The sequence below is a fragment of the Micromys minutus genome (genome assembly GCF_963924665.1).
Source record: "Micromys minutus genome assembly, chromosome: 1".
Taxonomy (NCBI): Eukaryota; Metazoa; Chordata; class Mammalia; order Rodentia; family Muridae; genus Micromys; species Micromys minutus.
Genome location: NC_137969.1, coordinates 38,340,501 through 38,412,589, shown reverse-complemented (window position 1 = coordinate 38,412,589; position 72,089 = coordinate 38,340,501).

Below are 72,089 nucleotides of genomic sequence, written 5' to 3'. Positions count from 1 at the left end.
ATTTTCAGAGTGGTGGTCTACAACCCCACCAACAGTGGGAAGTTTTCCTCTTTCTCCACATCCTCTGCAGCATCTGCTGTCATCTGAATTTTTGATCTTAGGCATTCAGACTAGTGTGAGGTAAAATCTCAGGGTTGTTTTGATTTGCATTTCCCTGATGTCTAATGATGTCAAGCATTTCCTTAAATGCTTCTCAGCCATTTGATATTCCTCAATTGGTAACTTTTTGTTTTGCTCTGTACCCATTTTTTAATAGTATTGGTTAATTCTCTAGTGTCTACCTTCTTAAATTCTTTGTATTCCTTGGATATTAGGCCTCTATCAGATGAAGGGTTGGTAAAGATCTTTTCCCACTCTGTTGGTTGCCATTATGTTTTCTTGACAGTGTTCTGAGCCTTACAGAAACTTTGCAATCTCATTAAGTCCCATTTGTTGATGTTAGCCCTTAGAGCACTAGTCATTGGTGTTTTTTTCAGGAAATTTTCATCTGTACCTACGTTTTCTAAAGTTTTCCCTACTTTCTCTTCTAATAATTTCAATATACCTGGTTTAATGTGGAGATCTTTGATCCACTTTCACTTGAGCTTTGTTTAAGAAGATGAGAAATGTTCTATATTCATTCTTCTGCATGTGAGTGCCAGTTGGACAAACACCATTTACTCAAGAAAACATCAATGTTTACATCTCCTTTGTCAAAAATCAAGTCACCATATATGTGAGGGCTCATTTGTGTATCTTATAATCTATTCCATTGATCCACATGCCAATTACTATACTAGTACCATGCAGTTTTGAGCACAGCTGCCTTATAATATAGCTTTAGGTCAGGGATAGTGATTCCTGCAGATGTTTTCTTGTTGTTGAGGATAAATTTCACTATGCTACATTTTATGATATTCCAGATGAAATTGTCCGTTGCTCTTTCCAGCTTTATGAAGAATTGGGTGGGAATATTGATGGAGATTGCATTGAATATGTAGATTGCTTTTTGTAAGATGGCCATTTTTACAATTTTTATCCTTCCCGTCCATGAGCATGGGCGATCTCCAATATCAGAAATCTTCCTCAATTTCCTTCTCTAGAGATTTGAATTTATAGTAATACAGGTCAATCAGTTATTTAGTTAGAGTCACACCAAGGTATTTTATGTTGTTTGTTAGTAATTTGAAGAATATTTTTTCCTAATTTTTTTCTTCGCATGTTTCTCTTTGAGTTAGAAAAAGGCTACTGATTTGTGGAGATAATTTTATATCCAGCCACTTTGGTAAATTTGTTTATCAGCTGTAGAATTTCTCTGGTGAAATTTTTGGGGTAACTTATATACACTATCATGTCATCTGCAAACAGTGATTTTTTTCCTTCTTCCTTTCCAATGTGTATCCCTTTTATTTTCTTTTGCTGTCTAATTGATCCAGCCAGGACTTCCAGTACTATGTTGAATAGGTAGGGGGAGAGTGGGTACCTTGTCTAGTCCCTGATTTTACTGGGATTGCTTCACGTTTCCCACCGTTAAATTTGAAGTTGACTTTTGGTTTGCTGTATATTGCTTTTATTATGTTTAGGTATGGAACATGGATTCCTGTTCTTTCCAAGACTTTTAATATTAAGGGGTGTTAATTGTGTCAAATGCTTTCTCAGCATCTAGTGAGATGATCATGTCATTTTTTTTTTATTTTGAATTTGTTTATATGGTGGAATACATTGATGGATTTCCATATATTAAACCATCCCTGCATCCCAGGGAGGAAGCATAGTAGTTTGTGGTAAATGATCGTTTTTTTGAACATGGTGATCTGATAGAATGCATGGGCGTATTTCAATGTTTATATCTATTGAGGCTGGTTTTGTGACCAATTATATGTTCAATTTTGGAGAAGGTGGCATGAGGTACTGAGAAGAAAGTGTATTCTTTTGTTTTAGGATGATATGTTCTGTAGATATCTATTAATTCCAATTGGTTTATAACCTCTGGTAGTTTTAATGTGTCCTTGTTTAGTTTCTGTTTCCATGATCTGTCCATTGATGAGAGTGGGGTGTTGAGGTCTCCTACTATTATTGTATGGGATGCAATGTATTTTTTGATCCTTATTACAGTTTCATTTATGATTATGGGTGCTCTTGTATTTGTAGTATATATGTTAAGGATTGACACTTCTTTCTGAAAAATTTTCCCTATAATGAGTAAAAAGTGTACTTCCTTATCTTTTTTGATAACTTTTGGTTGAAAATCTACTTAATTCAATATTAAAATGGCCACTCCAGTTTGCTTCTTGGGCCTGTTTATTTGGAAGGTTTTTTTCAAAACCTTTACTCTGAGATAGTGTCTGTCTTTGTCTCTGAGATGAGTTTCCTGTATGCAGAAAAATGCTTGGTTCTTTTTATGTATGCAGATCTATAGCCTATGTCTTTTTATGGGAAATTGAGTTCATTTATGTTAATAGATATTAAGGAATAGTGGTTGCTGTTTCCTGCTATTTTTGTTTTTCTAGGTAAAATTGTGCCTGTGTGTCTTTCTTCTTTTGGTTTTCTTGCTTAGGTGTTTTCTTGTTTTTACTAGGATGTAGTTTCCCTCCTTGTATTGGGTTCTCCACCTAAAATTCATTGCAATGCTGGGTTTGTGATGAGATATTGTGTATATTTAGTTTTGTCTTGGAATGTCTTTGTCTCTCCATCTACAGTGATTGAGAGTTATGCTGGGTATAACAGCTTGAGTTGACACTGGGTTCTCTTTATGATGTCTTTCCAGGATGTTCTAGTTTTCATAGTCTCTTTTGAGAAATTGGAAGTAATTCTGATTAGTCTGCCTTTATATGTTACATGACCTTTTTCCCTTACTGATTTTAGTATTCTTTCTTTGCTTTTGGCACTTGGCTTATTGACTATTATGTGTTAGAAGGAATTTTTGAGGTTCACTGTATTTAGAGTTCTGTAGGCTTTTTTTATGTTCATGATCATATCATTCTTAAGTGTAGAGAAGTTTTTTTCCTATGATTTTGTTGAAGATATTTACTGTGCTTCATAGCTTATATTCTTCACCCTCTTTTATTCCTATTATCCTTAGGTTTGATATTTTCAATATGTCCTCGATCTAATGGACATTTTGGATTAGGAGCATTTTGGTTTTTGCATATTCTCTGTTTTCTCTATGTTTTCAGTATTTTCTTCATCTCCCAAGATTCTGTCTTCCATCTCTTGTAGTCTGCTAGAGATGCTTGCATCTATGACTCTTGCTTTTTTTTTTTTTTTTTTTTTTTAGATTTTCTACCTTGAAGTTTGTATCTCTTAGTGTTTTCTTTATTGTTTCTTTTTCCATTTTAAATTCCTCTTACATTACTTTATCTCTTTAGTTCTGTTTTACTCTAGTTATTTAATTTCTTTGAATGCCTTTTTTTGTTTCCTCTTTAAAAGCTTCTATTTATTTTTTTTCTCCACTTCTTATTTAAGGGTCTCTATCATCATCTTGAGATATGATTTCAGGTCTGAGTTTTCTTTTTCTGGAGTGTTTGCATTCGGCTCATTGTTGTGATAAATGATCTCCACATTAAAACGGATACACTGAAACTGTTAGATGAGAAACGAGGGAAACCCTGAGAACAAATAGGCACAGGTGAAAATTTTCTGAACAAAACAGCAATGGCTCAAGCTCTAAGATCAAAGATTAACAAAAGGAACTTAATGAGATTGCAAAGTTTCTGTATGGCTAAGGACATTGTCAAGAAAACAAAATGGCAGCCAAAAGAATGGGAAAAGATCTTTACCAACTCCACATCAGATAGAGGCCTAATATCCAAGATATACAAAGTACTCAAAAAGCAAGACACCAAGAATTAAACAACCCTATTAAAAAAATTGGGTACAGAGCTTAAGAAAATGTTCTCAATTGAGGAATATTGAATGGCTGAGAAACATCTAAGGAAGTACATGACATCCGTAGCCATCAGCGAAATGCAAATCAAAACAACCCTGAGATTCCACCTCACACCAGTCAGATTGGCCAAGATCCAAAACTCAGATGACAACAGATGCTGGCGAGGTTGTGGAGATAGAGGAACACTTCTCCACTGTTGGTGGGGTTGTAAACTAATACAACCACTCTGGAAATCAGTCTGGCGATACCTCAGAAAATTGGACATAATACTACCTGAAGACCCAGCTATTCCACTTCTGGGCATATACCCTAGAGACACCTTAGTACAAAACAAAGATTTATGCACCACAATGTTCATAGCATCTCTATTTATAATATCCAGAAGCTGGAAAAAACCCAGATGCCCTTCAGAAGATGAATGGAAACAAAATATTGTGGTACATATACACAATGGAATACTACTCAGCCACCAGAAAAAATGACTTGACCAAATTTTTAAGAAAATGGCTGCATCTAGAGAATATTATCCTGAGTGTGATAACCAGTCACAAAAAACAGACATAATATGCAGTCACTGATAGTGGGATGCTAACCCCCAGAGGCTCGCACTGCCCGAGAAACAACTCAGAGACTGTTGGAAGTCCAAGAAATAAAGAAAACAAAACAAAACAAAAAAACCTTTACACAACAAGAAAACTTTGACTATTTTCATGTTACATTTTGTTTTGCATGTATTTTGTGCTCATTGTAACTGTTGGGTTTTTGATGCATACAGTAAAACCTTTAAAATGATCAAGTACTGACTATTCATATAGATTTATGTAAAAATTATTTTAAAATGTTAAAAAAATTACTGACAAAAATGTATTGTATAATTTTATGCAAAAATGCTTGAAATCTGTACATTTATCTTTGTTTTGTAAAATAAAGATGTTAAAAGAAGAAAAAAAAATTCCAGTTGTGGTTGTATCACTATCACTACTTTATTGCCTAATAAACACATGCACATACACTATTCTTATGTATCATTTTACTGGAGTGTCTGTGTATATATGTGTGTGCATGTATGTGTGTGTCTGTTATGAATGATGACAATGATGTGTGTGTGTGTGTGTCTTTGTGTGTGCATGTATGTTCAATTATATTGTTATATGGTAAATGACCAAGGATAATTTGTGTAGTATGATATATCTATCTCTCTCTTCATATTTCCTTGGGCCCCAGTGTCATAAATCTTATGAAACCTGTTAAAACATTGTCATGCCGTAAACTAGGATGACAACTACATCCCATGCTCCCAGGACTCACACTGTATGCCGCCCAGTCTGGAGTTAGACTCTGAGTAGCTCTTCTCCTTCAACCTTCCGAGTTCGGGGATTACAGATAGAAATGATCACGTCTAGCTAAACTGAATTTTTAAATATTCAATATAAAATATTTAGCAGTAAACTCTGAGAACTAATACTGCAGTTTCTAAAACTCTGAGTGAGATTATCTATAAAATACTTTTTATTTCACTAAATATCTGCCTTGTCAAAATAAATAATCTTGTAGATTTTCAGAAAAGTTCTGAAATTCACAAGTTATTAGTAGTTTGCTACTTTCAGAAACCTTCTGAAATTCACAAGTAATTGGTAGTGAAAGACCCCTCGTCCGCCTTAGCTGCATTAACGCCATTTTGTGCAATGCTTAAATTAGACAGAGATGGAAAAATACTAAACTGAGTGTCAGCCAAGAAATAGCACAGTCCTTGCCAAACAAGTTATCTGTAGTTGACCAACTGGACCGGGGTAAAGACACAATATTTTGCCATACATGCTGAGACAAGGACAAAAAACAACACCCTGTCCCAAAGGAGGGGCCAAGGCCGCCCTTTCCAAAAACTTGGGGCTTGTCCCCAGTTCACCCTGGTTTCATTTAAACTAAGTAATTAAAACCCTGTTACTAAGCTTCTGCTTCTGTACCTTGCTTCTGCCCCCCAAGCCCTATAAAAAGGGGACTGCCCCTTTGTCTGGCACGCAAGTCCTCTGAGAGACTGTGTGCCCACAGGTACCTGTGTAAATAAACCTCTTGCTACTTGCATCCGAAGTGAGTGGTCTCGCTGCTCCTTGGGAGGGGTCTCTTCAGACGGAAGATACCCTCCGGAGGTCTTTCAGTTGCTTGTTATCTGAAATTGTCATTCATATTGTAGAACAACAGGAGAAAATATCCTAATTTTGATGGTAGTTTCCCACAAGTTTAAATAATGTGTTTTTCTACTCGCTTATAAAATATACTTGCAAAATATATTCAGAAAACACCTAGGTTCAATGATCATGGAATTAGTATATGGTAAAAAAATGTGGATCCCATAAAAACTAATAAGAGAAGCCATCTGTGGACATTAATGTAGATATAGTAAATTGATTTCTAAAAGTAAATACATAAAATTTTGCCTCAAGAAACAAAAAGTAGAATAGAAGTGGTGATATTTAAAAAGATTATAATGCATAAATATGATTTAAATATTCATCTCTATTGACTACCTTGCATATTTCTAGAAGGTATTATAGAAATTACCAGATAAGAAAAAGAATCATCAAAGTTATCCATATGTAAAACATTTTAGCTACATGTGATTCGTTTAAAGTGCTAAGGTCTGTATATAATGTGCTTTATGCATTAAAACTGGCTGTGTTGTTTAAAGGAAAACACCTATGAGTTCATGAAACTGAGACAAAATTCAGACAAGAAGGGCCTTGGGATCAATTGAAGTTGGGAGTGGGCAATTGATATGAATTAAGCTGTATGTATGAAATCTAATCTAAGAAAAGACTAAAATTGTAGAAATATTTTATGTAACAGGAAAAATTAGACTAAGAAGGAATGAAACCCAATGTGATATGTCAATGGAAAATTACTAGAATAGAGGTATTCTTACTTGCAGGTACCCAGAGTTGATAACTGCTGAGTTGATTGCATATTACTTTGTCAATCTACCACCAGTTCTTTTATCTACAAACACTGTATTTTCCCATCTCCATATTATGTGGGTTTCTAAAACTAAGTACATTCTACCCTCTCTTTAGATTTCCATTTTCTCTTTGGTTTTATTTTTGTTTAATTGTCTCATTGACATAGCACCTTCTTTTAACTGCTGTACTTCACTGCTCCTCTCGTAGTTGTGAAAGTTTCTAAGAGATTTCAAACTATAAAACCTTGATACCAAGTATTTGTTGACTGTTTCTCTTCTGGGCAATTTATAACATTGTACCAATGTTTGTCCTTACTAGTTCCTATCAGAGAAATATACCAAAAATATGACTATCCATTGTTAGTGTTAAATTTTTCACTGATATGTTGTAGATAATATAGAATTCTCCACTAAATATATTCTATCCTATTTGTTATAGATTATATCAGTATCATCATTATTCTGGCCAGTTATATTCTTCTACATTTATTGGTGATACTATTTGCCATATTTTAAAAAAATAAATAGGATCTAGTCACTCTCATTCTCTGGAGTTTACCTTGTGTTTCTACAACTTCAATTCCTTTCTTTAAACTGGATATTAGGAATATATGTTGTTCTAAAGGCATTGGAACAGAAGCCATAAAAAATGAGCTAGAGGAAGGACTGAGCGAGCTAAAGGGGATTGCAACTCCCGTAGGAAGATGAACAAAATCAACTAACTAGAATCACTCAGAGCTCTCAGAGACTAAACCACCAACCAAAGAGCATACATGAGCTGCTCCATGACCCCTGTTACATATGTAACTGAAGACTGCCTTGTCTGCCCTCATGGAAGGGCATGTACTTGATCCTGTAGAGGCTTGATGCCCAGGAGAAGGGGCATGCTAGAGGGGAGAGGTGGAAGTGGTTATATGGGTGGGGTAGGTCCCTCTTAGAGGTAAAGAAGAGAGCATGGGGGTACATCATAATGGGAGACTACATTTGAAATATAAACAAAATAATCATTAAAAAGAGAATGCTTCTTCCACTCCCAAAACACATTCTTATCTACTGACTTACCATTCTAGTCTGTTTCATAGGCCTCAGATTTTTAATCCTTCTCCATTGTTCTTCAAATTTCACATCTATAGTGAGGATAAAGTATATTTTCTTTTCTATTTTTTTCATAGAAATATTGTTTTAATATTTCATCACTAATACCTAAGGCTTAATATCTCATTTTCATCTCCGAATAGGAGTATTTTGTATAAACATAAAATAATTAGTGATCTATGCAAATCTTACAGAACATCTTGTTTGCTTTCAGGTTTTAGCAATCATCAAAACATTAAAAAACCTGGCAGGTGCCATAAATTCCTGGGGTAGAAATTCTGAGAATGATAGGCATTAACTGATTCATCAAACCATGCTACAGATGAGATTATCTGTTGTTAGAGTATTACAGCAGCCCTGAGTTTAATTCATATTGGTTGTTGACAAGGTTTAAGAAAAATAAGTAGGCTGTTGATTCTCACAGAGAAAGAAAATGCTTCTACTGGAAGCTCAAAAGAATACAGAAGACCTTGAGAGATGTCTTGGTGATTTAAGACCATCGGTTGCTCTTCTAGAAGACTTGGTTTCAATTCCTAGTACCCACATGGGGTTCATGAACACCTGTAAGTCTAGTTCCAAGGAATACATTATTCTCTTCCGGCCTTTGAGAGTATCAGACACACACAATGTGGACAGAAATATGTACCAAAATATATTCATAGATATACAATTTTTAAAAAAAAAATAAAATAAAAACCACTACAAAAACTTTTTTGTAGGATTTGTTCTGGAGTATATGTGGAAATCCACTTGATAAGTATCTGGTTGCTTGGTTGTATCATCTTTGCTGAAAATGGCAGACGTTCCTTTTAACTGGGCTATAACATGTTCTAGTCTCATCAGAAGGGGTCTCCTTTCTCTAGTACTTGATGTTCACCTTTTAAAATTGAGATATTATTAAATATCACAGCAGTTTTTTATTGTTTTTGTTTGTTTGTTTGTTTTTGTAATTTCTGAGTGGCAACCAATTAGGTCTAAATTTTACGCTTATTTATGTGACCGACCTCTCCTTATTTTTCTTCTTTATATATGGTGCCTGTGATTCAAAATGTTAATATCTGATATATCTTTACAATTTTCAAATAAAAAATTATTTTATTTTTATACTTATTGTGAAGTTGGGGGATACTAGGCATGTGTTTGTGCACACATGTATTTATATACATGGATGTGTGTGGAGCTTTCATAACACCCAGGTAGAAGTCAATGAACAACTTGCTGGACTTAGTTCTCTGTCTCCAGCATATAACTTTCAGGAACTGCTTTCAGGTCATCAAGTTGGTGACAGCACTGGCCCATCTCTCGACATCTTTCAGAAACTGTGTCTGAGATACTTATTTGGCAAATAAGTTTTACCAGTTTATGTATCACTCCCCCTTTTCTCCCACACCTCCTCTCTCTTTAATACTGGGAGAAATGTTCTGTCACTGAACTACATCAGCCCATTTTTACCTAAATTTGAGACAGAACTTAATTAGATTTATCAGCTAGGCCTTGAACTTAGTATTTTAATATGCTATATATTTTATAAGTAAAAATATATAGTCATATGTATATACTTATGTATAGTTAAATTTATTATATATAATTTTAGTTAAATATAAAATAATATGGCTCCTTGAGGAATTCTTGGAACTACTTGTCTCTCTTCATTCCACTCCTTCTCCACTGACCTCCATCCCTAATTAAGTGTGCTTTAATCATTTTTAAAACATGTACATTGGTTTTGGAAATTGCTGTGTTTGAACCCACTAAGTCGCTCCTCAGACATTATCATTCTGACAATTATTTTGTTCTGTTCAGTGCCATTTTCATTCCAATGAGGTAGACCCTTTAGTTTCACATTTTTTTAATCATGTGTTGTTGCATACAATTTATGTCGTTATCAGGCTTTTTACTATAGTAATTGCAATTCTTTTGAAATCTTTATCTGACATCTTTAGTTTCTTTACTCTATCTGATACTTCTGTTAACACAAGTTCTATCTATCACTTCACACCATATTTTTTCCCTTTGCATCACAAGACTTTTAGCGAGTCATGCAGTTTTAAACTGATGGTGGAAGAAAAGTGTTTTGAGTGGAGCCTGGCCCATCTACCACCTGAACGGTGGCTCGTAGAGGCTAAGCAACTGGTGGGTGGGAGATCTGGGCTGCCAGGGAGCAGAGAGATCTATGCGGAGTGAAAAGGAAAAGTGCACCTCTCCCTTGCCCTGCCCTGCCCTGCCCTGCCCTGCCCGATCCAGCGACCAGGAACAGAAATTTCGAACTTCTGTTTCCATCCGGTGGTGACTTCAGGACCCAGAGCGGAGCCTGGCCAATCTGCCACCCAGAACGGCAGCTCGTAAAGGCTGAACAACTGTGACCTGGAACAGAAATTAGGAACTCCTGTTTCCACCCAGAGGCGACTTCAGGACACAGAGCGTAGCCTGGCCCATCTGCCACCCAAAACAGAGGCTGGTAGAGGCTGAGCAACTGGTAGGTGGGAGACCTGGGCTGCCAGGGAGCAGAGACATCTCTGCGGAGTGCACACAGAAAGTGCACCCCCTGCCTTGCCTTGCCCCGCCATGTCTGATCCAGCGACCAGAATTAGAACTTTGGAACTTCTGTTCCCACCCAGCGACTCTGAGGCAAAGAACAGGGCTCGACCCATCTGCCACCTAGACCAGTGGAGATCCAGGGACACAGACCAGATACAAGGGAAAGACAAGAACATATCACTGACAACAAAATGGGAAGAGGAAAGTAAAAGAGTATTTCCCAAGGAAACCAAGACAACCTGGCAACACCAGAACCCAGCTCTCCCATAACAGAAAACATCGGAATTCCAAACACTCCAGAAAAGGAAGACAAAGACCTGAAATCATACCTCAAGATGCTGATAGAAATACTTAAACAAGAACGGGAGGAAAAGCAGAAAGATTCAGAAGCTTTTAAAGAGGAAACAAGAAAACACTCAAAGAACTCAAAGAACTAGAGGAAAACAGAATCAAAGAGATGAAGAAATGGAAGAGAGAATTTAAAACAGATATTGACACAATAAAGAAAACACAAAAAGAGATAACCCTAGAGGTAGAACACCTAAAAAAGAAATCAGGAATCAGAGAAGCAAGCATTTCCACTAGATTTCAAGAGATGGAAGAGAGAATCTCGTGGGCAGAAGACAACATTGTAAACATAGACAAAACAGCCAGAGAAGATGCAAAAACAAAAATCTCCTAACACAAAATATCCAGGAAAACCAGGAAACAATGAAAAGACCGAACCTAAGGATAATAGGAATAGAAGAGGGAGAAGAGTATCAACTAAGAGGCACAGTAAATATCTTCAACAAAATCGTAGAAGAAAACTTCCCTACCCTCAAGAATGAGATGACCATGAGCATAAAAGAAGCCTTCAGAACTCCAAATAGGTTGGACCAGAAAAGAAATAATCTCCTGACACATAATAGTAAAAACATCAAGTGCCCAAAGCAAAGAAAAAATACTAAAAGCAGTAAGGGAAAAAGGTCAGGTAACATATAAAGGAAAGCCAATCAGATTCACACCCGATTTCTCAACAGAGACTATGAAAGCTAGAAGAGCCTGGACAGACATCATGCACACCCGAAGAGAACACAAGTGCCAGCCCAAGCTGCTATACCCAGCAAAACTATCAATCACCATCGATGGAGAGATGAAGATATTTCAAGACAAATCAAAATTTACACAGTATCTGACCACAAAACCAGCACTACAACGAATTATAGGTGGAAAACCCAATACAATGAGGGAAAATACAGCTTAGTAAAAACAAGAAAACTCCTAACAAGAAAACTAAAAGAAGAAAAAGACACAGACACCACTCAACCCACAAAAGCAATAATGGCAGGAAACAGAAACAACTATTCCTTGATATCTATTAACATAAAAAGACTCAACTCCCCAATAAACAGAAATAGGCTATCAGAATGGATACATAAACAAAACCTAGCATTTTGCTGCATACAGGAATCTCATCTCAGAGACAAAGACAGACACTATCTCAAGTCAAAGGGTGGGAAAAAAAACAAAACATCCAAGCAAACAGCTCCAAGGAGCAAGCTGGAGTGGCTATTTTAATATCAAATAAAGTAAATTTCCAACCAAAAGTTATCAAAAAAGATAAGGAAGGACACTTTTTACTCATTAGCAGGGAAACCAGTCAAGAGAAACTCTCAATTTTTAACATATATGCTCCTAATAAAAAAGCACCCACATTCATAAAAGAAATCCTACTAAAGCTCAAAAAATATATTTCACCTTACACAAAAATAGTGGGAGACTTTAATACCCCACTCTCACCAATGGACAGATCATGAAAACAGAAACTGAAAAAGGACACTGATAAACTAGCAGAGACTTTGAACCAACTAGAATTAATAGATATATACAGAATATATTATCCTAAAGTAAAAGAATACACCTTCTTCTCAGCACCCCATGGTACCTTCTCGAAAATTGACCACATAATTGGAAACAGATTGAGCCTCAATCAATATAAGAAGATTGAAATACTCCCATGTATCCTCTCAGATCACCATGGTCTACGGCTGGTCTTTAACAACAACAAAGAAAACAAAAGCCCTCATACACATGGAAAATAAACAACACTCTATTAAACGGTAGCAGGGTCAAAGAAGAAATAAAAAAAAAATTAAGGATTTTCTAGAATTCAACAAAAATGAAAACACAACATACCAAAACCTATGGGATGCGATGAAAGAAGTACTGAGAGGAAAACTCATAGCCCTAAGTGCTTACAAAAAGAAACTGGAGAGAGATTACATCAGCAACCTGACAGCACAGCTAAAAGCCCTAGAACAGAAGGAAGCAGATATAACCAAAAAGAGTAGACGGCAAGAAATAATCACAATTAGGGCAGAAATAGACCAAATAGAATCAAAGAGAACCATTGAAAAAATCAACAAAACCAAGAGTTGGATCTTTGAGAAAATCAACAAGATTGATAAACCCCTAGCCAGACTAACTAGAGGGCAAAGAGTGAGTATACAAATTAACAACATCAGAAAGGAAAGTGGGGACATAACAACTGAAAGTGAGGAAATTCAAGAAATCATCATATCCTACTTCAAAAACTTGTACTCCACAAAATTGGAAAATCTGGAGGAAAAGGACGAATTCCTAGACAGATACAAGATCCCAAAATTAAACCAGGACCAAGTAAACCACCTAAATAACCCTATAACACCTAAAGAAATAGAAGAAGTCATCAAAAGTCTCCCAACCAAAAAAAGCCAAGGTCCAGACGGGTCCAGTACAGAATTTTATCAAACATTTATTGGGGATATAACACGAATACTCTCCAAATTATTCCAAAAGATAGAATCAGATGGAATACTACCTAACATTTTTTTAAGGGTACAATAACCCTTGTACCTAAACTACACAAAGACCCTACAGGGAAAGAGAACTTCAGACCAATCTCACTTATGAACATTGATGCAAAAATACTCAACAAAATCCTTGCAAACCAAATCCAAGAACACATTAAAACGATCATTCATCATGACCAAGTAGGCTTCATCCCTGGGATGCAGGGATGGTTTAATATAAAGAAATCATTCAATGTAATCCACCATATAAACAAACTCAAAGATCAAAATCACATGGTCATCTCACTAGATACTGGAAAGCATTTGACAAAATCCAACACCCCTTCATGTTAAAAGTCCTGGAAAGAACAGGAATCCAATGTCCATACCTAAACATAATAAAAGCAGTATACAGCAAACCAACAGCCAACATCAAACTTAATGGCGAGAAACATGAAGCAATCCCACTAAAATCAGAGACTCCACAAGGCTGCCCACTCTCCCGCTACCTATTCAACATAGTACTGGAAGTCCTGGCTAGAGCAATTAGACAGCAAAAAGAGATCAAGGGGATACAAATTGGAAAGGAAGAGATAAAAACATCACTCTTTGCCGATGACATGATAGTGTACTTAAGTGACCCCAAAAATTCCAACAGAGAACTCCTACAGCTGATAAACAAGTTCAGCAAAGTGGCTGGATACAAAATTAACTCAAACAAATCAGTAGCCTTCCTATACTCAAAGGACAAACATGTAGAGAAAGAAATTAGGGAAAAGGTACCCTTCACAATCATCACAAAAACTATGAAATACATTGGTGTGACTCTAACTAAGCAAGTGAAGGACCTGTATGACAATAACTTCAAACCTCTAAAGAAAGAAATTGAGGAGGGTTTCAGAAAATGGAAAGATCTCCGATTCTCATGGATTGGAAAGGTCAAAATCTTAAAAATGGCCATGCTACCAAAAGCAATCTACAGATTCAATGCAATCCCCATCAAAATTCCAACCCATTTCTTCATGGAATTGGAAAGATCAATGTGCAAGTTCATATGGAATAACAAAAGACCTAGAATAGCAAAATCCATCCTCAACAAAAAAAAAAAAAAAAAAAAAAAAAAAAATCAGCGGGAATCACTATCCCTGACCTCAAGCTATATTACAAGGCAATGGTGCTGAAAACTGCATGGTACTGGTACAGAAATAGGCATGTGGATCAATGGAATAGAATAGAAGATCCAGAAATGAGCCCTCATGTATATGGTCACATGATTTTTGAAAAAGGAGCAGTAAACATTCAATGGAAAAAGGACAGCCTATTCAACAAATCATGCTGGTCCAACTGGCACTCAGCATGCAAAAGAATGAAAATAGACCCTTTCTTACCTCCTTGTACAAAGCTCAAGTGTAAGAGGATCAAAGATCTCCACATTAAACCAGATACACTGAAACTATTAGATGAGAAAGTAGGGAAAACCTTAGAACACATAGGCACAGGAGAAAATTTCCTAAACAAAACACCAATGGCTCAAGCTCTAAGGTCAAAGATTAACAAGTGGGACTTAATGAGATTGCAAAGTTTCTGTAAGGCTAAGGACATTGTCAAGAAAACAAAACAGCAACCAACAGAATGGGAAAAGATCTTTATCAACACCACATCATATAGAGGCCTAATATCCAAGGTATACTAGGAACTCAAAAAGCTAGACACCAGAGAATCAAATAACCCTATTAAAAAATGGGGTACAGAGCTAAACAAAACGTTCTCAGTTGAGGAAAACGGAATGGCCGCGAAACATCTGAGGATGTGCTCAACATTCTTAACTATCAGGGAAATGCAAATCAAAACAACTCTGAGATTCTGCCTCACACCAGTCAGATTGGCCAAGATCCAAAAATCAGATGACAGCAGATGCTGGAGAGGCTGTGGAGAAGGAGGAACACTTCTCCACTGTTGGTGGGGTTGCAAGCTAATACAACCACTCTGGAAATCTGTCTGGTGATACCTCAGAAAATTGGATATTGTACTACCTGAAGACCCAGCTATTCCACTTCTGGGCATATACCCCAGAGACACTTTAATACACAATAAAGATATATGCACCACAATGTTTATAGCGGCTCTATTTATAATAGCCAGAAGCTGGAAGGAACCCAGATGTCCTTCAGAAGATGAATGGATACAAAAATTGTGGTACATATACACAATGGAATACTACTCTGCCACCAGAAACAATGACTTAACCAAATTCTTAAGAAAATGGCTGCATCTAGAGAATATCATCCTGAGTGAGATAACCCAGTCACCATAGAACAGACATAATATGCAGTCACTGATAGTGGGATGCTCACCCCAGAGGCTTGCACTCCCCCAGAAACAACTCACAGACTGTATGAAGTTTAAGAAATAAAGAAAACAAAAGAAAACAAAAAAATATTTACAGAACAAGAAAACTTTAACTATTTCCATGTTACATTTTGTTTTACATGTACTTTAGCTCATTGTAACTATTAAGTTTTCAAGGCATACAATCAAACCTTGAAAACAATCAAGTACTGAGTAAAAAAATATATTCATATAGTTTTATGTAAAAATTATGTTAAAATCTGAAAAAAAAGTACTGACCAAAAATGTATAATTTTAAGCAAAAAATGTTTAAAATCTGTACATTTATCTTTGTTTTGTAAAATAAATTTTTTTATTAAAAAAAAAAAAAAGAAAATGGCTGCATCTAGAGAATATCATCCTGAGTGAGATAACACAGTCACAAAAGAACAGATATAATATGCAGTCACTGATATTGGGATGCTAACCCCAGAGGTTTGCACTCCCCCAAAAACAACTCACAGACTGTATGAAGTCCAAGAAATAAAGAAAACAAAAAAATATATATATATTTACAAAACAAGAAGACTTTGACAATTTCCATGTTGCGTTTTGTTTTGCATGTACTTTATGCTCGTGGTAACTATTAGGTTTTCAATGCATACAGTCAAGCCCTTGAAAAAAATCAAGTACTGACTAAAAAATATATTCACATAGTTTTATGTAAAAATTATTTTAATATCTGAAAAAACAGTACTGACAAAAATGTATAATCTTAAGCAAAAAATGTTTAAAATCTGTACATTTATCATTGTTTTGTAAAATAAAGTCATTTAAAAAAATAAAAAAATCAAACACAAAAAAAAAGAAAAGTGTTAGCTGATTCGTAACTACGATAATGAGGCTTTTATCATAATATTGCATGATAATTTACCTGGAAGCTGTTCCCGATTGAATCTTTGCTGTAATTAGAAATGTTAGATATTTCATCTTCTTCTTTTCCCCCATCTTCACCTTTACACAAGATATCACTGAGTATGTTTGGGTTGTCTAACTTACATTCTTCTGGGTTAGTGAAGGTTCTGGTGAAATACTCCCCCTTTACAAAGTAGGCCTTTGCTGTGGAGAATGTTCCATGAGTATTTCTTAGTACCACCGTTCCCTCGCAAACCTCAAAGCACAGATGAATTTTTGTCTAGGTTTTATCCTGACAGCTTAATACAATCTCATTCGTAAAAGGCGCCACAGCATGGCCCTGCAAAATTGTTTTGTCTTGTGCTGATCCACACTCAGCCTCCTGTTTTTCATCTAAATTGCCACTTAAATCTTCTTATCACTCATCGATTTTAGACTCTTTTTTTTTCTGTCCTTTCTACAGATAACTAATCTTCACTGTATTTCTGTGTTTCTAGATATTGAAGAGGTGCTGAGTCTAATAAATTTGATTTCTGTAGCTTTTCAAAAATAGTATTGATTTCAAATTTATTCTATTCCTTTCAGGTTTGATTGCAAGGTGATTCCCTCTGAACATTTCTGGTGTAGCAGGTTACGAAACATTTTGTCCCTTAATGAATAATTTCATTTAATTTCTTATATGTAAACAATTTTAACATTTGATGCTTTAAATACTTTCCTTTGATCATGTCTAACTTCCGGATATGCTTATGGAAGTGGGGTTCACTTATGTTCCTTCACCTTTCCTCTTATTTTTTTTTTCTGTTTCCTCATTTTTTTCTAAATATCTTTACAGTGTTGATATGTGCATATTTATTGAATAATTTAAATATAAGATACTACTTACTGTAATTATTTTCAAATATTATTTACCTCTTTGGACAATATGCTGTGTTTAGTATGTGTTAAATATACTTCCATTCTGACACTGCTGTCATTCCCAGTTTGGACTCTAGTGTTCCTTACATCATCCCTCCTGAAAGAGCAGAAAATCAATGAAACCCTTCATTTATGTTATGATACCTTGGGCTTTTGTATAGAATGATTTAGTAGCTTTCTTCCTTCTCATCTTTACTCTCTATTCCTTTGATTGACCTGCACCTTGAGAATCCTGCAAGTTTCTGCAGTAGTGTATCTAACCCCTGATTCTATCTTGGGTCATGTTGCTGAAACTCTGGGCCAAGTTGGCTTGAGTTTCCACAGCAAACTTACTTTTAAGCAAGTTCATTAGTTTGGAGAACAATCTGTTATGAGGAATAAGTAGGAAACATTTCATTATTGTTATTATTACTTTTACTCAGTTTCATCAAAGGCAGGAAATGTGCTGACGTATTTGTAAAGAGATATATGAGAGGGGAAAAGATGAGTTGTTAAAACAATATAGGTGTAAGGGCCTTCTGATATATCCATACATTTCCATGATCCCTTTAATCCAAATACACTGTTCAGATATTTCAAATTTCTCACAGAGGTCCCACAGAAAGCTTAGGTTTCTGGATGTTCAAGTTAAGCAAACCTAAGCTCTCACTGTCTGAATCTGTCTACTCCACTTCTTGAAAGATTGAGTTGATATTGATAAGGATGAGAATATCTGTGGGTTTTATGTTTATTTATAATTACTTATTGCCTTTTAATTTATTGCTATAGGTTATTCATCTAAACCTGTGCTCCAAGAAAAACAGAAGCAGTAGGTATAAGAAAATGGGCTGCTGGAATAGATGTTCAGACAGGCTGGAAGCTCACTGAGAAATAAGATGGAGAAGAGAACACATAAGCAGGGTAGTCATGTCCAAGAATAGGTTATAATAGCCTCTTAGTGTTCTTTTGCTTCAGTATGCAGTGGTATTGACTAGTCCTTTTTATGCTACTAGATGTCTGTGGTCAAGGGATGACATTGACTGCATTTCATACTGTATGAACAGCTGAAACTCTACCTAAGCCTCCATAAGCTGGTGTACTTCCATTGTCACAGTCAAAGCACTTTCTACATTGCTACAACTATAATTTTCATTTTGCTTGTTTTTATGTCTCACTGCCATCCAGAAGATAGGGATGCTACCCTGCTACTGTCTTTACCTCTCAAAAACAAAGTCATATGTTTATTAGACTCAGTATTAAAAATAATTAATTATTATTTTTTTTACATTTTTTTAAACGACTTTATTTTGCAAAACAAAGATAAATGTAAAGATTTTAAACATTTTTTGCTTAAAATTATACATTTTTGTCAGTACTGTTTTTTCAGACATTAAAAAAAATTTTACATAAAACCATGTGAATATGTTTTTTAGTCAGTAAATGATTTTTTTCAAGGGCTTGACAGAATGCATTGAACACGTACTAGTTGCAATAAGCGTAAAGTACATGTAAAACTAAACGCAACATGGAAATAGTCAAAGTCTTCTTGTTTTGTGAATATATGTATATTTTTCGTTTTCTTTATTTCTTGGACTTCATACAGTCTGTGAGTTGTTTCTGGGGGAGTGCAAGCCTCTGGGGTTAGCATCCCACTATCAGTGACTGCATATTATGTCTGTTCTTTTGTGACTGGGTTATCTCACTCAGGATGATCTTCTCTAGATGCAGCCATTTTCTTAAGAATTTGGTTAAGTCATTGTTTCTGGTGGCTGAGTAGTATTCCATTGTGTATATGTACCACAATTTTTGTATCCATTCGTCTTCTGAAAGACATCTGGGTTCCTTCCAGCTTCTGGCTATTATAAATAGAGCCGCTATGAACATTGTGGTGCATATATCTTTGCTGTGTATTAAAGTGTCTCTGGGGTATATGCCCAGAAGTGGAATAGCTGGGTCTTCAGGTAGTACTATATCCAATTTTCTGAGGTATCGCCAGACAGATTTCCAGAGTGGTTGTATTAACTTGCAACGCCACCAACAGTGGAGAAGTGTTCCTATTTCTCCGCAGCCTCGCCAGCATCTGCTGTCATCTGAGTTTTGGATCTTGGCCAATCTGACTGGTGTGAGGTGGAATCTTAGGGTTGTTTTGATTTGCATTTCCCTGATGGCTAAGGATGTCCAGCACTTCCTCAGATGTTTTTCGGCCATTCGGTTTTCCTCAGCTGAAAATGATTTGTTTAGCTCTGTACCCCATTTTTTAATAGGGTTATTTGATTCTCTTGTGTCTAGCTTTTTGAGTTCCTTGTACACCTTGGATATTAGGCCTCTATCTGATGTGGTGTTGGTAAAGATCTTTTCCCATTCTGTTGGTTGCCGTTTTGTTTTCTTGATGATGTCCTTAGCCTTACAGAAACTTTGCAATCACATTAAGTCACATTTGTTAATCTTTGACCTTAGAGCTTGAGCCATGGTGTTTTGTTCAGGAAATTTTCTCCTGTGCCTATGTGTTCTAAGGTTTTCCCTACTTTCTCATCTAATAGTTCCAGTGTATCTGGTTTAATGTGGAGATCTTTAATCCACTTGCACTTGACCTTTGTACAAGGAGATAAGAACGGGTCTATTTTCATTCTTTTGCATGTTGAGTGCCAGTTGGACCAGCACCATTTGTTGAATAGGCTGTCCTTTTTCCATTGAATGTTTACTGCTCCTTTGTCAAAAAACAGGTGACCATATACATGAGGGCTCATTTCTGGATCTTCTATTCTATTCCATTGATCTACTTGCCTATTTCTGTACCAGTACCAAGCAGTTTTCAGCACAATTGCATTGTAATATAGCTTGAGGTCAGGGATAGTGATTCCCGCAGATGTTTTTTGTTGTTGAGGATGGATTTCGCTATTCTAGGTCTTTTGTTATTCCATATGAAATTGCACATTGATCTTTCCAATTCCATGAAGAACTGGGTTGAAATTTTGATGGGGATTGCATTGAATCTGTAGATTGCTTTTGGTATGATGGCCATTTTTAAGATGTTGATCTTTCCAATCCATGAGCATGGGAGATCTTTCCATTTTCTGAGATCCTCCTCAATTTCTTTCTTTAGAGGTTTGAAGTTCTTGTCATACAGGTCCTTCACTTCCTTAGTTAGAGTCACACCAAGATATTTCATAGTTTTTGTAACTATTGTGAAGGGTACCTTTTCCCTAATTTCTTTCTCCACATGTTTGTCCTTTGAGTATAGGAAGGCTACTGATTTGTTTGAATTAATTTTGTATCTGGCCACTTTGCTGAACCTGTTTATCAGCTGTAGGAATTCTCTGGTGGAATTTTTGGGGTCACTCAAGTACACTATCATGTCATCAGCAAAGAGTGATGTTTTTATCTCTTCCTTTCCAATTTGTATTCCCTTGATCTCCTTTTGCTGTCTAATTGCTCCAGCCAGGACTTCCAGTACTATGTTGAATAGGTAGGGAGAGAGTGGGCAGCCTTGTCGATTCCCTGATTTTAGGGGGATTGCTTCAAGTTTCTCGCCATTAAGTTTGATGTTGGCTGTTGGTTTGCTGTATATTGCTTTAATTATGTTTAAATATGGGCCTTGGATTCCTGTTCTTTCCAGGACTTTTAACATGAAGGGGTGTTGGATTTTGTCGAATGCTTTCTCAGCGTCTAGTGAGATGACCATGTGATTTTGGTCTTTAAGTTTGTTCATATGGTGGATTACATTGATGGATTTCCTTATGTTAAACCATCCCTGAATCCCAGGGATGAAGCCTACTTGGTCATGATGAATGATGGTTTTGATGTGTTCTTGGATTCGGTTTGCAAGGATTTTGTTGAGTATTTTTGCATCAATGTTCATAAGTGAGATTGGTCTGAAGTTCTCTTTCCTTGTAAGGTCTTTGTGTGGCTTAGGTATGAGGGTTATTGTAGCCTCAAAAAATGAGTTGGGTAATATTCCATCTGATTCTATCTTTTGGAATAGTTTGGCAAATATTGGTGTTATATCCCCAATAAATGTCTTTAAAAAATTCGCACTGAACCTGTCTGGACCTGCGCTTTTTTTGGTTGGGAGGCTTTTGATGACTTCTTCTATTTCTTTAGGTGTTATAGGGTCCTGGTTAAAGTTTGGGACCTTGTATCTGTCTAGGAATTCGTCCATTTCCTCCAGATTTTCCAATTTTGTGGAGTATAAGTTTTTGTAGTAGGATCTGATGATTTCTTGAATTTCCTTAGTTTCAGTTGTTATGTCACGACTTTACTTTCTGATTTTGTTAATTTGGATACTCTCTCTTTGCCCTTTAGTTTGTCTGGCTAGGGGTTTATCAATCTTGTTGATTTTCTCAAAGAACCAACTCTTTGTTTTGTTGATTTTTTCAATGGTTTTTTTTGTTTCTATTTGGTCTATTTCTGCCCTAATTTTGATTATTTCTTGCCGTCTACTCTTTTTGGGTATATCTGCTTCCTTTTGTTCTAGGGCTTTTAGCTGTGCTGTCAGGTAAAAATAATTAATTATTTTTTTTATCATTTTTTTTATCTTGTCCTTAAGTAAGTTTCTATAAAATTAATGATACATAGTTCACATTTGACTCTGTGACAAACTTTATCCCCTAATGGCAATCCTCTTAATTCATTTTTTCACATATATTTTTATGTATTTGTCAGCTCACTATTGTCTCTAGTAAGGCATCAGGTTTTCTCCAGGTGACAGGTAACTTTACTTCATCAAAAATCAATTTGCAGTTTTAATGTAGACTTATTTCCACCATAGCAAATGATTCCTATTGTGAAGCCAAAGTGAAAAGAGAAAAATGTTTACGTGCAGTTAAGGCCTCAAAATTTGATTCTAATTATGTGCAGAACTCTGCTTTATGAACTGTTACTCCTAGTTTTATGGTGTAATTTAGGGCAGGGTGGGCTTGGCAAATGGTTTCTTAATTTAATGGATTTAAATATTTTCCTACCAGCTGCCAAGTAATTTGTGTAAAAACATTATCATTTGGTGCATGTGCCCTAAGAGAGGAACAAAAGTAAAATGCTGTTTATTAAGAATGTGGCAGAGAAAAGAAAACATTGTCTCCTAAAACACAATTATGTAAGATCATCTCTTGTGTAGGGATTAATTAGCACAGAAATATCATAATTATTTATGTTTGAATTGAAAAAAATCCAATTAATGTAGAGTTTAGGCTTAATTGCCTAGCAATGATGTGATTTTTTTTTTCCAAATTCACAAAAGGAAATATCTATACAAGCACTGCACAAAGCTCTGAGTTCTTAAATATCCATAATTCTGCAGATTATAGCAAAAGTAGAAATAAGCATTCATGCTTACACATGAATTTGAGGGTTAAACTCTTCTTTTAAACTAGAAATGAAACTTAAGGTCATGGTGATTTGGTCTGTTTGACCCTCATACCTGGGTTACATCTGTAGTACTCATAAAATATTAATAATAATAATAATAGTAATAGTAATAGTAATAATAAAATCTCAGCAGTCTTTAAACTAAACCTGTACTTCTCCATAACCCACCTCTACTTATCACTCATTTGTTTGCTGGTCTTGGCCCATGGACCTGTGGGAGAGCCAATGAGGAACTCTGCAGAATTGGGGAGTAGAAATTATAGGAGTCAGAAGAGATAAAGGTCACCAGGGGAACATGGCCCACAGAATAAACTAAACAGAGCTAATTTAGGCTCACAGAGACTTGAAACAAAAACACAGGGGCAACAAGGATCTGTACCAGGTTGTCTGTGTATATGTCATGACTCTTATTTTGGTGTCTTTGAATCTCCTAACAGTGGGAAAGACTGTCTTGATTCCTATTGTCTGTCCCTAAGACTCTTTTTCTCCTGTTGGGTTGTATCATCCTACCTTGATATTAGGGCTTTTGCCCTGTTTTTTTGTTTCTCATTTTGTCATGCTTGGCTGTTGTCCCTCAGAGACATTTTCTTTTCGGAGAAAAATATAGGGGAAGTGGCACTAAGGGAAGGGAGCATCTAGGAGAAGTAGTGAGAGAAAAAATTGTGGTTGAAATATAATGTATGAGGAAAGACTTTATTTTTAATAAAATATACATTTAAATTAATCTTTAGTATTTTAAATACTATCCAATCTTCAACAAAAATATATACCTGTCTGTCAGCATGAAAAAGTAATGTAGGTTCCAAGCCGGCTACTTCCAGGTGCACAACAGGCACTGGGAACTTCTGCCACCAGGAACAGCAGAGATCCCGGGACGCAGGCCAGGTACAAGAAAAAGGTAAGAGCCAATCAATGACAATAAGATGGCAAGAAGAAAGCGAAAGAAGGTATCCCAGAGAAACCAAGACAACCAGGCAACACTGGAACGCAGCTCTCCCAACACAAAAAATACCGGAATGCCAAACACTCCAGAAAAAGAAGACTCAGACACAAAATCCTACCTCAAGATAATGATAGAGATCATTAAACGAGAACAAGAGAAAAAGCATAAGAAATAAGAAGCTTTTAAAGAAGAAACAAACAAAAAAAAAAAACACTCAAGGAACTAGAGGAAAACAGAACCTAAGAGATGAAGGAATGGAAGAAGGAATTTAAAATGAAAATGGACACAATAAAGAAAATACTAAAAGAGACAACCGTAGAGGTAAAATCCTAAAAAAGAAATGAGGAGTAACAGATGCAAGCATTTCCAACAGACTAAAAGAGATGGAAGAGAAATCTTGGGGGCCGAAGACAACATTGAAAAAATAGACAAAACAGTCAGAGAAGATGCAAAAACCAAAAAGCTCCTAACCTAAAATGTGCATGAGATCCAGGACACACTGAGAAGACCAAACCTAAAAATAATAGGAATAGAAGAGGGCGACGAATATCTAAAAAAGGAGATGACCATGAGCATATAAGAAGGCTACAGAACACCAAATAGGTTAGACCAGTAAAGAAATTCCTCCCAACACATGATAGTCAAAACACCAAGTGCCCAAAGCAAAGAAAGAATACTAAAAGCAGTAAGAGAAAAAAGTCATGTAACATATAAAGGCAGACCAATCAGAATCACACCCAATTTCTCAACAGAGACTATGAAAGCTAGAAGAGCCTGGACAGATATCATGCAGACCATGAGAGAACACAAGTGCCAGCCCAAGCTGATACACCCAGCAAAACTATCAGTCACCATAGATGGAGAGACGAAGATATTCCAAGACAAAACTAAATTCACACAATATATAAACACAAACCCAGCACTACAAAGAATTATAGGTGGAAATCCAAATACAATGATGGGAACCACCTCATAATAAAACAAGAAGCTTCTAAGCAAGAAAACAAAAAGAAGACAGACACACAGGAACAATTCAACCTACCAAAGCAACAATAGCAGGAAACAGTAACCACTATTCCTTGATATCTATTAAAATAAGTGGACTCAAGTCCTCAATAAAAAGGTATAGGTTATCAGACTGGATACATAAACAAAACCCGGCATTTTCTTGCATACAGGAAACTCATCTCAGAAACAAAGACAGATATATCTCAGAATAAAAGGTTGGAAAAAAACCTTCCAAGCAAATGTCCCCAAGAAGCAAGCTGGAGTAACAATTCTATTATACAATAAAGTAGATTTTCAAACAAAAGTTATCAAAAATAAAATAAAGAAGGACAATTTTTACTCATTACAGGGGAAATATGTCAGGAGGAACTCTCAGTGCTTAACATATATGCTCCAAATACAAAAAAACTCATATTCATAAAAGAAGCCCTACTAAAGCTCAAAAATACATTTTTCGCCACACAGTAATAGTTGGAGACTTTAATAACCCATTCTCACCAATGGACAGATCATGGAAACAGAAACTGAAAAATGACACTGGAAAACTAACAGAGATTATGAACCGACTAAAATTAATAGATATCTATAGAACATATCATCCTAAAACTAAAGAATACACCTTTTCCTCAGCAACTCAAAGCACCTTCTCAAAAATTGACCACATAATTGGATACAGAATGAGCCTCAATCGATACAACATATCGAAATACATTCTTTCAGATCACCATGGTCTAACTTAAATAACAACAAAGACAAACAAAAACACATATACATTTGGAAAGTTAATAATGCTCTATTATACGAGAGCAGCGTCAAAGAAGAAATAAAGAAATTAGGGATATTATAGAAATCATCAAAAATTAAAACACAACATAGCCAAACCTATGTGATGCAATGAAATCAGTACTGAGAGGAAAACTCATAGCTCTGAGTACTTCCAAAAAGAAACTGGGGAGAGCATGCACTGCATCCTGACAGCACAATTGAAAGCTCTAGAACAAAAGGAAACAGATACACCCAAGAAGATTAGACGGCAAGACATAATAAAACTTAGGGCAGAAATAGATCAAAAAGAACAATCCAAAAAATCAACAAAACCAAGAGCTGGTTCCTTCAGAAAATTAAGAAGATTGATAAACCCTTAGCCAGACTAACTAGAGAGTATCCAAATTAACAAAATTAGAAATGAAAGTGGAGAAATAATGACTGAAACTTAGGAAATTCAAGAAATCATCAGATCCTACTACAAAAGCCTGTACTCAACAAAGCTGGAATATCTGCAGGAAATGGATGAATTGCTACAAAGTTACAAGATACCAAAGTTTACCCAGGACCAGGTAAACCATCTAAATAATCCCATAACACCTAAAGAAATAGAAGAAGTCAAAAAATCCTCCCAACCAAAAAAAGCCCAGGTCCAGATGGGTTCAGTGCAGTTTTATCAGATATTTATTGACAACATAATCCCAATACTTTCCAGACTATTCCACAAAATAGAATCCGCGGGAACCCAACCTAACTCATTTTTTGAGTCTACAATACCCTCGTTCCTAAACCACACAAAGTCCCTACAAGGATAGAGAACTTCAGACCAATCTCACTTATGAACATTGTTGCAAAAATACTCAGCAAAAGCCTGGCAAACGGAATCCAAGAACACATAAAAATGATCGTTCATCATGATCAAGTAGGATTCATCCCAGGCATGCAAGGATGGTTTAACATACAGAAATCCATCAATGTAATAAACCATATAAACAAACTCAAAGGAAAAAAACCACATGGTTATCTCACTAGATGCTGAAAAATCAGTTGACAAAATCCAACGCCACTTCATGTTAAAAGCCTTGGAAATAACAAGAATCCAAGGCCCATACCTAAACATAATAAAAGCAATATACAGCAAACCAACAGCCATTATCAAACTTAATAACTGGAAACTTGAAGCAATCCCAGTAAATTCAGGGACTTGACAAAGCTGCGCAGTCTCCCCCTACCTATTCAAAATAGTATTGGAAGTCTTGGCTGGAGCAATTAGATGGGAAAAGGAAATCAAAGGGATACAAATTGGAATGGAAGAAGTAATACCATCACTATTTGCAGATGTCATGATCATTTACTTAAGAGACCTCACAACTTCCACCAGAGAACTTCTACAGCTGATGTACAAGTCCACCAAAGTGGCTGGATATAAAATTAACTCAAATTTGTAGCATTCCTATATTCAAAAGACTAACATGTGGAGAAAGAAATTAGGGAAAAATTACCCTTCACAATAGTCAACAAAAACTATGAAATACCTTGGTGTGACTCTAACTAAGCAAGTGAAGAACCTCTATGAAAAGCACTTGAAACCTCTAAAGTAGGAAATCAAGGAAGATCTCAGAAAATGGAAAGAAAATGGCATTCTTACCAAAAGCAATCTACTGATTCAATGCAATCCCCATCAAAATTCCAACACAGTTCTTCATTGATTTGGAAAGACCAATGTGCAATTTCATCTGGAATAAAAAAGACCTAGAAAAGTGAAATCCATCCTCAACAAAAAGAAAACATCTGCGGGAATCACTATCCCTGACCTCAAGCTATATTACAAGGTAATTGTGCTGAAAACTGCATGGTACTGGTACAGAAATAAGCACGTGGATTAAAAGAATAGAATAGAAGATCCAGAAATGAGCCCTCATGTATATGGTCACCTGATTTTTGACACAGGAGCTGTAAGCATTCAATGGAAAGAGGACAGCCTGCTCAACAAATGGTGTTGGTCTAACTGGAACTCAGCATGCAGCATAAAGAAAATAGATCCTTTCTTATATCCTTGTACAAAGCTCAAGTTTAAGTGGATCAAAGATCTCCACAATAAATCAGGTACACTGAAACTATTGGAAGAGAAAGTAGGGAAAAACTTATAACACATAGGCACAGAAGAAAATTTCCTGAACAGAACACTAATGGCTCGAGCTCTAAGGTCAAAGATTGACAAATGGGACTTAATGATATTGCAAAGTTTCTATAAGGCTAAAGACATTGTCAAGAAAACAAAAAGGCATACAATGGAGTGGGAAAATTTCTTTACCAACCCCACATCAGATAGAGGTCTAATATCCAAGATATACAAATAACTCAAAAAGCTAGACACCAGAGAATTAAACTACCCTATTAAAAAATGGAGTACAGACTTGAACAAAAAGTTCTCAATCAAAAAATATCAAATGGCTGAGAAACATCTAAGGAAGTGCTCAACATCCTTAGCCATCAGGGAAATGCAAATTAAAATAACACTGATATTCCACCTCACACCAGTCAGATTGGCCAAGATCCAAAATTCAAATGACAACAGATGCTGGTGAGGATGTGGAGAAAGAGAAACACTTCTCCACTGCTGGTGGGGATGTAATACCCATACAACCACTCTCGAAATCAGTCTGGCGTTTCCTCAGAAAAATGGACATAGTACTACCTGAAGACTCAGTTATTCCACTTCTGGGCTTATACCCCAGTGAAGCTCCATCATACAACAAAGATATATGCACCACAATGTTCATTGCAGCTCTATTTATAATAGCCAGAAGCTGGAAAGAGCCCTGATGTCCTTCAGTAGATGAATGGATACAAAAATTGTGGTACATTTACACAATTGAGTACTACTCAGCTATCAGAAACAATGACTTAATGAAATTCCTAAGAAAATGGATGTGTCTAGAGAATTTCATCCTCAGTGAGATAACCCAGTCACAAAAGAACAGACATAATATGCAGTCACTGATAATGAAATACTAACCCCAAAAAGCTCTGAATGCCCCAGAAACAACTCACAGACTATATGAAGCTCAACAACAACAAAAACAAATATATTTTTATTAAAATAGAACTGTATCACATCCCCCTTTCCTCCCTGTGGTCCCTCCTAGTCTCTCTCCTATCCCCTCAGTTAATAGCCTCTGTTCCTATATTATTGTTACATATATACATATGTGTATGTTCATGTACCCACAAATACTCAATTACAACCTTAAAAATGTTCGAGAAAAATAAAGAAAGAAATAAAAAATAAATAGATAAATGGACTTAAAAATAAGTAATGCAAAATATTTCTTATTTTTATAAACTGTAGAGACTATTTTTCAGTACTATTCCATCATGTGTATGTAAAAAAATTGTAATTTAAAGAGATTATCTTACCAAACTCAGGCCTCAATGTCAATAAAACCAATAATAATATTAATAACAATAATAATAATAATAATAATAATAATAATAATAATAATAATAATAATAATAACCTACTGAAGCTCTTCAGGATTTGGGTAGCTGGCTGATGATGAAATTTCTTTCATAAAATTTGAGAAGTTAATGGGAGAAATGACTTGTTCTTTCCTTTAAATATGAGATATGAATAAAATGTAGTTTTTAAAATTCCCATAAGATCTGATTTTTGCCTTGAGCTTTAACTGTTTATATTCCTATTGTTCTGCTTCTCAGTTCAAATGTCCTGGACTACAATTATGCAGTGTCCTTCAGAGGAACTGGGATCAGAAATGATGAGGAGTTCAATGTCACAGGTCACAAGAGGTCCTGTGAAATGGGATTCCATTATCCATTAACAGAGCAATGAATGATGTTATAGAACACTCACAAGGGTCTATCACATGCTGTGCCATCTTAGTATTTTAAATTATTTTGGCCTTATTCTCTGATTGATGCAAAATTCCCAACAATCTCAATGACTACATTAAAAAAAATCAACTCCAATTTCATCTTCTCTGACTATGGAGACAATAATTGGCTTTTAACAGCATGGAGAAAAGTCCCACATGTACTAACCCAACCAACTAGTCTACAAATCTATCTTAAGACAAAGTGAATTTCCAACATTAGATTTAAAATAGAATGAATTATGCATAGTAGACAAAAACAGAGACTGGCCATTGGAACTTACCATTCAGTAAGATATGCTTACCTGAACAGAATATCTACTACCTCCATATGCCTTGTCCTTGAATCTGTCAGTGACCAATAGCTCAACAGGAAGAAGTAGGGTCCCATATCTGTACCTCAATCCATGACAGATGATAGGGAAACTGTCTTATGAAAGTCTAATAAAATAATCACAATTGCTGTGAGCTCTTAAGTACAGTAGCAAAGTCCTGCCCACAAAATGTGTTCCCATCATTATTTTCCTTGTCTTCTTACTCTTATTACTATTTCAGTTTATTGTGCAATGTTTCCTAAGATTTAAAAGGGGGTAAAGTTAAAAGTGGAAGTAGATATGTAAAAGTCCTCATCTGTTATTTATTCTTAGCATTTTGAGCACTGATGAGTTTCTGTGTTCACTGGTGTTCACTGAAAAGATAGGCTCTTCTTATTTAGGTTGAAAGCAACACTTGTAAAGAACACCGTTGTATGTGCAGCTAAACATCAAAAGCAGTTTTTCATATAAGACCCATAACTTCCAAGAATATGGCTCTTGCCTAGGTCCGACTCAGCAGGTTTTGGTTGCTGTCTGTTAAGCAATTCTCAATCTAATTAGAGAATGGTTATTTTTCCCTTACTTTTGTTTTTCCACTACTATTCACATGGGCCCATCTCGCCTTTTATGTTCCTATTATAGTTGCTTGCGTTCCAATTGGTGGTTATTCTTCTTTTTTTTTTCTTTTTTTTTTTTTTTTTTTTTTTTTTTTTTTGTTAGTACTTGATTTGTTTTTAAGGTTTGATAGTATGCATTAAAATCGGTGGTTTTTCTACACAGCAGTCTGTGTAGCACATTTTGGCACTTTGAAAACTAGCAAGCATGGAAAAGTTTCCCAGTTAAATTTCAGTTTGATTTCTTATAAGAATGTCTGTTCGTTGCTTTTCGGTGCTGTGATAAAATAGCATGACCAAGGCAAGTTGTAGAAGTAAAAGATTATTTCTAGTTCCAAAAAGAACACTCATAATGGGAGAGTAGGCACAGAAACAGACAGCTGGAACAGGAAACTGAGAATTTGCATTTCCATTCATATGCATGAAGCTGAGAGAATAAACCAGAAATGGTATGAGGCTAAATCTCTCAATGTTCTTCCTAAGTATCATTCTTCCTCCTGAAATTTATCTAACTTCCCTCAAACACTGATTAGGTATGAATTATTCACTTACAACAGCTTATGAGGAATATACCTATCCAAACAAATACAATGTGTTCTGTATAAAGTTATTTGTGTCTGTGCGCACCATTTAGTTTTTTCCCAAATAAATTATATTATATTTTAATTTTTTTTTTGTCTTCAAAACAAGATTTATTTTTTGTTTTAACATGAAAATACATGGAAAATTCATTGGTCTCTTATCTGTTACAAATAAGACTCAAATTATTAATCATAACAAGAAGTGTTTCTTGAGATATTTCCATCTACACAAAAGACTAACAGCTTATTATTTTTTTAAAGATTTTAAACATTTTTTGCTTAAAATTATACATTTTTGTCAGTACTGTTTTTTCAGACATTAAAATAAATTTTACATAAAACCATGTGAATATGTTTTTTAGTCAGTACTTGATTTTTTTTCAAGGGCTTGACAGTATGCATTGAAAACGTACTAGTTGCAATAAGCGTAAAGTACATGCAAAACAAAACGCAAAATGGAAGTAGTCAAAGTCTTCTTGTTTTGTGAATATATGTATAGTTTTTGTTTTCTTTATTTCTTGGACTTCATACAGTCTGTGAGTTGTTTCTGGGGGAGTGCAAGCCTCTGGGGTTAGCATCCCACTATCAGTGACTGCATATTATGTCTGTTCTTTTGTGACTGGGTTATCTCACTCAGGATGATCTTCTCTAGATGCAGCCATTTTCTTAAGAATTTGGTTAAGTCATTGTTTCTGGTGGCTGAGTAGTATTCCATTGTGTATATGTACCACAATTTTTGTATCCATTCGTCTTCTGAAGGACATCTGGGTTCCTTCCAGCTTCTGGATATTATAAATAGAGCCGCTATGAACATTGTGGTGCATATATCTTTGTTGTGTATTAAAGTGTCTCTGGGGTATATGCCCAGAAGTGGAATAGCTGGGTCTTCAGGTAGTACTATATCCAATTTTCTGAGGTATCGCCAGACAGATTTCCAGAGTGGTTGTATTAGCTTGCAACCCCAAGAACAGTGAAGAAGTGTTCCTATTTCTCCGCAGCCTTGCCAGCATCTGCTGTCATCTGAGTTTTGGATCTTGGCCAATCTGACTGGTGTGAGGTGGAATCTTAGGGTTGTTTTGATTTGCATTTCCCTGATGGCTAAGGATGTCGAGCACTTCCTCAGATGTTTCTCGGCCATTCGGTGTTCCTCAACTGAAAATGATTTGTTTAGCTCTGTACCCCATTTTTTAATAGGGTTATTTGATTCTCTGGTGTCTAGCTTTTTGAGTTCCTTGTACACCTTGGATATTAGGCCTCTATCTGATGTGGTGTTGGTAAAGATCTTTTCCCATTCTGTTGGTTGCTGTTTTGTTTTCTTGACGATGTCTTTAGCCTTACAGAAACTTTGCAATATCATTAAGTCCCATTTGTTAATCTTTGACCTTAGAGCTTGAGCCATTGGTGTTTTGTTCAGGAAATTTTCTCCTGTGCCTATGTGTTCTAAGGTTTTCCCTACTTTCTCATCTAATAGTTCCAGAGTATCTGGTTTAATGTGGAGATCTTTAATCCACTTACACTTGAGCTTTGTACAAGGAGATAAGAAAGGCTCTATTTTCATTCTTTTGCATGTTGAGTGCCAGTTGGACCAGCACCATTTGTTGAATAGGCTGTCTTTTTTCCATTGAATGTTTACTGCTCCTTTGTCAAAAATCAGGTGACCATATACATGAGGGCTCATTTCTGGATCTTCTATTCTATTCCATTGATCCACTTGCCTATTTCTGTACCAGTACCATGCAGTTTTCAGCACAATTGCCTTGTAATATAGCTTGAGGTCAGGGATAGTGATCCCCGCAGATGTTTTTTTGTTGTTGAGGATGGATTTCGCTATTCTAGGTCTTTTGTTATTCCATATGAAATTGCACATTGATCTTTCCAATTCCATGAAGAACTGGGTTGGAATTTTGATGGGGATTGCATTGAATCTGTAGATTGCTTTTGGTAGGATGGCCATTTTTAGGATGTTGATCTTTCCAATCCATGAGCATGGGAGATCTTTCCATTTTCTGAGATCCTCCTCAATTTCTTTCTTTAGAGGTTTGAAGTTCTTGTCATACAGGTCTTTTACTTCCTTAGTTAGAGTATATTTTAATTTTTTTTAAGAAATAGAAATTGGGCTGATTCCTAGGACCTAGACGTGGAAGATCATAACTCTGTCCTTCACACATGTCTACTAGATAATCTGGAAACATATGCAGGTATGCAAACACACACAGCCACGCACACACACACACACACACACACACACACATGTTAACAAATTAATATATCTAATAAAAATTCAATAAAAATTATGGACCAAAACTAAGTAATTTATTAATGTATTACATGTAAGTCAGTACCATATTGGCCTTACAGTGCTGACTGCTATTTTATTGTTGCTATCTCAGGAATCTCAGAACTTTTACACTATGCAAATTGCTAACAGATACAATGAATAATACAGCTAAATTTTATACCAAAACTACTAAACTGGGAAATTTGTGTGTTATTCAAAGAAGGTAATTGGCAATACAAAGTGAAGCCAAAGACCATTTGAAGAAGGCATCCCTATCTTTCAGGTATGGCAGACAGCACTTTGATTTCCAGAGGTCAGTATTCAAAGGCATCAGGATCATATCACCAAAACAAACTGAGCTACATATGAAGATATTGCGTCAAAACATAAAATGGAGATTATATGCCAACTGGAGATAGAATTATTTATTTGCAAGAAAATCTTCCTCAATGAATGTTGACATTACATGGAAAACACAGAAACAAGACTCAGCTCCTAGCAGCAACTCTCTTAGTTGAACCATATGTTTTCTTTGGACTACACCTCTAAGCTATGTCATCTTGTTAAACCATTTAATTAAATTACATTAAAAGTTAGTAACTATTTTGAAGCACAATTCAAGTGAGCACATTCTCCTAGAATTCTACCTTTGTTTTTGTTCTGTTTTGTTTTTGTAATTTTAATTATTGGATTTTCTCTATATTTACATTTCAAATGTTATTCCCTTCCCCACACCAACCCCTCTCCCATCCCCACTCCACCTCCACTTGCTTCCGTAAAGATGCTTCTTCTCCCAATCACACTCTCAACCTCAGTACCTTGGAATACTCCTACACAGGGAAAATGCACCTTTACTGGACCAAAAGCCTCTTCTCCCATTGATGATAGATAATGCTATCCTTTGCTGTATATGCAACTGGTCTCTCCATCTGAACTCATTGGTTGGTGTTTTAGTCTCTGAAAGCTGTGGTGGGTTTGGTTAGTAGATAATGTTGCTCTTCCTGTAGGGTTACAAAACCTTTCAACTCCCTCAGTCCTTTCTATAGCTCTTTTACTGTGGTACCCATGTTCAGACTGATGGTTAGCTGCAACCATCCTCAATTGTATCTGTATGACTCTGGCAGATCCTCTGAGGATGCATCCATATCTGGTTTCTGCTTGTAAGCACTTCTTGGCACAAGAAATAGTGCTTGGTTTGGTGACTGCATATGGGGTAGATCCCCAGGTGAAGCAGTCTCTAAATGATCTTTTCTTCAATTCCTGCTCCTCTATTTGACATTCTACCTTTATTTTTATAAGGAATTCTGATATAAATATATTTGCATTGGCATTCATTGGGTTTATGAAAAAATGAAAAATTAAATTTTTATTCCACTTTTTCTTTGCTGCTTGCTTCTAAATTCTTAAAGCAGACAATTTTCTGACAGAAAAGGCTAACCCAGGAACCCAGGGTATTCTTTTGTTTATATTTCTGGCATTCTCAGAATCTTATGAGCCACACAAGGTCAAGAATCATATATTGTTTTGTTTTACATTTCAGATACTGTCACAATCTATCTAAAATATGTTGAACATGCCTACATTTATTTCCATTGGTCTCTTCACATTTGGTTTTGGCTGATTTACTGGTTTAGAATAAAACATGTATTTGTTTTACATCTGCTCTTCTATGATTCTGTTGTTCAATTATAGGTATACTTTTGTGTATGCAATATGTGCACACATTATATATATTTTAGAAATCTACTCAGAAATGCTTGCCATAAGTAATGTGTGTGTGTGTGTGTGTTTATCATGTGCACACACATGTACACATATATATTCAAATATCAGGTATGCTGCTCAATCTAGGTGGGGAGAAAATTCATTTACTGTCTGTATGCACTAAAAATAGAAAGTAAAAAATGTTGTTTATTAAAATGTAGAATTCAAGTGGTAGATTATAAAGACCATAACTGGCAGCTATAGGCTGTGGGGTCTTTCTCTTGGATACATACCTATTTGCTAGAGCAATAACCTTGTGCATATAATTTTTGCGGTGCAGATTGGGAAGTATACAGAGATCAGTGCTCAGTCCTCAGAGTCTAGGACTGTGTCTGTGCCTTCATTTTTAGGTGACCAGTCTTTACTACTTATGTGATTCTGCAACTAACAGTTTGATTATATAAAATGATTTTTTTGTTTTTAATTTTAACAACAAGCTTTTGAAAATTAGCACTGAACTCAGGAAGGTATAGGAAGCTATCTGCATATGGGAAGATATTGTGTACTATGTGAGTGTGTATGTGTGTATGTTTGTGTGTGTGTGTGTGTGTATGTGTGTATGTGTTTGTATGTGTTTGTGTTTGTGTGCGTGTCTTTGTGGTCTGGTATATGTATGTGTATGTAATGTTCTGTAGTTTGCTCTCTGTGTGAGAATGTGTTTGTAGGAGTGAGTGTGTGTATATGTGTGTGTGTGTGTGTGTGTGTGTCTATGTGGTATGAACAATGGTCTTTCCTTAACATGAGGGATATGCAGTGTGGAACTGTATTTCAATTTCATAAACAATATGTTTGCTTGACTCTAGTTCATAAACTGTACATGTGATAAAAATTATGTCTATTAAATTGTCACTTCAATCATCTCACACAATTTGAAGCATTATTTTAGACAAGCCTTCACTCTATAGCTTTTGATGATCTCAGGCCTATAATCTTTTTATTTTCATCTTCCAAAGGCAGGCTATGAAAAGAGAATCATCACACCTGGTACAGTGCATCTTTTTTATGTCTCAATCCATGTTTAACCAAGGGTTTCAAAAGTTGCTTCTTTATCACGGACATAACATATTGTTGGTATGAAAACAATAAATAACTCACTAGTTGTGGTGCCATGCTCTCAGTGTTCTTTTGCAGGATTATTGTTTGAATTTGGTAGATTGAGATAAATGAACAAAACAAAACAAAACAAAAAATAACAAGCAAGAAAATTAAAATGTAAGAAAGAAAATTATAACTATACTAAGAATTTTCACATGATTATGGCCTGTAAGACCCAAATTGAGTCTTACCTATTTGAGGCTCCTATAAATGAGATGAGAGATTGGAATTTGATGCAAAAGCAAGAGGTTTATTCATCCTGTGCACTGGGGTGGCCTACATCGAGAGGAGAGGTGACCCTGAAAGGTTCTTACAAGCAGTTTTTATTCTCTTTAAGGGTACAGGTTGCATCAATAAAATTCTAATTCAAATTAATTATCTAAGCTTATTAGTCTTTGAATCTATTGGCTAGCAAGCATGTGAAAGAGCCATGGAATCAGAGGGTCAAGTGACTATCAGTCAGAACATTCTGAGGTTTTCCAAGAATGTCCCTGCTCCTCCCAAGAACTGTGGGTGGAGAATGGAACTTGGCCTAGCCTTGACTGGAAGCAGTAAGCTTAAGTTTGGCCAAAGCCCCTAAGGTCCTTCAGACCAACATTTTTAAAACAATGAGAAAGATGATTAGCAATAAAAAGTCAAATATGAAAAAAAAATGAGTTACTATTTAAAATAATCATGCAACACATAACATTACAGGGATAATTGATATTTACATTAGATAATCATCATTCTAGATATAATTACATAACCATAAGAGACAGGAAAAGAAAATAAAATTTTTATTTAAAAAATATGCATTGTTAAATACAACCAGCTTGTGTTTTGTGTGTGTGTGTGTGTGTGTGTGTGTGTGTGTATGTGTGTGTGTGTGTGTGTGTGTGTGTGTTGTTTTATATAAGGAGGCATATTTCTTTTGTTTCTTATATCAAGGAAAAATTGCTGATCAAATATAATTTATAAAAATGTATATCCTTTCTCCTTCGCCATAATGGAGGTGACCAAGCAAGTGTAATGCTCTGACTGGATACTCCACAGGAGTTGCTTGAATCAATTTGCTGTTCTGTGTCAGCATCACACTTTTAAAATTGCTTTGGGACCTTGTATCACAAAAGCAACAGAAGATCCAAGTTGGTAGATGAAATGCAGGCTTGGTTTGCTAACTCTAGGGAATAACTTGAAGAAAACTAAATAATAGTCAGAGGAGGTGGGTTGGCTAGGACTGATATCTAAGTAAAATAGGATATTCTGAAAATCAGAAAATGAAAATAACAGAGTCTATCCTGGAGAGATTGGTAACATTTCCCTTCCCATAAAAAAAGAGAGCTCTAGAAACCTGAGAGTATAGTGGTCTCAATCAAAGACACTTGAAAGAAGAGAACAATGTAAAGTAGGGAGAAACACAAGTTGTCTTTGACAGTAGCAGAGAGAGAGAAGAAATGGTCAAAAAATCTCCTCCCTTTACACTGAAAAGGCACAGTGGTTATATATTTTACAAGAATGGCATAGCACTTCCACAATCTCAGTATATTATAGTTTCAAGACCATCAGAGGAAATAATAACATGACAAATCCTATGAAATAGACAGACAGAATGTCATAGGTTTCATCTGTGGAACCTCCAAGAATGGTGAAGGTTACTGGGGGCCTTAGATTTTTATTTATAATGTGCATATTTTCATGTTCCTTCTTTTAGGAATGTCCTCTCTGTCAAGGTTAATGATTTTGTTATGATTTGTATATGCTCAGCTCAGTCGGTGGCACAATTAAAGGTGTGGCCCTGTTGGAGTATGTGTGGCTTTGTTGGAGTAGCTGTGTCACTGTGGGTCTGGAATTTAAGATCCTCATCATAGCTGCCTAGAAGTTAGTCTTCCCATAGCAGTCTTCAAATAAAGATGTAGAACTCGATGTTGCCATATCGCCACCTTGATGACAATGGACTAAACTTCTGAAGCAGTAAGCCAGCCCCAAGTAAATGTTGTTGCCTTGATTATGATATCTGTCTACTGGAGTAAAACTCTAAGACAGATCTTCATAATCAAAGACTGGAGAGTCTATTCCAGGAGGCTGCATACCTAATGCCTCAGCAAACTGGTAGTATACTGTGACCTTCAGGAAACACCCTTAAGGCTGTGAGAAAGAACTCTGAAACCATGAGTTCAGAATATACAATTTCTCAACTATGCGAAATATAAGCATGGAATCTGATTTGTATAAAAAACCTCACTGATTCAAAGTAATAGACTCAGCTGTACTATGTGCCTGCTTGTAAGAAAGGTATTTAGGAAGCAGATATCCAGATTCAGGGAGTCGCAAGGTCCCATCTAGCTAAGATTACAAATGAGAGGCAGATTTATGAATTCTTGCAATTTTTTTTTAATGTACTTGTTGTCCTTTTCCAAAGAGTCAAAGATACTAAGGTTGTTGGAATTCTGATTAGTGTGGGATTATGCAGAGGGAACATGGAATAAATGAATGAATTGATATGTAAATAAAAGATTTAGCTTTTGCTCTGCATGAGGTGAGCTAGCAGAGAGTGATAGCAGTTACCTATTTAAAATTATTGTCTGTAGAGCTCTGGAAAACAAACACAGATCTTTAAGACTTTTTTCCTAACAGGATTTCTGATTTTTTTTTGGAAGATGAATGGACAGAAAACAAAATTCTTAGTATTTTTTATAGTTCTTCTCAAAATGTGTTTAACAGGATTTCTGATCTTGGTTGGAAACCCCCCAAAATACTTAAAAAGCTAACACAGCACTTTCAAAATGTTTTCTAGAAGCTAACCAGAGAAAGCTATCTGAAGAACTAACACAGCTCTTTTAGATTTTTTCTGGTTTTCTTATTTTGAAGAAAAACCACTAGAATTACTTTTAGAATTTTTTTTGAATAATTTCTGGCTTTGTCAGAAAATCAATGAGTTTTTATATAGCAGCTTTTCTGACTTTAGATGTAAAGTTCATGAGCTATCTAGAGAACTTTTAGATTTTTTTAATTTTAAGTAAGAAAAAGCTCTGTCAAACAGAGTTATCTGTAGCAGAAAGCCATCTTGAAGAGACTCCACAGCCAAGAGCTATCTACCAAAAGTTGTCTAAGAAGCCATCTTGATCAAAACACTGGCCATCAGCCTTTAACACACATTTTGAATTCAAGTTGTTTATTACACTGAGCCCAAATATGTCTTACTTAGAATCCCCCTCTAAGTCAAGGCTGGTCCTCAAAACTATATATATAAATTGTATGGAAAAAAATGAATCAGAATTATTACTAAATAGATACCTAGGGTGGAACCAAGTACAATGAACCTGTTTCAATTTTGTTTGGTTTGGAAATGGAAATGGCCAAGGCTAACTCTTCCGACTGAATTCATAAAAATAGCAGCCCCTGTGATCTGAAGTGTACCTATCTGAGAAATTACCTGCTGACAGGATGAGCTATGCCCTGACCTAAAGAAGTACAAACAAGTTTGTAGCAAGCATCATACATTCTTATGGTTCCCTTGCTTGTATTTCTTTAGTATCCAGTGTGAATTCCATAGTCCAGGTCTATCTTTTTTTCATTCTTGCTTTCTCTTGTTTTCATTTTCCTACCATTTTGCTTTTGTTTTCCTTATATGGGCTTTTAAAAAGAGCATATGCTAGTCAAGTGTCAAAAGCATTTGTGCTGATAGTGTCTCACATTCCTGAAACTCTAAGCATTCATATTACTTGTTGGGTTTCTTCCACTCCTTCCTTTGATCCTACCATTATCCATAACTGTTTCATTGACTCACCCTTGTTCTTGTTGTTCCCCATTTCAATTTGCTTTTTCCTCTTCATCTTTCTCAGTCAAGCAAACACTAAGCATCTGTATTATTTGCTTTGTGTTCCTCTTCCCAATTATATGCAGAGTAATTTATATCATAATACACATTATATGGTCAATGTTGCTTTTGGAAAATTATTGAGTTTTAAGTAATGATATGTTATTAAGCAAATATATGTTATTTATAGTCGGCCTATGAATTGATAAAGACTATATTTAAACAGATTTTAACAGGTCCAAGAGTACAAGAAATATAGCCTTGTGCTTTCAGTACCAGACAAATAGTGAACAAAGATATCTCCACCCTATTACATCAGAGTCTTTCTAACCACTCAAAACACTTCCACTGTAAGAAATAGGTGATTAAGTGCTTAAAATACTGACATAGTTACAAAGGCACAAGTTGTGATGACAATAATGCATACATACATACATACATACATACATACATAAATACATACATGTATACATACATACATACATACATACATACATATATACATACATAGAAGTCTTTCAAAAATGCCTAATCTCATAGTAATGGTTTCCAATATGAGGCAATTATATTAAACCCATACAAAGAATTCAAAATCAATTTTGCTTGTTTTCAAAGGAGCCAAAAATAACATATGTGATGTCATTAATGAATTCTAAGAGAATACAACCAGCTAAATTAAATAAGAATTTCAACATACTGTATGAAGTTAGTACTGCAAAAGGGGGGGGGGGAGAAAAGAGAAAAAGGAAAACTTAAATTTGTGGTAAGCCAAGTAAGAAGTACCAATAGAATTCTCACTAATAGTTCCATTCAGTAGGATAAAAATCAAGAAATTTGAAGCAAAGTTGTTTCAAAACAGTTAAACATGGAAGTCAAATTATTAAGGTATATTTTATGAATTAATTGTTTTTTTATATGCATCTTTCATTCTGTCCCTTACCTGTCTCCTTTGGCAGAGTTCTTCCTCATATCATTCCTACCCTTTATATATAAAAGACTGACACTTCTGGATTTCTATCCAATCAGTTCTCTAGAGAATTAAGCTCATCCTCTAGCACTGAAGTCATAGAAGGCAGCTCATGGGCTAAATATATACCAGGGACCTGGGCCCAGCTCATGTATGTACTTTGTTGGGTAGCTCAGTCTCTGTGAGCTCTCAACGGACCTGGTTGACAAGGTTGACAAGGTTCTATAGGGTTGCCATACTCTTCCATTTATTTAATGTTTTCCCTATCTCTTCAATAGGGATTCTCAACCACCATTCTAGGCTTGGTTTTGGGTATCTGCATCTATCTCAGTCAGCTGATGAGTAAAGCCTCTGAGAAGACAGCCCCTGTCATGCACTTCCTTTTGGGTTTGAGTTACTGTCCTCAGAGAGATATGCTAATGTTCTATCCATTTGCCTGCAAAATTCATGATGTCATGGTTTTTAATAGCTTACGAATATACCACTTTTTAAAAAAATCCATTCTGTGGTTGAGGGATATCAAGGTTGTTTCTAGTTTCTATCGATTTTGCCACAAGTTGCTATGAACGTAGTTGAGCAAGTGTCTTTGTGGGATGGTAGCGTATATTTTGGGTATATGCCCAAGTATGGTATAATTGGGTCTTAAGGTAAAATTATTCACAGTTTTCTGAGAAACTTCTCAATTGATTAACAAAGTGATTGTACAAGTTTGCACTCATATCAGGAATGGAAGAGTGCTCTCCTTGCTCCTTATTTTTTTCATCATGTGCTGTCTGTTGAGTTTTTTTTTTTTTTTTTTTTTTTTTTTTTTTTTTTTTTTTTATCTTAACCATTGTGACCTGAATAAGAGAATCTCAGAGTTCTTTGATTTACATTTTCCCAATGACTAAGAGCATTTAACGTTTCTTTATTTTATTTTATGTTTCTATTAGCTATTCAGAATTTAAATTTGATAATTTTCTGTTAATCTCTCTAACCCAATTTTTTAATGGGCTTATTTGGGTTGTTGGTGTTCTTTATAAATTTTGGATATTAACCCTATGACAGACACAAATCTGTAGGCTGTCATTTTGTCTTTTTGACAGTGTCATTTTCTTTACAGAAGCTTTTTCGTTTCATGAGGTCCAATTTATCAACTGTTAATCTTAAAGCGTGAATCACTGATGTTCTGTTTTGTAAGTTACATCTTGTATGGAGGAGTTCAAAGCTATTCCCTAAAATTCTGATCTATTAGATTTAATATTATCTTGTTTTATGTTTAAGTCTTTGATCCACTTGGACTTAAGTTTTGAGCAGGGTGGCAGATAAGAATCAATTTGAATTTTCTACATGCAGATTCAAATTAGACCAGCACCATTTGTTGAAGGTGCTTTCTCTTTCCATTGTTTCATTTTGGGTTCATTGTCAAAATTCAAGAAGCCATATGTATTTGAGTTTATTTCTAGCCTTTCCATTCTTTTCCACTTATCAACCTAGAGAAATCAAAATTTCTGTTTTCATGCTGTAGCTTAGAGCAACAGTAATGCAATCCACATGGTATTTGTACAAAATAAGGGAGGTTGAGCTTTCAAAATTGATTTGGCTGTCCTGTTTTGTTGTTGTTTTATGGTTTTGAGGTTTGTGGTTTGTTTGTTTTTATTTTTCCATAGGAAGTTAAAAATTGTTCTTTCAAGTTCTGTAAGCAACTGTATTAGAGTTTTGCTAAGAATTGCATTGAATCTGTAGATTGTTTTTCTTAAGATGTCCATTTTCAGTGTATTAACCCTATCAATCTATGAACATGAGTGTTTTTTCAATCTTTGAAGGTTTTTGTCAATTTCTTCAGGGGCTTGGAAGTGCTTGTCCTAGAGCTCTTTCCTTTGATTGGTTTGTTACACCAGGATACTTTATATTATTTGTAGCTATTGTGAAGTGTGTTTCCCCCCCTAATTTCTTTCTCATTTTCTGTATTATTTGTATAGTATTGTTTATATGAAGAAGGGCTACAGATTTTTTTTTAGTTAATTTTATATCTAATCACTTATCAGTTGGACCCGTTTCCTGGTAGAATTTTGCAGTTTGTTAAAGTACACTGTCATATCATCTGGGAATATTGATACTTTTATTTCTTTCTTTCTAAGTTGTATCCCACTGATATTATTTCATGGTGTTAATGCAACAGCTAGAACTTCAAGTACTGTATTATATACCTAGAGAGAGAATAAGAAGTCTTGTCCCAGATTTTAGTTGCTTTAAGATTCTCTACTTTTAATTTGATGTCAGCTATTGGTTTGATGTTTGTTGTTTTTTATTTTGTTTAGGTATATGCCTTGAATCCCTCATCTATCTAGGTTTTAAAATGAAAAAGCTTTAGATTTTGAAGATGGCTTTTTCAGCTTCTAATGAAAGGATCATATAATTTGTTTTAGTTTGATTATATAAGAGTATAGTGAATCATCACTGAATCCCTGGTATAAAGACAAACTTGATCATGATGAAATATGATTTTGATATGTTCTTACATTTGGTTTAGAAGAATTGTATTGAGTATTTCTGTGTTGATGTTCATGACTGAAATTTGTTTAAAATCCTCTTTCTTTGTTGGGTCTTTGTGTTGTTTAGCTATTAGGGTAACTGTAGCCATAAAGAATAAATTAGGTAGCATTCTTTCAATTTGTATTTGGTGGAACAGCTTGAGGAATATTGGGATCAGTTCTTCAAGGAAAGACTGGTAGTACTTTGCACTGAAATCACTTGGATCTGACAATTTTTACATGAGAGAATTTTTATAATTGCTTCTATTTTCTTAATATTATAGTATTTTTGTTTTTAGTTTTCCTGTTCTTCACATAAGTTTAGTAAGTGGTTTTGTCTAGAAAAATTTCCATTACATTTAGATTTCCAAGTTTCATGAAGTAGAGGCTCTTAAAGTAAGACCTGATATATTTCTTTAATTTCCTCAGTTTGTGTTATGTATTTCTTTTTATATTTGAGTTTGTTAACATGGATTTTTTTTCTCTGTGACTTTTAGCTAATTTGGCTAAAGGTTTGTCTAAGTTGTTGATTTTGTCAAAGAACAAGCTCCTGTATTTGTGCATGCTTTGTATTTTCTATATGTTCCTAATTGGTTGACTTTAGCCTTGCGTTTTATATTTCCTGTATTCTACTACTCTTGGGTATAATTTTTTGTTGTTGTTGTTGTTGTTAGAGAGCTTTCAAGTGTGCAGTTGATTTGCTAATAGGAAATCTCTTTAATTTCTCTTTGAAGACACTTAGTGATAGGAATTTTCCTCTTTTCGTCACATACGCTGGTTATGTTGTACATACATTTTCATTGAATTTTTGAAAAACTTTTTTTTTGTTATTTGTTTGATGACCAAGTTATCATTGAGTAGAGAGTAGTTTAGTTTCCATGAGTTTGTAAGCATTCTGGTGTTTCTGTTATTTTTGAAACCTAGCCTTAATCTATGATGATATAATGCAAAGAGATACTTCAATAATCTTGTTTCTTTTTAGGTTAGTTTTGTGTCTAATTGTATGGTCGGTTTCAGAGTATCTGTCATGAGGTGCTGAGAAGATGGTATATTCTTTTGTTATGGAGGAAAATGTTCTGTAGACAGCTGTTAAGTCCATTTCCTTCATAACTGCTGTTAATTTATTAGGTCTCCATTTTGTTTCTGTTGTGTTGGCCTGTCCATTGATGAGAATGGGGTGATGATATCACTCATTAATAATGAGTGGGCTTCAATGATGGTTTGTGTTTTAGTAAAGTTTCTCTTATGAATGTGGGTACCCTTGTATTTTAGGCATAAATGTTCAGAATTGAGACTTCATCATGGTGAATTTTTTCTTTGAGGATTATAAAGTGTTCTTCCTCAACTCTTTTGATATCTTTTGGTTGAAAGTCTATTTTGTTGGATATTAGAATGGCTACTCTGGCTTGTTTCTTAGAACTATTTGCTTAGAATTTTTTCTAACCCTTCATGTTGAGGCAGTATCTATTTTATTGTTAAAGTGTTTTTCTTGTATGCTGCAGAATGATAGCTCCAGTTGACGTATCAGTGCATTAGGCTGTGTTGTTTTGCTGATAAATTGAGTCAACTGATGTTGAGTGATGTTAATGACTAATGATTGTTAGTTTCTGTTATTTTGTCCTTGGAAGTGGTACTATGTATATGTGATTCTCTTATTTCATGTATGTTGTAAAATGGCTAACTTCTCATTTATTCTTGGTTTTAATTACCTTCTTTATGTTGGCATTTTTCTTCTAGGAACCTCTGTAGGGCGGGTTTAGTAGAAAAATATGATTGAAATTTGGTTCTGTCATGGAATATCTTGGTTTCTCCATCTCTGATGATTGAGTTTTGCTGGGTATAGTGGTCTTGCCTGGCATCTTTGGTCTTTTAAGTTCTGCAAGATGACTGTCTAGAATATTCTCTGCATTTACATTTCAGATGTTATCGCTTTCCCTCAATCTCATCCCTTTTCTCCCCCCATTGCATCCATGAAGGTACTCCCTTTCTCAACCACCCTTTTCCACCTAAGCACTTTGGCATTCCCTATGTCCAGAACCTTCTGGCTTTTAGAGTCTTTATTAAGAAATCAGGTGTAATACTTCTATATGTTACTTAGCCTTTTTCCTCTGGACTTTTTAATATACTTTCCTTGTTCTGTATATTCAGTGTTTTGATTACTATGTGGCCATAATAGTTTATATAACTTTGTAGTCCAATCTATTTGGTGTTCTCTAGGCTTATTGTACCTTAATGGTGATCTTTTTCTTTATCTTAGAAAAGTTTTGTTCTGTGATCCTGTTGAAGATATTTTCTAGCCCTTTGAAATAGTGATCTTTACCTTTTCTTTTCCTATTATTCTTGGGTTTGGGCTTTTCACTGTATCCCAAATTTCTGGATGTTTAGGTTGAGAACATTTTATACTTTTCATTGTTTTTTGATCATTGTGTGAGTTTGTTCTATGGTATTTTCTATGTCTGAAATTCTGTTTTTTATCATTTGTACTCTGTTGGTCATGTTTGCATTTTGAGTTTCTGTTCTCATTTCTAGGTTTTCTGTCTCCTGCGTATATTTATTTTCTTTTTTCTTGCTTCTATTTCCATTTTTTGTTCTGGAATTATTTTTGTTCATCTCCTTTGCCTCTTTGCTTGTGTTTTCCTGTATTTCTTTTGGAGATTTATTTGTTTCCTCTTTAAGTGCTTCTATTGGTTTTGCTAAGTTTTCTTGTACTTTTTGAAGGGAATTATTTATATCCTCTTTAAAGGCTTACATCGTCTCCATGAGATGTATCTTATGGTCAGAATCTTGCTTTTCAGGTGTGTTAGGATATCCATGGTTTGCTATAGTAAGAGAGCTATGTTCATATTAAACTAACTTCTGTTTATTTTGCTCTTGTTCTTGCCTTTCACCATCTGTTTGTCTCTGCTGTTATCTGGCCTGGATATCCCATATTGGAGCAGGTCTTCTATGTAGAGCTGTGTTCTGGGTTAAAGCAGACCTTATGGAAAGTGGCTGAACTTTGTCTCTGTTTAAAGAAGGCTTACTGGGAGATATATAGGTATAGGTAATGACATTTTCAAAAGAGTTCTAGTCATTGAAAAAAACTCACAAGTTCACAAAATCAACATTCCTATACAGCAAAGAAAGTATTCATCTATGTGAAGAGACACTGTGCAAAATAAGAGAACTATTTTATTTATCTATCTCTGACAGAGTGTTAATATTCAGAGTGTACAAACAGAACTTTAAATAGCAAATAAAAATATCTGAATTCATAAATGAGCTCATGAAATAAGCAAGAAGTTCTTAAAATCCAAATCACAAATATTTAAATGTAATCAGTCCAAGGCTACCTTGCCTAGGAATGAGAGCGCCCATAGTGACCTAGATCGTTCTAGATAAAATATTTGTCAAGAAAATGCCACATAGTTATATACAAAAGCCAATCTAATGTAGGAAACTATTCAATCGTTGTTCATTTTTCAGAAATATATTCAGATGACAATCACAATTACCCATCATAACAGTTAACATGTTTTCATACACATGTGCATATCAGATTTTATTTAGATATATACTATGTTGTTCATGGTGAGTTCATTAAAATAAAACTGTCTGAGGGAACAAAGATAGCTAATATGGACAGGTGGATTGGGAAAGATGAGACAAATTATTATTGAGATGGAAATATGCTTAACATAAAATATATTTTATTGTAAAAGTGTCTTTATATAGCATAGAACATTATACTGCAAATATATACACATAACAACTAAAATAGATAGATGCTATATAGAAAGATAAGATTTGTAAGACTAAAGCTTGAATGGTAAAAATTAGACAAAATTTTCAATGTTACCTCACCCATTACAGGTCCAAAGTGCAAAGCATTGAGAAATTTTCATGGAACCCAGGGAACTTGTGGATATTTGCAGTTTTGCCCAGGATCACATTCCTGCTTCTGAATTTTGCAACAATGTTCCATTCTTGCTGATCTCCTTGTTAGTCATGACCTCCTGGTGTGCATGGTCTATTGATCCATATGATCTATGTGGTCCATCTTGCTGATAGCCACAAAGTGTCAGCATCCACAGGTGCAGCAAATTAACACATACAGTGCATGTCATAGAGTTTTATGTTTTCCGTTTATTCATATAAATGCTTTTGAGATAATTTTATTATGGATAAGATTCTCTTGTATTTCTCAAAAACCATACTGCTGCTCCAGCTCCATTTTCAGTTTTACAAGTTTTAACTGTCTAATAGCCTTCACTAATTTTTCAAATATTGGTTGGACATAGTCCTCTGAATCTATTATGTTTGATTTATTAGATCACCCCTGGTATCACTCTGCCTTGATCATTATAACATCATAGGAACACGAGAAGTTGCATGTTATTGTACAATGTCACTCTTCTGATTCAAAAGTATTTGGCCTATTTAGGGTCTTTCTTTTCTTATAAACTTTTGAATCCAATGATCACTAACTAAAAAATAACTCAATGTAATTTTCTTGAATATATAGATATAATTAAGTAAAACTCTATTTTGAAATACTAAATATCCTACCCATAAACATGAAGTGTTCCTTCATTTCTTTACTTCTATTTGATTTTCTGCTTATAATTGTTGTAGATTTTGCCATGTAAAATTTGAATGTGTTTTATTGAGTTCTTTACTAAATATTTTATGTTTTGTATTAATGTAACTGGTTTTGTGTTTTTAATTTCAATATCACTTGTTTTTTGCTGCTGTATTATAAAAGCAATCAACTTGAGCAGATTATATTAACTTGTTTTCTGTAACCTTGGTATAATTGCTTATTAGTTCCAGGCAGTAGTTTGTTGATTCATAGTCTGTGCATACACAATCATGCCCTCTACTAGCAATATAGTTTCAGTTCTTTCTTTTCAACTTACACACTTGTATTTAGTTTTCTTTCCTATTAAGTATAGAGAAGTTAGAGACAAGACAGCACAGCTTTTCATTCTTCCTAAAATTCTTCTCCTAAAGTATGTATGATGTAGATTTTTCCTAGCTTTATGAACTATTGTGGAGCAAGTGCAGAGAAAGTTTCTATTGTTCTATTGAAAAATGATATAAGCTTTTTTTTTTCATAATGAGGACTCTGCATCAGATTTAGAAGTTGTATTTATGATCTTTTAAAAAATATCACTTCTTTAAATCACTCACTTATTAAATTTTATGAAAAACATTTTGCTTCATCAGAAATTACCATGTTTTCTGCTGCTGGCTAGATATTAAATTATGTTAATTTCATTTTAAGTATTAAGCTACTCTTGCTATCCTGCTTTACACTTCATTATTTTAACAGCATATTTTATTTAGGCATTGTGGCATTCAAATTTTAAGCTTGTAGATTTTTTTTCATTATAATATTCTCACTAGATTTTCCTATCAAATAATTGGGAGAGCAATTAAATGAGGCATAGGACATTTTAAATTATATGAAACATTTTGTAGCATTTATAATTTTCATTCCAAACTTTTAGATGATAATATCAAGAATTTTAGTTTTAGAAGATCTTTAATGAATTAAGTTTCTGAATTTTATCTCTTTCTTTTATCTTTTACTAATTTGCATTAAAAAAAATCAATCTCATCATCTATATCTGTTTATTGAATATAAACTTCTAGACTTGAATTATCAGCAGTGTAGCTATTATAATTACACATACTAAAATCACAATGTATTTTCCTTTAATTGATTTATAGAATTCAATTCAGACCTTTCTTGAAAGAAAACAAAATTGTATTCATTGGTATATATATATATTGTTAATACTTGATATTTCAGTTTAGCATCATATTTAAAACATGTCAACCTTTAAGATTTCATAAAATAGTACTGTATTTACATCATTTCCCTAACTCTTCCTTTTAAGGATTTAGTATTGTTATTGCACATATACATATGCATACATTTGTAGATATTATCTGCTGAGATCATTTAATTTTGCTTGCATGCATATTTTTAGGGATTACTACCTTGGAGATTGGATCATCTAAGATTAGTTGTATTCCCTATCTACAGATTACCTCTAGCTCCTCTATTGTTAGAACTTAGTAAGATTTTTTTTCTGTCTCTTTTGAAAGGTCAAAACAGTGTTATTCTCTGTCCAGACCTATTCCACCAACAATACATGTTAGTGAGATGACTTGTTAGTTTTCTGGCTCTTGAGATCTTTCAGCATCATTTTTTTTTATGTTGTACGATGAGAAATCCACTTAAGTATTCATTAAACCAATATGCTGTTATTGGGCACCCCATCATCCATTGCCTACATTTTGACCAGTTGTCTCTGAAAAAAAAAAAAAGGTAATCATTTTGATTTGAGAAAAAAAGTAAGCAATGTTTATCTAGGGTATGAGAAAAGCAATGTTTATCTAGGTATATACAACTTGATTACAAAGTTAGAATGTTTTAGAACCATTTTAAATGTTTTTTGTTTAAATTTTATACTTTTCTTTTTTATTCTCTGTGCAGATGAGACCAGTCTAGGTGTTTTATTAGAATAATACATTTTTTTCTCCATTATGTTTATCATCAAATTCTAGAAATATAAGCAAGAGCAGAAGTTACTTTCAAAGATATGGAATTAATGCTCATTAAAATGAATATTTAATTAACATGTAGGAAATTTGGGTTTAAATATAAAGTTACCCTTGAATCAGGAGCAAAACTGTGGCAATATAGATTTTAAGAATAAGAAGAAGGCTCATTTAAATTCTAAAAAAAATTTAAATGACTTTTTTTTGGAATAGCAAACTGTGACAACAATTGAAGAAATTATTTGAATAGATAAACAAGCAATAATTCAGCACACCCAATCAAAACTATACCTTTAATAACTATGTTTAATATTGTCTTTTTAATTCTACCAGAATGTTATTTTTCTCTTTGATTTATGTCCTTTTAAGTTCTCTTTTGAACCAAGTGAGACTTTTTTTTTTCTTTATAGTTTGACGATTTCCCACTGTGTACAGGTAGCATATATTTATTTTTGCATTCTCCAACTGATCTGGTTTGTACCTTGGCTAGTGTGAGTAGAACAGTAAGAGACATGAATGAACTTGTATATCTGTAGTGAAAAATATACACCTATGGGTATATGTTTAGTAATGGTATAGCTAGGTCATACAGTATATCTATTTCTAGATCTTGAGAAATGCACAGTATCTTCACTAATTTTACTCCCACTAATAATGAATGAGCATTCTCTTTTCTCAAAATATTTGCCATAATTTCCTTTATTAATCTTAACCATACTGTGAAAAGATGAATTCTCAAAACTATTTCAATTTGTATGTTCCTGGTGATAAATGCAGCCATAGAAATGTATTCTAAGAATTCTTGATTTTGTTCTATAGTCTACTATTTCACTTTGTTGGTTGATTTCTTGATGTTTATTTGCTAAATTCTTTTTATAGTTGTGACACCAATATATTGTCATATGTATTGCTGGCCAGTTTTTTCTATTTTTGTCTCTCTACAGTTAAGCAATAGTTTTTTTTTTTTTTTTTTTTGAAATTCAGATACTTTCCACTCTTCAGTTTTATTATAACCTACTTATTCATCCTATTTACTGGTTGATTAGATTCCTGTTCACAAAATTTGTAATCATTTCCTTTCTTCTACTACTTTCATAGTTTCAGATCTAACACTGATACCTATGTGATCCAACCATATGGCGTGGTTTGTGTTTCCATGCAAATTTTAAAATAAAAAGATCTGTAAATAATTATATTGGAATTTAGTAGGAACTCCATTAAATGTATGGATAGTTTTTAGTATAATGATCATTTCTACATGAGTTCTAACAATCTATATATTTGGGAGGTTCCTTCATCTTCAGGTCTTTTCTGCAAATTATTTTCTTGGTGTTTTAAATATTTCATTGCAACAAAAAATAAAACTATAAAATTTGAATGTAAATAAAGGCTGGACAACATACAGAGTGATGTAATCCTGGTTAAGGAAAGAGCATGTTTAGTGTTATTGCTCACATGTAGATTTTAGTGTCATTTTACTCGGGATACGTACCGAATACAGCAAACTAGAGAGGAATGACTGGTAAGGAAAGGAAAACAGATCTTAATTAATAGGAGAAATAAATTGGTAGAGACCAGGAATCTTAATTCCTGCTGGCTAGCTTGCTTCATCCTAGGAAGTACTTTGTTTCAAAAGTATAAGCAACAGTCTTCAGAAGTAAACCCTGAGCTACAATAATAATCTGCTTGATCACAGCCACAATATACTTTTTTATCTTGATTGAACTTAAGGTTACACAGAAGGAAATGTATGCCTGGTATTGTCAATCTGTTCAATAATCCATTTTCAAGAAGACTATGGCTATTATTCTTTTTTTTAAAAAAAATGAACAACTTTATTTTAAAAAACAAAGATAAGTGTAGAAATTTTAAAAGCAATTTTACATAAAAGTATATGAATAAATTTTTTCAGTACTTGATTTTTAAAGGTTTGATAGTATGCATTAAAATCTTATTAGTTACAATGAGCAGCTATTATTCTTTTAAGTTAATATAGGATGAACTGTTCTTATTATCCATATCATTTTACCTCAACAACTCTCAGGCTCCATCAGAGATGTTTCATTGTACAATGGATCATGGTTAATAAAGAAACCAAGAACAAGTCAAAGTGCAGAAAATAAATGTGCATGGAGTGCTTAGTCATACGTGGAACATCCCTAATACACACCATACAATGTTCAAAAACTGTAAAAGGGGGTCTAAAATGTTTTCAGGAAGCAGTGACTGTGATAGGCTAGAGAAAAGCTATGACAGGACAATTGTCATCATAAATCCATTTCATTGAGGATGATTTCAGAAGACCTGCACAATATCACACAAGTTAACATTTTAGTCTAGCATGAGAATTTTGACTTTTGACATGCCACTCATAACAGAGGATCTGTTAACAGAGAATGGTTTCTGGTGAAAGAAGAACAATATTTTTTAAATATATGTTCCTTAATTGGTCAGCACAACTCCAGTGAATGCCCTTACATCCTTGAGGGTACGAGTAGATCAAATTGGCCAAGTTAAGTCATTACAAAAAAAAGAACATTAAGGTGGAGGGAAGTTGGAATATGGAGGAGTATTAGCAAGAGGTAAAAGGAGTAATAAAGGGCAAATATAGACTAGGTAAGTTGTATAAAAATAACAATGAGTTAATTCAATATGTTAAATGTTTCTTGATTCTTGACAACTTTAGGTCAATAAATTCCGTTGAAACTCATTTACTAAATATTATGTTAATATACAGAAATAGTCAAATACTTTCTTGACTAAGCATTTAAGTTGCTGGCGTGTAGGTGCAGGTTCCCATGAACTATAGCTGGCTGCCACCATTTCTTTTACTCTGATTATTTATTTTGTCATACTCCTTCTTATCTATTCAAATCCACTTGTATGTTGTGGCTGTAAGTATGTTGTAAGTGAGTTCTTATAATTACTTGTAATTATACAAAGTACTTATTTGTACTTTTATAAAATTATAAAAAAGTACTTGCAATTATAAAAAGTACATAAAAGTACTTGTAAGTTTTTTGAGTTAACTTTCTGCACATTTGTGACATAGTTGACATAATATTTTATGTACTTTTTAATGTATTGTCTCTTCAACATGCATAACAATTAGTAAGCGCTGAATATGTAGATATGTTGTAGAGTCAAGAGTATCATAATTGGTAGGGACATGAAAAGTTCCGTTTAAAGCATGGGTATAAAACTCTGTATTTAACATTGGAATGAATTACACAGGATGCAAATTCTTCACAGAAAGTGTCTAACACTTTAGTTCTTACATTCTGAGACAAATGTTAACATGTTTAATTAAAGGAATGCTTTCCATTTTATAGTTAATTAAGATTATACATTGAAGTTCACTGAAAGTAGTGAAGCTATTAACATCAGTAGAGAATTATTAAACTTATGTCCAACACCTGAGAGGTCCAGAAGCCACCGGCTTGGACTGGATTTTCTACTAGAAGTACTTTTTAAAGTGCATAATTTTCCAAAGAAGTGTCTGTTGACTTTAAAAGTCAGAATGCTGAGATTATTATGCTTGTACGATTTTTCTGGAGGTCATGAAAGAGGAGAGTTCTTGAAGTTTTAAGGGAAAGAATGTCATAGAAATTCAAATTAGTACAGTTTCATTATGAGCCAAATGCCAACATCATTAATCACTGAAAATGAAATAATCGTCTTGACAAAGTATTTTTTGAATAAAAGATCCTTTATTATCCAGACTATTTAAGTGCTACACTTTCAGAAATCCAGTGTTCATAGAAATTATTTTTATAAAACATAGCATATTATATTAACAATGAAAGTAAGTAATCAATGTATTAAAACTGATTATAAAAAACATATTAACTGTTTATTCTTTTAATTAACTGATTATTTCTGCTTATATTCATGAAGCTATTTCTTTACCATATGAGAAGCACAGAACACTGCTTTAATATTTTAATATGTTTTGTATTTTTATTAGTGGTGACTAATAAAATATCATTATTTCATCTGAGACATTTTCAAATGACCTTAAGAGTAATGTAAGGCATAACTTTAAAAAATAATTGTACTTTTTTCCTACAGTGGGGCATTAAGCTCCTTTAGTCCTTTCTCTACCTCCTGATGGTTGACTGTGAGCATCCACACCTATATTAGACAGGCCTGGGTAGTGTCTTTTTTTTTTTCCACTCTTTTCAGCACAGTGTTTGTGACTCTTCATATCCTTGTTTCCTTTTCACTAATTCTGTTACTTCATCCTCATTACTTATCTGTTTCTAATTGCCTACAGTTTATCTAATACTTTACTATAAATAATGTCTTAAATATATTTCAAAATGTATACTTATGCTTATTAGAAACATGAGAAAAAAGAAAACCAAAGAGGATAAAATCATGAAGCAGTGGAAAGTGGTGGATAATGTGCTGTTCTCACCATCATAGCCCTAAAAGGACAACTCTCAGAAAATGACTACCTGACACCAGGACACCAGCCATACTGAACCTTATGGAATCACATCTGGAGAATGCACCATCCTTCTTCCAGTGTGACCCTAAAGTTTCCAGATACAGTTTTGGAAATAAATAATTTTCAGCTACCATTATAATGTCCTTATATTTCTCACCAATTCCTAAAAGGCCATAGAGCAATGGTAAAATTAACACATTTTATTCACTTGAGCTGGTCATTAAAATATCATTTCCTTCATCACAGAAAATATTGTAGCACTGGGAAAGTTCTGTTGTAGCCTCTGGAATGCAGGGTGCATATAAGATCTGTGACACTTCACTAGGATTGATTTTTACAGAGTTAAATTACTTACACATTTGACATATTTGAATAAAGAAACAAAAATTAAAAGGTTTTCTCAAGTAGTAATTCTGCATTCGTTTTTGTTTCTGATATTCTTTCTCATAACTGTGCCCTGATACTTCTAAACACAGAAAACTAAATAATAAGCCTTAGTCTTTTATATGTATTGTTGCATATGCTGTTTTGAAACTGAACCCTTTTCATGCCACAAAAGTTGCTTGGCCATTGAACAAAGAAGGAACCATCAAGGAGAAAATTTAGAAATCTGAGCCAGAGCTTCTTGAGTTGCTTTCAAATAATTCAGCATTATTTTGTTTTATGTCTACTAGTGTTTTGCCTGTATGTTGGGGAATTTCCTTGTGTGGCCCGTGCACATGGAGGTTCATGGAGGGTATTAGTTTCTATGGAACTGAGGCTACAGATGGTTGTGAACCACCATGTGGGTGCTGAAAATTTAACCCATGTCGTCTGGAAAAGAAGCCAATGCTTGTATTCACTTAACCATCTCTCCAGTCCCTGAAAACCTTTTAAGGAATTTCAATCATAACAATGAATTTTTAATATATCCATCATTCTTTCCCATTCTAACTCCTAAATGTCTCCCCATCTCTCTCTCACTCTCTCAAATTTATAATACCCTTTTCTTCTCTAATGATTTCATAAAACTTTATTTCTAATATATGAAGAGCATGCCTGTGTAATCACTACAAAAGTTATTTATATATGACTGACTACTTGGGTATGAGTATTCCCTTTCAGAGGATGCATTCATGGAGAAATCTTTCCTCAGCAACCTATAACTCCCTACAGTTTTTCAACTAGGGAAACAGTATTGTGGTTTCTTTCACCTCCCACACTACTTGAATTCTGACTTTTATGGACTTGGGAAGTCATATTGTGTATATATAAAATACATCGGGAATTTTTTCTTATTGTAGAAATTGCGGAGCTGTCAGAAAAACAAGTCAGTAGCTACCTATTCAATTGGATGCTTACATTTTGTTCATACGAATACCACATTTGTCTGTTCCAGATATGCTCATGTGTGGTCTAAAAATAAGCATTGATCATGGAGACTCAATGTTGCTAACAATCAAATATGTTAGTGCAACCAAGTCCCCCCCTCCAAGTGTTTTTCTTTCCTGACTCAATTGTAAATATGTGCAACAAAGGCTAAGTTAAGAAATGAAAAACTTCATCTAAAGCAAAAGATCAATTCTGAATTATCTTTATCCAGACATTTCATAGGGATGCAACTACATCTCTCTCTCTCTTTTTTATTTAAAGGCAATGTCTACACACAGAGAGCACAAGCAGCCACAGACATTAGGATAACCCATCCATGGTGGCATTTATATTCAGTCTCCAGGTTTTTAAGCACTAGAAACACAGTTTGAATTGCTGTTTTTAAGTCACCTCTGCAATACTTTGTAATGGAGGCTATTGTGCAAAATGCATAAAAGTGACTCTTGTGTGTCAGGGTGGTAGAGTGTGGAGAAAAAACCTCAGATTAAAGTACACGGCAAAAGAACAGACAAATTCTATAGGTAGATTTGTAAAAACTCACACTAAAAGCTAGAATTTGTTGATTATTCTTAGTTTGCTAATATTTTTAATTCACCGTCTTACTTCTTTTAAGACAATTTCACCATCTAGCCCCACAGATCAACTTTCTCCTCAATGGAACAATGTATTGATTTTCCTTAGGTTAAATATTCAAAAAATTGCTGTCTACATTTCATATTTACAGCACAATCCCTTTATATTTCATCAAGCTATTCTACTACACTAATTAAATGTACATGTGAACCTAGATTGCTTACATACATTAACTTCCATTGTATCTGTTCGATGTGCACACATTTACAAAGGCATTTTTGTGATTCTTTCCTTGCCTTCTTATGTCCCCTACTTAGCCTGAAACAATGAACCACTGAGCAAGTTACTTGCCTTTTTTGTTCTAAAATGTATGTTTTCTTTTGTGTTTTAGAATGCTATCTTTAGTGTATGCTCTCAGGAAAGGGGAGGGGTGAGGGAGTTGGGAGGAAAGGGGATAACATTTGAAATGTAAATACAGATAATATAAATAGAAAAGGAAAAAAAAAGAAAGCTATCTTTATTGTATAAGTAACGTGAACAGCAAGGATAAGTATATTGTATTAAAATAACTTTACGTCATATGATTCCTGGAGAGATACCTCAGTGGGTGATTTGACTTTAACACAAGCATGGCTGAGTACATATTCCCTGAACCCAGAGAATAAACACTTGCAATATTGCACATTTGTAACTCTAGTCCTGGATGGAGAACACATTGTTTAGTTAGTATATCCAAACTTATGAGAACCAGGTTCAATGAAGTGTGCTGTTTCTAACAGTAACACAATGATGGATTAAAGTAAATTCTTTACCTGATCCTGCAACTTCGACATACCTCCAGAGTTGCACATGTTCACATAAAATGTATGCTCACACACACTCACACACATATAAATATTAAGATATTTTAAAATCAAAATAAACAATACATAAATGAACCCTTTAAAATTGAAATTGAATAATATTACTTTCTCCTCAATACCACATGCTAACCTCCCTTGCGCTTCTCACTTGTGTCCCCCTTATATGTTGATATATTATTTGACTTAAGACAATGTACATACTACCAATAAAATAAACTCAGCATATGTGTGTATGTGCATATACAAACTCATATACATACATATGTATTACATTACAACAATACCCAATAAATAAGCATTTATTTTTTTTTCTAATAGTGAAAAAATGATTTGAAAATCAAGTCCTTCAAAACATAGATAATTGATTGTATAATTATTAAAAGGTTTTTCTTTTTTCAACCACTCACTAACAATACTGGTTAAAATCTCATTAGCATTTTAAAGTAAAAATTTGTGATCCAGTAAGAAACAATAAGCAAATGTTATTTTTAATTATGTAAACTTTATAGTGAAATTCTTTTGTTTTCTCTAAGAGTTCCTTATAAATTAATTATCTTCAATGATTAAATATCCTAATATTTTGGATAGAATTGTACACCTTAAAGTTAGTTTCAAAAATGACAGCTAGGAGCCTGTGAAAAATCTAATATGCCATCTACAGCATTCTAAACATTCATTTTTTAGGATGTTTAAAGAGAGCTTTGTTATTGTTTGAGAGAAAGAAGAAAAGAAATAGACAGAAAGAATCCATGGACTTCAGTAATAATAACAATATATAGAATAAATCAGGTGATAACATTTTCTTTCCCTATTATAGTTAGGCCCCCAGCAAATAAGGATTGACCCACTTCTAAAAATTTATCTGGTGCACAGTTTAAGTAATATGGAAATATTAATAGGTAAAGATTTAGAGATTGTATATTTCCATGAGACAGTTTAATCAGGATCAAGCTAAAATCCAGGTGTATCATGACAACTTGCCCAGCAGTTATGCAACAGCATTTTCATCTTCTTATCTGAAGGCCAGCTCCATGCTCATGATGCCCTTAATTCTTTCTGCTACACAAGATGTCCTACTCTATTCCTAGGTGCTAGCACCAGGGAACACAAGGCATCCTTGTTGGAACTTTGTTCATAGTATTAGTCTTATCTCAGGTGTGATTCCCAATGTGCAAAACAAAGGGTCTAAGGTGGCTAGAAGGGAAAAACTTTCTGAGTGGAGGAATGTGGTCTGAATCATTACCACTCACCTTTGTGCCATGTATGGGCCCATTTAGGATCACTTTCCTCAGACATAGAATAAAATTCCTAAAAGTGCCACCACCAGATCCGTGGATGTGTTATAAGGGGTACCTGCAGGGACCTGGCTTGCCTCCCACTGCACATTCTGGATGTCCTGTTCCTCTCCCATAGTAATGAGCTGCAGTCTGAATTCTTATAGTAAGTGTGATTAATTTTTCTGAATCTTAAAGTGATATCTGGATTGGAGACACTACAATTTATATCAACTTTTCCAAGTTTTTAGCCAGAAGAAATCCTTCTTAATGAAAGCTATATTAACATGAGAAAATTTAACAAGAGGCAAAATAACTGCCAGCCAGTAGGGGACATGTGCTGCTCTACCATGTAACTCCCTCCAAAGAAGGAGCTCTGACTTTGTACTTAACAGTGCAAATCATGAAGATTTATGGACCATGTTCAAGAAGTTTCTGGCCTTGAGAGGAGCAAGGCTATATAGAGACAGAAATTAACATTGGTTTCTAGAGACCTGATATCTGCTGGTGGAGTCTCTTTGCTGGCAGTTGTCAACAAGCCAAGATTTACATCTCTGGCTTTCAGTGGAATATACTTTGAATCTCTCTAAACTATGTGACAATCAGGGGAAAGGAAGAGAGCTACTTTTCTGCACCTCTTTTTAGGAAAATATCCCCCACTAGTATGTTGAGTGATATTTCAGTTCTCTTTGGCCCTCCTAAAATATTTCCTACACAGGGTCTGTAATTGTGGTTGTAAAGGAATTTTTCACTTCTAGATGCCTCTCTGCTACCCAAGATGAAATTTACAACATCAGAAGGAGATGAAATGAATGCTGGACCTTTCAAGTTCAAGAATAAGAACAGTTTATTAAGAAGGAACTCCAGCGAGAAATTAGGCTGGTGAGCTAAGGAAAAGGAAACCCAAAGGACTAAATAGTTAAGGCCTGTTTGCCTTCACCAAATTAAAAAAAATCTACCTCAAGAGACAAAAGAGAAAATGGGAGAATAGAGAGGATGTGGTTCAGGTCCTTCTTATGGAGAAAAGGACCCATAAGACTATCTCACAATTATGTGCACACGCACTCGAGAATCTTAATTTGTTTTATGTTATAACTAACACATATAGAAACAGTATTTGTTAAGAATTTTCTGTCTTGTTTGCTTTATTTAATCTTTCACTCCCATTCCTTCTTTCTGTCTTATCTTCTCCCTTCTTCCCAATTTGCACTTATGATCTTCTGACTCTCTCATCTACCACTGGTCTTTTATTAACATCTTGCAGTCATCACTTAGAATGATTAATTAACCCATTATTTTGGTAATTTTCTAGATTAATGATTTCTCTCCTATCATATATATATGACAGATAGATATGTACGTATGCATACATCCACTTAAATATATATCACAAACCCATTTCCCACCTGGAAAAGCAGAGATACAGGGACACAGGCCTGGTGAGACTGCACAATGAGGGGCCAGGGCACAAAGATGTCTGGGCCTAGCACACAGATAGTGTGCCCCCCAATTGGTTCAGGGAAGCATTGAATAGGGACTAGGTATTCACCCAGGAAGACCCTGAATGCAGACCAAACGCTCAGGCCATTTGCCACTGAGAACAGCATTGATCCAGGGACAAAGACCTGGTGAGACTGCACTGTGAATAGCCAGGGCACAGAGAGGGCTAGGCCTAGCGAGATAGGTGCAGCTGTCCGGTGGGTTCAGGGGAGCAGAAACTCTGCCATAGGGACCCAGAAGGCCCCTGAATGCAGACCAAATGCTTAAGCCATTTGCCACCTAAAACAGGGACACAGGCCAGGTAAAAGGGTGAGATGGAAACCAATCACTAACAATAGGACCATATATAATCACAGATAACAAGATGGCAAGAGGAAAGACAAAGTACTTAAGAAATGGAAGCTAGAACAACCTGGCAACAACAGAACCCAGCTCACCCATCACAGCAAGAAGCAAAATGCCAAAGACACGTGAAAAAAAAAAAAAAAAAGACTCACACCTGAAATCATACCTCAAGATTATAATGGAGATCTTTGAGAAGATCATGAGTAACTCATTTAAACAAGAATAGGCAGAAAACAATTAACAAATAGAAGCTTTTAAAGAGGAAACCTGAAAAACAAAGAAATCAAGGAACTAGAGGAAAACAGAACCAAAGAAATGAAAGAATTAAAGAAGGAATTAAAAATGGAAATGGAAACAATAAATAAAACGCTAAAAGAGACAACTCTGGGAGTGAAAAACCCAAAAAAGAAATCAGGAGTTACAGATGGAAGCTTCTCCAACAGAGTACAAGAGATGTAAAAGAGAATTTCAAGGGCCGAAGACAACATTGAAAACATAGACAAAACAGTCAGAGAAGATAAAAAGCCAAAAATTTCCTAACTTAAAATGTCCAGGAGATCCAGGACGCAATGAGAAGACCAAACCTAAAGATAATAAGAATAGGAGAGGAGGAAGAATTTCAAATAAGTGGCACAGTAAATATCTTCAACACAATTGTGGAAGAAAACTTCCCTATCCTTAAAAATGAGATGACCATGAACATAAAAGAAGCCTACAGAACTCCAGATAGAGAGGACCAGAAAAGAAATTCTTCCCAACACATAATCATCAAAACACCAAGTGTCCAGAGCAAAAAAAGAATACTAAAAACAGGAAGGGAAAAAATGTCATGTAACATATAAAGGCTGACCAATCAGAATTACACCTGATTTCTCAACAGAGACTATGAATGCTAAAAGATCCTGGACAGACATCGTGCAGACCCAAAGAGAACGCAAATGTCAGCCCAGGCTGCGATACCCAGCAAAACTCTCAATCACCATAGATGGAGAAACCAAGATATTCTAGAACAAAACTAAATTTACAAAATATCTGAACACAAATCCAGCACTACAATGAATTATAGGTAGAAAGCCCAATACAAGGACGTAAACTACATCCTAGTAAAAACAAGAAAATTACTAACCAAGAAAACAAAAATAAGAAAGACACACAGGCACTATTCTACCTCTAAAATAAAAAAATAAAAATAGCAGAAAACAGCAACCACTCTTCTTTAACATCTGTTACCATAAGTGGACTCAATTCCCCAATAAAAGATACAGAGTATCAGACTGGATCCATAAACAGAATCCAGCATTTTGCTGCATACAGGAAACTCATCTCAGAGACAAAAGACAGACACAATCTTAGAGTAAATAGTTGGGAAAAAAATCTTCCAAGCAAACAGTCCCAAGAAACAAGCTGGAGTGGCCATTCTAATATTGAATAAAGAAGATTTTAATCCAAAAGTTATCAAAAAGAGATAAGGAAGGACACTTTTTTACTCATTATGGGGAAATTTTGTCATGAGGAACTTTTAATCCTTGACACATATAATCCGAATACAAGAGCATTCATATTCATAAAAAAAACCTACAAAAGCTTAAAAAATTCATTGTACCCCACACAATAGTAATGGGAGACATCAACACAAACTCTCATCAATGGGCAGATTGTGGAAGCAGAAATTGAACAAGGACACAGTAAAACTAGCAGAGGTGATGAACCAATTGGAATTAATAGACATCTACAGAACATTTACTCCTAAAACAAAAGAATATACCTTCTTCTAAGCACCTCATAGAACCTTCTACAAAATTGACCATATAATCTGTAACAAAACAATCCTCCAAATATATAAGAAGATTGAAATACTCCCAAGCATCCTATCAGATGACCATGGACTAAAGCTAGTCTTTTATTACAACAAAGACAACCAAAAGGCCATATACAAATGGAAATGAATCAATGTTCTATTAAATGACAGCATGGTCAAAAAAGATATAAAGAAAGATATTAAAGATTTTCTAGAATTTAATGAAAGCAGAAACACAATATTCCCAAACCTATGGGATGCAATGAATGCAGTACTGAGAGGAAAACTCGTAGCTCTGAGTGCTTCCAATAAGAACCTGGAGAGATCATACTCTATCAACTTGACAGCACAATTGCAAGGTCTAGAACAAAATGAAGAAGATCCACCCAAGAGAAGTAGAAAGCAAAAAATAATGAAACTCATAGCAGATATTGACCAAAGAGAATAAAAAGGAACCATTTAATTTATCAACAAAACCAAGAGCTGGTTCTTTGAAAAAATTAACAAAAATAATAAACCCTTAACCAGACTAACTAGAGAGCAAAGAGAGAGTATCCAAATTAACAAAATCAGAAAGTGAAGACATAATAACTAAAACTGAGGAAATTCAAAAATCATCAAATCCTACTACAAAAGCTAATACTCAAAAAAGCTGGAAAATCTGGAGGAAATGGATGAATTCCTAGACAGATACTAGATTCTAAAGTTAAACCAGGACCAGGTAAACCATCTAAATAATCCCATAACACCTAAAGAACTAAAAGCAGTCATCAAAAGCCTCCCCCCCCAAAAAAAAAACAACAACAACAAAAAAAAAAAACCAACAACAACAACAACAACAACAAAAAAAAAAAAAACCCAGGACCAGATGGATTTAATACAGAATTCTATCAGACATTTATTGACGATATAATACCAAAACTCTACAAACTATTCCACAAAATAAAATCACATGGAACACTACCTAACTCATTTTTTTGAGTCCACAATAACCCTCTTTTCTAAACCATACAAAGACCCTATAAAGAAAAAGAACTTCAGATTAATCTCACTCATGTACATTGATGCAAAAATATTCATCAATATCCTTGCAAGCCTAATACAAGAACACTTCAAAATGATCATTCACCATGATCAAGTCCGCTTCATCCTTAAGATTCAGGGATGGTTTAATTTATGGAAATCCATCGATGTAACCCATAATATAAAAATATACTCAAAGAAAGAAAATCACGTTGTTATGTCACTAGACGCTTAGCATTTGACAAAATTCAACACCACTTCATGTTAAAAGACTTGGAAAGAACCTGAATCCAAGACCCATGCCTAAACATAATAAAGTCAATATACAGCAAACCAATAGCCAACAACAAACTAAAAGCTCAGAATCTTGACGCAATCCCACAAAAATTTGGGACTAGACAAGGCTGTGCATTCTCCCAATACCTATTCTACATAGTACTGGAAGTCCTGGATGGAGCAATTAGAGGGCAAAAGGAAATCAAAGGGATACAAATTGGATAGAAAGGAGTAAAAACATCACTGTTTGCAGATCACATGATGTTGTACATAAATGACCCAAAAATTCCACCAGAGAGCTCTTACAGCTGATAAAAAAGTTCAGCAAAGTGGCTAAATATAAAATTAACTCAATTGAGGAAGATCTCAGAAAATGGAAAAATTTCCCATGCTAATGGATTGGAAGGATGAAAATTGTAAAATTGGCCATCTTATGAAAAGAAATCTACAAATTAATTGCAATCCCCATCAAAAAGCCCCGCCAGTTCTTCATGGAGTTTTAAAGAACAATGTGTGATTTCAACTGCAATAACAAAAACCTAGAATAGCAAATTCCACCCTCAACAAAAGGAAAACACCTGCAGGAATAAACATCCAAAAACTCAAGCTATATTACAAGGCAATTGTGTAAAAACTGCATGTTACTGGTACACAGATAGGAACATGGATCAATGGAATAGAATAGATGATCCATAAATGAGCCCTCACATATGAGTTAATTTGATTTTTGACAAAGGAGTTATAAATATTCAATGGAAAATGGACAGCCTCTTCAACAAATGGTGTTGATCTAACTGGTATTCAGCATACAGAAGCATGAAAATAAGAGATATACTTGTACAAATCTCAAGTGCAAATGGATCAAAGATCTCCACATTAAACCAGGTACACTGGAAATATTGGAAGAGAAAGTAGGGAAAACCTTATAACACATAGGCACAGAAGAAAATTTCCTGAATAGAACACTGATGGCTTGTGCTCTAAGGAAAAATATAGACAAATTGGACTTAATGAGATTGCAAAGTTTCTGTAAGGCTAAGAACACTGTCAAGAAAACAAAATGGCAGCCAACAGATTGGGACAAGATCCTTACCAACCCCACATCTGATAGAGGCCTAATATCCGAGGTATACAAAAATATCAAGAAGTTAGACACCAGAGAATCAACCAATCCTATTAAAAAATGGGATGTAGAGCTAAACAAAAACTTTTCAGTTGAGGAATATCGAATGCTGAGAAGAATCTAAGGAAGTTCTCAACATCATTATCCAACAGTAAAATGCAAATGCAAACAACGTTGAGATTCTACCTCACACAAGTCAGAATGACCAAAATCAAAAATTCAGATGACAGCAGATGCTGGTGAGCAAGAAGAGAAAGAGGAACACTTCTCCACTGTTGGTGGGGTTGTAAACTGGTAAAACCATTCTGGAAAACAGTCTGGTGTTTTCTCACAAAATTAGACATATTACTACCTGAAGACCCAGTTATTCCACTTCTGGGCATATACACCAGAGATGCTGAAACATACCACAAAGACACATGCACCACAGTGTTCATAGCAGCTCTATTTATAAAGCCAGAACCTGGAAAGAACCCAAATGTCCTTCAGTAGATGAATGGATATTAAAAAAAAAGTCTGGGGGGTGCAAAACAGGGCTCGGCCCATCGGTCACATGGATCAGCAGTTCCCAAAGGTTTAAAGACTGGTGAGAAGGAGATCTGGGCAGCCAGGGAGCAGAGAGATCTCTGCCGAGTGGGCACAGAAAGTGCGCCCCTGCCCTGCCTGATCCAGGGTCCAGGAATATAGCATTGGGACCTTTGTTTCCACCCAGAGATATTGTGGCAGAGAACAGGGTTCCACCCATCTGCCACCTGGACCAGCAGTTCCCAAAGATTTAAAGACTGGCAAGTAGGAAATCTGGGAAGCCAGGGAGCAGAGAGATCTCTGACGAATGAGCACAGAAAGCACGCCTCTGCTCTGCCTGATCCAGGGACCAGAAACACAGCATTGGAACCTCTGTTTCTACCCAACGAATTTGGGGCACAGAACAGGGCTCAGCCCATCTGCCACCTGGACCTGTGGAGACCAGGGACACAGACCAGATACAAGGGAAAGGCAAGAACATATCACTGACAACAAGATGGCAAGAGGAAAGCTAAAGAGTATATCCCAAGAAAACCAAGACAATCTGGCAATACCAGTACCCAGCTCTCCATGAGAGAAAGCATTGAAATGCCAAACACTCCAGAAAAAGAAGACGCAGACCTAAAATCATACCTCAAGACGCTGATAGAGATTTTTAAACAGGAACGGGAAGAAAAGCAAAAAGAATCAGAAGCTTTTAAAGACGAAACAAGAAAAACACTTAAAGAACTCAAAGAACTAGAGGAAAACGGAACCAAAGAGATGAAGAAATGGAAGATGGAATTTAAAACAGAAATTGACTCAATAAAGAAAATACTAAAAGAGATAACCCTAGAGGTAGAAAACCTAAAAAAGAAATCAGGAATCACAGAAGCAAGCATTTCCAATAGACTACAAGAGATGGAAGAGAGAATCTCGGGGGCAGAAGACCACATTGTAAACATAGAAAAAACAGCCAGAGAAGATGCAAAAAACAAAAAGCTCCTAAAACAAAATGTCCAGGAGATACAGGACACAAAGAGAAGAACAAATCTAAGGATAATAAGAAGAGAAGAGGGAGAAGAATATCAATTAAGAGGCAAAGTAAATATCTTCAACAAAATTGTAGAAGAAAAATTCCCTACCCTTAAGAATGAGATGACCACGAGCATAAAGGGAGCCTTCAGAACTCCAAATAGGTTGAAAAAGAAAAGAAATACCTCCCTACACATAATAGTCAAAACAGCAAGTGCTCAAAGCAAAGAAAGAATATTAAAAGCAGTAAGGGAAAAAGGTCAGGTATCATATAAAGGCAGACAAATCAGAATCACACCTGATTTCTCAACAGAGACTATGAAAGCTAGAAGAGTCTGGACAGACATCATGCAGACCCTAATAGAGCACAACTGCCAGCCCAAGCTACTATACTCAGCAAAACTATCAATCACCATAGATGAAGAGATGAAGATATTTCAAGACAAATCTAAATTTACACAATATCTGACCACAAACCTAGCACTACAAAGAATTATAGGTAGAAAATCCAATCTAATTAAGGGAAATGTATCCTACTAAAAACAAGAAAACTCCTAAGCAAGAAAACCAAAAAAAAAAAAAAAGAAAAAAGAAAAAGAAAAAGACACAGACAAACTCAAACTACAAAAGCAATAATAGCAGGAAAGAGAAATCACTATTTCTTGATGTCTATTAACATAAATGGAGTCAACTCCCCAATAAAAAAAACATAGGCTGTCAGACTGGATACATAAACAAAATCCAGCATTTTGCTGCATACAGGATACTCATCTCAGAGAGAAAGACAGAAACTATCTCAGAGTAAAAGGGTGGGAAAAAAAACTTCCAAGCAAACAGCCCCAAGAAGCAAGCTGGAGTGGCTATTTTAATATTGAATAGAGTAAATTTCCAACCAAAAGTTATCAAAAAAAGATAAGGAAGGACACTTTTTGCTAATTACCTGAGAAATCTGTCAGGAGGAACTCTCAATCCTTAATATATATGCTCCAAATACAAAAGCACCCACATTCATGAAAGAAACCCTACTAAACTCAAAAAATACATTTCACCCCAAATAATAATTATGGGAGACTTTAATACCCCACTTTCACCAATGGACAGGTCATGGAAACAGAAACTGAAGAAGGGCACTGTAAAACTAGCAAAGACTATGAACCATCTGGAATTAATAGATATCTACAGAAGATATTATCCTAAAGTAAAAGAATACACCTTCTACTCAGCACCCCATGGCACCTTCTCCAAAATTGACCACATAGTTGGACACAGAATGAGCCTCAATCGACATAAGAAGTTTGAAATACTTCAATGCTTCCTCTCATATCACCATGGTCTATGGCCGCTCTGTTAAAAGATAAAAGGGTTAGAGAATAAATAAATAAAGAAATTAAGGATTTTCTAGAATTCAACGAAAAAGAAAACACAACATACCCAAACCTATAGGATGCAATGAAAGCAGTACTGAGAGGAAAACTCATAGCCCTAAGTGTTTCCAAAAAGAAACTGGAGAGAGCTTCATCAGCAACCTGACAGCACAGCTAAAAGCCCTAGAAGAAAAGGAAGCAGATATACCCAAGAAGAGTAGAGGGCAAGAAATAATCAAAATTAGGGCAGAAATAGACCAAATAGAAACAAAAGGAACCATTGAAAAAAATCAACAAAACCAAGAGTTGGTTCTTTGAGAAAATCAATAAGATTGATAAACCCCTAGCCAGACTAACTAGAGGGCAAAGAGAGTATATGCAAATTTAAAAAATCAGAAAAGAAAGTGGAGACATAACAACTGAAACTGGGGAAATTCAAGAAATCCTCAGATTTATACTCCACAAAATTGGAAACTCTGGAGGAAATGGACGAATTCCTAGACAGATAAAAGATCCCAAAGTTAAACCAGGACCAAGTAAACCATCTAAATAACCCTATAACACCTAAAGAAATAGAAGAAGTCATCAAAAGCCTCCCAACCAAAAAAAGCTCAGGTCCAGACAGGTTCAGTGCAGAATTTGATCAGACATTTATTGTGGACATAACACCAATACTCTCCAAACTATTCCAAAAGAGAGAATCAGATGAAAAACTACCTAACTCATTTTTTGAGGCTACAATAACCCTCGGTCCTAAACCACACAAAGACCCTACAAGAAAAGAGAACTTCAGACCATTCTCACTCATTAACATTGATGCAAAAATACTCAACCAAATTCTTGCAAACCGAATCCAGGAACACATCAAAATGATCATTCACCATGACCAAGTAGGCTTCATCGCTGGGATGTAGGGATGGTTTAATATAAAGAAATCCATCAATGTAATCCACCATATAAACAGACTCAAAGAACAAAAATCACATTGTCATCTCACTAGATGCTGAGAAAGCATTTGACAAAATTCAACACCCCTTCAGGTTAAAAGTCCTGGAAAGAACAGGAATCCAAGTTCCATACCAAAATATAATAAAAGCAATATACATCAAACCAACAGCCAACATCAAACTTAACGGGGGAAAACTTGAAACAATCCCAGTAAAATCAGGGACTCAACAAGGCTTCCCACTCTCCCCCTAACTATTCAACATAGTACTGGAATTCCTGGCTGGACCAATTTGACAGCAAAAATAGATCAAAGGGATACAAATCGGAAATGAAGAAGTAAAAACATCACACTTTGCAGATGACATGATAGTGTATTTAAATGACCCGAAAAATTCCACCAGAGAAGTCCTACAGTTGATAAACAAGTTCAGCAAAGTGGCTGGATACAAAGTTAAAAAATCAGTAGCCTTTCTATATTCAAAGGACAAACAAGTGGAGAAAAAATTAGAAAAAAAGATACCCTTCACAATTGTCACAAAAACTATAAAATACCTTGGTGTGACTCTAACTAAACAAGTGAAGGACTTGTACAACAAGAACTTCAAACCTCTAAAGAAGGAAATCAGGTAATATCTCAGAAAAGGGAAAGATCTCCCATGCTCATGGATTGGAAGCATCAACATTTTAAAAATGGCCATCCTACCAAAAGCAATCTACAGATTCAATGCAATCCCCATCAAAATTCCAACTCAGTTCTTCATTGAGTTGGAAAGATAATTGTGCAATTTCATATGAAATAACAAAATACCTAGAATAGTGAAATCCATCCTCAACAAGAAGAAAACATCTGTGGGAATCACTATCCCTGACCTCAAGCTATATTACAAGGTAATTGTGCTGAAAACTACATGGTAATGGTACCAAAATGGGCTCCTGCATCAATGGAAAAGAATAGAAGATCCAGAAATGAGCCCTCATGTATATGGTCACCTGATTTTTGACAAAGGAGCCATAAACATTCAATGGAAAAAAACAGCCTATTCAACAAATGGTGCTGGTCCAACTGGCACTCAGCATGCAAAAGAATGAAAATAGACCTTTTCTTATCTCCTTGTACAAAGCTCAAGAGCAACTGGATCAAAGATCTCCACATTAAACCAGATATACTGAAACTATTAGACGAGAAAGTAGGGAAAACCTTAGAACATATAGGCACAGGAGAAAATTTCCTGAACAAAACACCAATGGCTCAAGCTCTAAGTTCAAAGAAGAACAAATGGGACTAAATGAGATTGCAAAGTTTCTATGAGGCTAAGCATATTGTCAAGAACGGAAGCCAACAGAATGGGAAAAAATCTTTACCAACTCCACATCAGATAGAGGCCTAATATTCAAGGTATACAAAGAACTCAAAAAGCTAGACACCAGAGAATCAAACAACCCTATTAAAAAATGGGGTTCAGAGCTAAACCAAACTTTTTCAATTGAAGATTATCGAATGGCTGAGAAACATCTAAGGAAGTGCTCAACATACTTAGCCATCAGGGAAATGCAAATCAAAACAACCCTGAGATTCCACCTCACACCAGTCAGATTGGCCAAGTTCCAAAACTCAGATGACAGCAGATACTGGCAAGGTTTTGGAGAAAGAGGAACACTCCTCCAATGTTGGTGGGTTTGTAAACTGATACAATCACTCTGGATATCAGTCTGGCGATTCATCAGAAAATTGGACATAGTACTACCTGAAGATCCAGCTATTCTGCTTCTAGGAATATACCCCAGAGACACTTTAATATAGAACAAAGATACATGCACCACAATGTTTATAGCAGCTCTATTTATAATAGCCAGAAGCTGGAAAGAACCCAGATGTCCTTCAGAATATGAATGGATACAAAAATTGTGGTACATTTACACAATGGAATACTACTCAGCCATCAGAAACAATGACTTAACCAAATTCTAAAGAAAATGCCTGCATATAGTAAATATCATCCTGAGTGAGATAACCCAGTCACAAAAGAACAGACACAATATGCAGTCACTGATAATGTATGCTAACTCAGAGGCTAGGACTGCCCCAGAAACAACTCACAGATTGTGTGAAGTTCAAGAAAAAAAGAAAAGAAAAGAAAAGAAAACAAACAAAAAAAAGTCATTCTAAATAGTTACACACCAAGAACATGTTGAATAATTTAGGTTACACCCTTTTTTACATGTACTTTTTGCTCATTGTAAATAGTAAGACCTTAAGGCAGAGTATCAAACCTTAAAAAAAAGAAAAAGAAAAAAAAAAGCCAAGCACTGACACAATTGTATTTGTATGCATTTATGCAAAAGTGTTTAATTTTTTTCTTTTATCTTGTTTTTTAAAATAAAGTTTTAAAAAAATGAACCAAAAGAACAAAAAGTGTTTTATTTATACAATTAAGTAGGACTCAGCTATCAGAAACAATGACGTTATGAAATTCCTAAGAAAATGGATGCATCTAGAGAATATCATTCTGAGTGAGGTAACCCAGTCACAAAAAAAAAAAAAAAAAAAAAAAAAAAAAAAAAAAAAAAAAAACAGACATAATATGCAGTCACTGATAATTCGACATTAATCCCAGAAAAGTCTGAACACTTCAGAAAAAACAAACAGATTAGAAAAACAAAAGCCAAAAAAAAAAGAAAAAAGAGAAAAATCATTATGTGTAATTTTTACACAGCAAGAAAATTTTTGACTATTTCCATGTTACATCTTGTTTTACATGTACTTTATGCTCATTGTAACTAGTAAGATTTTAATGCAGACTATCAATCCTTTAAAAAAATCAAGTATTGACAAAAATGTGTTGTTATACTTTTATGCCAAAATGTTTTTAATATCTGTACATTAATATCTGTTTTTTTAAATAAAGTTGTTTCATTAAAAAATATATATCACAGGTATTAAAGACTTAGAACCTAGAATGTATGTATAAGAAATAACATACAATATATGATTTTTAAGCCTGATTTCACATCTTGTAATAGACTGTTTTCCTGTACTACTCAATTTTTTTGCATTTTTTTAAAATTCACATTTCTCTATATTTGAATAAATTTTGCAGTGTTTATGTTTCCTGTTTAGATAAACATCTATTCATTCATGAACATCTATTTTGCTTCCCATTTTCTAGCTGTTAGAAATAGACCACAATAATATGGATTAACAACTATGTGGCAAATTGTGGAGTTCTTTGGTAAAAGTGTACAGCTAGATTATATGACACCTTTATTTTTAATTTTTTTTTAGAAACTGTGATGGTTTGCATATGCTTGGCCCAGGGAGTGGCACTATTAGAATGCGTGGGTTTGTTGGCGAAAGTGTGTCACTCTGGGGTTGGGCTTGGTGACACTCCTCCTAGCTGCCTGAGAATGCTCAGTCTGTTTCTGGCTTACCTTGGAAGATGTTGACCTCTCAGATCCTCTTGCATCATGCCTGCCTGGATGCTGCCACACACTTGTCTTGATGATAATGGACTGAACCTCTGAACCTGTAAGCCAGCCCCAATTAATATTGCTATTTATAGGACTTACCTTGGTCATGGTGTCTGTTCACAGCAATAAAACCCTAACTAAGACAGAAACCTTCATAAATAGTCTATGGCAGCTATCTATGAAATATAGGTGAGAACAGCCACAATGGGGAAGAAATTAGATATAACCTTGGCTTTTTTCAAATATGTGAAAGACTGCTTTCTTCATCAATTTCTGTTTCTAAATTTCATTTAAATTCCAGCAAAGCTATACAA